Below are 72,089 nucleotides of genomic sequence, written 5' to 3'. Positions count from 1 at the left end.
CACCTGTTTTCCAGACCCCTCTGTATCTGAACGGGTTCAAAGTCGCTCTTTTAAATATTGCCCCTTCTCTCTTCTCATTTTACCGCGACGTTAATCGTCCACTCCTGCGCCAGCGGTTTGGATATTCACTAAAATATATCGGCTCTTTAAAAAATAAATACAGGTTAAATTACGTTTTTTTTTCTCTCTCTTAATATTATGATCTTTATGCATTCGGCATCTCCGAGGATGCCGGGGAGGAACATTCCGATTTCAGAGGATTGAAGTGTCTGGGCAATATTCGGTGCCCGTGAATAAATCCAGTGAAGGCACAAGGAACTACAGATGCTGGAATCTTGAGCATAACACAACGTGCTGGAGGAATTCAGCGGGTCAGGCAGCATCTGGGGAGGGGAATGGGCAGATTACATTTCAGGTTGGGGGGGGGGGGGGGGGGGGCTTCAGACTGACGGGTGGGGGAGAGGGGGGGGATGGAAGAGAAGAGGGGGGCAGGACAAAGCCTGGCAAATGATGGGTGGTTACAAGTGATGAGGGCAATGCGAGTGCTTGGAGATGGGTGAAGTCAAACGTAACGACGTCTAGAGGTGAAAAGGGGACAGAGGAGAGGAGGAGAGTGAAATGTAAAGCTGGGGGAAGAGATGTGGGTGGAAGTGAACAGGGGGGAGAGGAAACAAAGGGAAGAGAAATGTGGGAATCCGGGATTGGAGATGAGCAATGCAGAAGGGGAGAGAAGCAGGGTGACTGGAGGGGGTATTATGGGAGAAAATACCTACATTTAATCAAGAGGCATTTGGGAAAATGTAAGCGTAAATATATGACAAATCACTTTTTATCTCAGATTCTAAGTTTTATTTTGTATTGAGTGTCGCAGGAGGGTTGAACCCTAATAATTATAACGTGCTAATTTATCATCCGGAACAAGACTTTAGCTATATATTCACTGAAATATAATCTTATATATCATGTTTGACTTAAATATTAAAACATATTTCATTTATTATTTGATTCGCTTATGTTTTTGTTGTTTTTTTATGATCTTCTAGTTTAGTTAAGCGGAGGAAACAGGCCCTTCGGCCCTCCGAGTCCGCACCGACCAGCGATCCCCGCACATTAACACCTTCCTACAACACACTAGGGACAATTTTACATTTACACCAAGCCAATGTGGGAGGGAACCGAAGATCTCAGAGACAAGCACCCGTAGTGAGGATCGAACCCGGGTCTCTGGCGCTGTAAGGCAGGAGCTCTACCGCTACACCACCGTGCCGCTCCTAGTCATTATCGGAAATAGATAGATAGTCTTACATATGAAAATATTAATCTTCATCTGAATTAATTATACTCTTATTTATTATATGAAATGGAATTTACATACAGTGTTTTAATGAACATGTAGCGTTTTATCTTATTTCAGATAAGGAATAGAATGTAATATATCCCAATTGAACTCTATTTGTCTATTTATTTACTGAAATAAGGTCATCTTGTTTTCTAACTTAAATACGAACGTCGTATTCTTATTTTTTTAAATCGAGGAATAAGATATTTATACAGCAGTTTAGATATGGCGATCAAAATGGTCTCTGGTTATGAGTGTCAATAGACAATAGACAATAGTTGCAGGAGTAGGCCATTCGGCCCTTTGAGCCAGCACCGCCATTCAATGTGATCATGGCTGATCATCCTCAATCAGTACCCCAGGAGGCATGGAGCAGAACAGGAACAGGCCCTTCGGCCCACAACGTTTGTGCCATACATGGTGCTGTTAAACGGATCTCCTCGGCTGGCTGTGATCCACATCTCTTCATTCCCTTCATATCCTTGTGCCTATGATGGATGCCATGTGCCTTCAAACATCGCTATCCTATCAGCCTCCATCACCGTCCCTGGCAGTGCGTTCCTGGCACCCATCACTCTCTGCGTAAAAAAACTTGCCCTGCTCTTTTCCTTTAAATTTTGCCCCTCTCAGCTTATCACTATGCCCTCTAGTGTTTGACATTTCACCCTTAGAAAAAGGTTCTGATTGTCTACCCTGTATACGTTTGACATCTTCTATCTATATTACTAAAAGTCTGATCTTGACCGCTTTTGGCCCACTGTGCAGCGATTTCTGAGAGAACGCCACCACCTATGGCCGTCATTTTTGGCCACCTCGCTCAGAGTCCCCCTCCGCCTTCCGGGACCAGAGGATTTTCCCCATCGATGAAAAATCAGATAGATATTAATGTTTTTAAAAAATCCCCATTCTCTCTGCTGCCCCCTCTGGCGGCAGGGGGAGGGGGGGAGGGACTATAAAACCAGGAAGGGTCGTGCCTCACTCAGTCTCTGCCAGACCCAGGAAGCGAGAGGATCAAGGCTCTCTGAGCTACGAATAACACTGAACGCACGTCTACTCCACGGTGCGTCCCCTCAATGTGGCTGTAAAGTGGCTGCTGCCCAAAGTTCTGGGGGAGGTGGGACCAGTACAAACAGGACGGTCTGCACAAGGGCTGGAATGGAACCAATGTCCTTGGGGGAGTGTTTGCTAGTGCTGTCGGGGAGGATTTAAACTAATTTGGCGGGGGGATGGGTGCAAGAGCAGAGAGACAGAGGGGTGTAAAATGAGGGTAGAAGCAATAGGTAGCAAGGTGAAAAGTAAAAGTGGCAGGCAGACAAATCCAGGGCAAAAGGGCCACTTTTCAACATAATTGTATATGGGGTAAGAGTGTTGTGAAAACAAGCCTGAAGGCTTTGTATCTTAATGCAAGGAGCATTCATAATAAGGTGGATGAGTTGAATGTGCAGATAGTTATTAATGAATATGATATAGTTGGGATCACGGAGACATGGCTCCAGGGTGACCAAGGCTGGGAGCTGAACATCCAGGGATATTCAATATTCAGGAGGGATAGACAGAAAGGAAAATGAGGCATGGTAGCGTTGCTGGTTAGAGAGGAGATTAACACAATAGAAAGGAAGGACATTAGTTTGGAGGATGTGGAATCGATATGGGTAGAGCTGCCAAACACTAAGGGGCAGAAAACGCTAGTGGGAGTTGTGTACAGGCCACCTAACAGTAGTAGTGGAGTTGGGGATGGCATCAAACAGGAAATTAGAAATGCGTGCAACAAAGGTAAAACAGTTATAATGGGTGACTTCAATCTACATGTAGATTGGGTGAATCAAATTGGCAGGGGTGCTGAGGAAGAGGATTTCTTGGAATGTATGCGGGATAGTTTTCTAAACCAACACGTAGAGGAAGCAACGAGAGAGCAGGCTATTCTAGACTGGGTATTGAGTAATGAGGAAGGGTTAGTTAGCAGTCTTGTTGTGTGTGGCCCCTTGGGCAAGAGTGACCATAATATGGTTGAGTTCTTCATTAGGATGGAGAGTGACATTGTTAATTCAGAAACAAGGGTGAATTAAGTTCCTGAACTTAAAGAAAGGTGACTTTGAGGGTATGAGACGTGAATTGGCCAAGATAGACTGGCAATTGATTCTTAAAGGGTTGACGGTGGATATGCAATGGAAGGCATTTAAAAACTGCATGGATAAACTACAACAATTGTTCATCCCAGTTTGGCAAAAGAATAAATCAGGGAAGGTAGTGCATCCATGGATAACAAGGGAAATCAGGGATAGTATCAAAACAAAAGATGAAGCATACAAATTAGCCAAAACAAACAGCCTACCAGGGGACTGGGAGAAATTCAGAGTCCAGCAGAGGAGGACAAAGGGCTTAATTATGAAAGGGAAAATAGATTATGAAAGAAAACTGGCAGGGAACATAAAAACTGACTGCAAAAGTTTTTATAGATATGTGAAGAGGAAAAGATTAGTTAAAACAAATGTAGGTCCCTTACAGTCAGAAACAGGCGAATTGATCATGGGGAGCAAGGACATGGCAGACCAATTGAATAACTACTTTGGTTCTGTCTTCACTAAGGAAGACATAAAAAATCTGCAGGAAATAGCAAGGGACCGGGGGTTAAATGAGATGGAGGAACTGAGGAAATCCAGGTTAGCCGGGAAGTGGTGTTAGGTAAATTGAATGGATTAAAGGTCGATAAACCCCCAGGGCCAGATAGGCTGCATCCCAGAATACTTAAGGAAGTAGCGGCAGAAATAGTGGATGCATTAGTGATAATTTTTCAAAACTCTTTAGATTCTGGAGTAGTTCCTAAGGACTGGAGGGTAGCTAATGTAACCCCACTTTTTAAAAAGGGAGGGAGAGAGAAAACAGGGAATTACAGACCAGTTAGTCTAACATCGGTGGTGGGGAAAATTCTGGAGTCAGTTATTAAAGATGGGATAGCAGCACATTTGGAAAGTGGTGAATTCATTGGACAAAGTCAGCATGGATTTAGGAAAGGTAAATCATGTCTGATGAATCTTATAGAATTTTTCGAGGATGTAACTAGTAGAGTGGATAAGGGAGAACCAGTGGATGTGTTATATCTGGACTTTCAGAAGGCTTTTGACAAGGTCCCACATAAGAGATTAGTATACAAACTTAAAGCACACGGTATTGGGGGTTCAGTATTGATGTGGATAGAGAACAGGAGGCAAAGAGTAGGATCCTTTTCACAATGGCGGGCAGTGACTAGTGGGGTACAGTAAGGCTCGGTGCTGAGACCCCAGCTATTTACAATATATATTAATGAACTGGATGAGGGAATTGAATGCAACATCTCCAAGTTTGCGGATGACACAAAGCTGGGAGGGCAGTGTTAGCTGTGAGGGGGATGCTAGGAGGTTGCAAGGTGACTTGGATAGGTTGGGTGAGTGGGCAAATGGATGGCAGATGCAGTATAATGTGGATAAATGTGAGGTTATCCACTTTGGTGGCAAAAACAGGAAAGTAGACTATTATCTGAATGGTGGCCGATTAGGAAAAGGGGAGATGCAACGAGACCTGGGTGTCATGGTACACCAGTCATTAAAAGTAGGCATGCAGGTGCAGCAGGCAGTGAAGAAAGCAAATGGTATGTTAGCATTCATAGCAAAAGGATTTGAGTATAAGAGCAGGGAGGTTCTACTGCAGTTGTACAGGGACTTGGTGAGACCACACCTGGAGTATTGCGTACAGTTTTGGTCTCCTAATCTGAGGAAAGACATTCTTGCCATAGAGGGAGTACAGAGAAGGTTCACCAGATTGATTCCTGGGATGGCAGGACTTTCATATGAAGAAAGACATGATAGACTCGGCTTGTACTCGCTAGAATTTAGAAGATTGAGGGGGGATCTTATAGAAACTTACAACATTCTTAAGGGGTTGGACAGGCTAGATACAGGAAGATTATTCCCGATATTGGTGAAATCCAGAACTAGTGGTCACAGTTTAAGGATAAGAGGGAAGTCTTTTCGGACCGAGATGAGAAAATCATTTTTTACACAGAGAGTGGTGAATCTGTGGAATTCTCTGCCCAGAAGGTAGTTGAGGCCAGTTCATTGGCTATATTTAAGAGGAAGTTAGATGTGGCCCTTGTGGCTAAAGGGATCAGGGTGTATGGAGAGAAGGCAGGGATGGGATACCGAATTTGATGATCATATTGATCATATTGAATGGCGGTGCAGGCTCGAAGATCCGAATGGCCTACTCCTGCACCTATTTTCTATGTTTCTATGTTTCTATGTTTGCCTCGCCTTTTAAAAAAAGTTTGTGTTCACAAAATGAATTTTGGTTGTCAGGTGGCTGCTTGCCTTGGCTTGGCTTTTAAAATCGTTGCATCAGTTGGCTGCTAGCCCAAGAATCCATTCGGCCCACAATGTCTATACTTGCCCTCTAGAAACAAGTACCTTCGTCCCGCAACACCCATACTATCACAACAAAAAGCCCCCCCCCCCCACTGGCGAGGAATATTGGAATTGGTGGAGAGGTGGAATACTGCGTTGGTGACCAGCTCTCTCGTGTGATGCTGGGATCCAACGGGTCCTAATTAGTCTAGTAATTTTATAAACCTCTACCCTCAATCTCTGAAGCCCCAGACAAAACAATCCATATCCATACAACCTCTCCTTATAGCTACTACTTGCTAGCAACAGCGCTACCGGATGTCCAGGAGAACAGATCAAACTTCATCTGCCATTTCTCCCCCTTATCTGTATCTGAATTGAATCCTGCTATATTCGTTGACCACCATCTTCACTGTCCACAACTCCACCAACTCTGGTGTCTTCAGCAAACTTAGCCACCAACCCATCAACATTTGAGAGACACACACACACACACACACACACACACACACACACACACACACACACACACACACACACACACACACACACACACACACACACACACACACACACACACACACACACACACACACACACACACACACACACACACACACACACACACACACACACACACACACACACACACACACACACACACACACACACACACACACACACACACACACACACACACACACACACACACACACACACACACACACACACACACACACACACACACACACTAATGATAAACCCAACAAACACAGAGCCAAGTGCAAAACTACAGAACGGTATAGTGATGATTGCAAAATAATATTGTATTTATTATATACTAGACTAAGTGGGACCCGTTGGGTCCCATGTTCACACAGGAGGGCTGGTCCCCCGATGCAGTATGGGTACTGTGGGCTGAAGGGACTGGTTAGTATGGACATTGTGGGCCAAATGGATTCTTGAGGTGGCAGCTCAGTCACTCAAGCCTGATGCTCTGGCAGCTCACTCACGGCTGGTGGACTAACAGTTGACTCACGGCCATTCTTTGAAATTCCACTTCATGTAGGGTGTAAGGCAACCAAATTCAAATGCAGTCTCCTACCATTTCAAGCAGGGTGCCAAGCCACCAAATTCAAGTGCAGTTTCTTACCACTTCAAGCAGGGTGCAAGGCCACCAAATTCAGGTGCAGTTTCCGACCACTTGAATTGAATTGAATTGAATTGAATTGAATACCTTTATTGTCATTCAGACCTTACGGTCTGAACGAAATTTCGTGCCTGCAGTCATACATACAATCATACAATAATAAACAACACAAATTAATATCCACCACAGTGAGTCCTCCAAGCACCTCCTCACTGTGGTGGAGGCAAAAATCTTAGGGCTGCAGTCTCTTCCCTCCTCTTCTCCCTCTGCGCTGAGGCGATACCCCACCGGGCGATGGCACAAACAGTCCCGCGGCTCACCGAACCCCGCAAACGGGCCGGCTCAAACACCGCGGCCCGGGGTGGTCGAAGCTGCCGCCCTCCAGTCCAGCGTACGCAGCCGCTGGCCCGCGGCTGAACCCCGGACTCAGGTCACCGCCGCCAGAACGCCGTCCCAGCCACCGGAGCACCGTTCCAGCCCCGAGCCGGATCGCCCTCACGTGAGTGCCGTTCCTCCCTCGAGCTGGGCCGCTCCGACGGGAGCGCCATTCCACCTCGAGCTGGGCCGCCCCGATGGGAGCGCCGTTCCACCTCGAGCTGGGCCGCCCTCACGGGAGAGTCTCAGCCCCGCGCCAGGCCGTCCTCACGGGAGCATCACAGCCCCTCACGGGAGCACCATTCCACCTCGAGCTGGGCCGCTCCGACGGGAGCGCCATTCCACCTCGAGCTGGGCCGCCCTCACGGGAGCGAGCCCAATGCAAGTCCTGACTGGCTCTGCCTCCGGAGTCTCGAGGCCGCCAGCTCCGCCATTAGGCCTCAGCGCAGAGGGAGGCAGAGATGGGGGATAGGGCAAAAAGTCGTATTCCCCCGAAGGGAGAGACAGCAAGCCCCGTTTCAACCCCCCACCCCCCCCCCCCACATAAACACAACCTAAAAACAAAAACTTAACTAGACAAAAAAAAAAAAAACAACATAAAAAAGTAAAGACAAACGGACTGCAGGCGAGCCGCAGCCGTTTACCAGAGCCGCCACTTCCGGTTATTCAAGCAGGGTGCAAGGCCACCTAATGCAAGTGAACTTTCATGCCATTTCAAGCAGGGTGCAAGGCCACCAAATTCAAGTTCAGTTTCATGCCACTTCAAGCAGGGTGCAAGGGCACCAAATTCAAGTGCAGTTTCATGCCACTTCAAGCAGGGTGCAAGGCCATCAAATTCAAGTAGGGTGCAAGGCCACCAAATGCTAGTGCAGTTTCATGCCATTTCAAGCAGGGTGCAAGACAACCACAATCAAATGCAGTTTCATACCATTTCAATCAGGGTGAAACCACCATAAAACCACTATAAAACCACACAAAACACCACACTCACAGTTCAGTAGACATTCAGTGTGTTCAGTTTATTCACAGCTCAGACAGTCGTGACCTCTCTCCCCCCCATCTTGCAGAGACTGAGCCACACCCACACTTACGGGTTTTATAATCCCTCCCCCTCCAACTGGAAGGGGCGTGGCCTTCATGGTATGATTGACAGTAGAGAGAATCTCAAATTTTTTTTTTAACACTAACACCACTTTCATTTTTAATTGATGGGAAGAATCCTCTGCACCTGATGAGTGGCGAGGAACTGAGTAAGATGGTCACAAATCACAGCTGTAAGTGGTAGCGTTTTATCTAAAATCAATATTCATGCAAACAGGAAGTTGTCAAGTTTCCACCAACAACTGCCTTTTTTTTTCCATGCAGCCTTTCAAAGCAGTTACCACCACCAACTATAGCCTTTTTTTTGCAGTGCAGCAGCCTTTCAAAGCAGCTACCACCACCAACAACAGCCATTTTTTTGCAGTGCAGCCTTTCAAAGAAGTTACAACCACCAACAGCCATTTTTTTGCAGTGCAGCCTTTCAAAGCAGTTACCTCCACCAACAACAGCCATTTTTTTTCCAGTGCAGCCATTTAAAAGCAATTACCACCACCACCACAAGCCATATGTTTTTGCAGTGCAGCCTTTCAAAGCAGTTACCACCACAACAACAGTCAATAGACACCTTTTGCAAGTATTTTAGAACCAATAGACACTTTTTGCAAGTTTTAGAACCAATAGAGACACGTTCTGCAAGCATTTTAGAACCAATAGAGACACTTTATGGAACCATTTTAGAACCAATATAGAAACTTTTTGCAAGCTTTTTAGAACCAAAAGAGACACTTTTTGCAAGCATTTTAGAACCAATAGACATGTTTTGCAAGCATTTTAGAACCAATAGACACTTTTTGCAAGCACGTTAGAACCAATAGACACTTTTTGCAAGCATTTTAGAACCAATAGACACTTTTTGCAGGCATTTTAGAACCAATAGACACTTTTTGCAAGCGTGTTAGAACCAATAGACACTTTTAAAGTAGTTACCACCACCAACAACAGCCATTTTGTTTTACAGTGCAGCCTTTCAAAGCAGTTACCGCCACCAACAACAGCCAGTTTTTTTTGCAATACAACTTTTCAAAGCAGTTCTCACCACCAACAACTGCCATTTTTTTTCCATGCAGCCTTTCGAAGCAGTTACCACCACCAACTATAGCCATTTTTTTGCAGTGCAGCCTTTCAAAGCAGTTACCACCACCAACAACAGCCATTTTTTTGCAGTGCAGCCTTTCAAAGAAGTTACCACCACCAACAGCCATTTTTTTGCAGTGCAGCCTTTCAAAGCAGTTACCTCCACCAACAACAGCCATTTTTTTCCAGTGCAGCCATTTAAAAGCGGTTACCACCACCAACAACAGCCATTTCTTTCCCAGTGCAACCATTTAAAAGCAGTTAATACCACCAACAGCCATTTTCGTTGCAGTGCAGCCTTTCAAAGCAGTTACCACCACAATAACAGCCAATAGACACTTTTTGCAAGCTTTAGAACCAATAGAGACACTTTCTGCAAGAATTTTAGAACCAAAAGACAATTTTTGCAAGCATTTTAGAACCAATAGACACTTTTTGCAAGCATTTTAGAACCAATAGACACGCTTTTTGCAAGCATTTTAGAACCAATAGAGACACTTTTGCAAGCATGTTAGAACCAATAGACACTTTTAAAGCAGTCACCACCACCAACAACAGCCATTTTTTTGCAGTACAGCCTTTGAAAGCAGTTACCACCACCAACAACAGCCATTTTGTTTTGCAGTGCAGCCTTTCAAAGCAGTTACCACCATCAACAACAGCCAGTTTTTTTTTCAGTGCAGCCTTTCAAACTGTTACCACCACCAACTGCCGTTTTTTTTGCATGCAGCCTTTCAAAGCAGTTACCTCCACCAACAACAGCCATTTTTTGTTTTGCAATGCAGCCTTTAAAAGCAGATACCACCACAACCAACAGCCATTTTTTTCCAGTGCAGCCATTTAAAAGCAATTACCACCACCACCGCCAGCCATTTGTTTTTGCAATGCAGCCTTTCAAAGCAGTTACCACCACCAACAACAGCCATTTTTTTTGCAGTGCAGCCTTTCAAAGCAGTTACCACCACCAACTGCCATTTTATTTTGTAATGCAGCCTTTCAAAGCAGTTACCACCACCAACAACAGCCATTTTTTTTCCAGTGCAGCTATTTTAAAGCAGTTACCACCACCACCAACAGCCATTTTTTTTGCAATGCAGCCTTTTAAAGCAGATACCACCACCAACAGCCATTTTTTCCCCCAGTGCAGCCATTTAAAAGCAGTTACCGCCACAAACAACGGACATTTTTTTTGCAATGCAGCCTTTCAAAGCAGTCACCACCACAACAACAGCCAAAATACACTTTTTGCAAGCATTTTAGAACCAATAGACACTTTTTGCAAGCTTTAGAACCAATAGAGACACTTTCAAAGCAGTTACCACCACCAACAACAGCCATTTTTTTTCAGTGCAGCTATTTTAAAGCAGTTACCACCACCACCAACAGCCATTTTTTTTTGCAGTGTAGCCTTTGAAAAGCAGTTACCTCCACCAACAACAGCCATTTTTTCCCCAGTGCAGCCATTTAAAAGCAGTTACTACCACCAACAACAGCCTTTTTTTTTGCAGTGCAGCCTTTCAAAGCTGTTATCACCACAACAACAGCCAATAGACACTTTTTGCAAGCATTTTAGAACAAATAAACACTTTTTGCAAACATTTTAGAACCAATAGAGACACTTTATGGAACCATTTTAGAACCAATAGAGACTTTTTGCAAGCATTTTAGAACCAAAAGAGACACTTTTTGCAAGCATTTTAGAACCAAAAGAGACACTTTTTGCAAGCTCTTTAGAATCAATAGACACTTTTTGCAATCATTTTAGAACCAATAGACACTTTTTGCAAGCATGTTAGAACCAAAAGAGACACTTTTTGCAAGCATTTTAGAACCAGTAGACACTTTTTGCAACCATTTTAGAACCAACAGACACTTTTTGCAAGCATGTTAGAACCAATAGACACTTTTTGCAAGCATGTTAGAATCAATAGAGGCACTTTTTGCAAGCATTTTGGAACCAATAGACACACTTTTTGCAAGCATGTTAGAACCAATAGAGACACTTTTTGCAAGCGTGTTAGAACCAAAAAAGACACTTACAGTTGAGTAGACATGTGTTCAGTGTTATTCACAGCTCAGAGAGACATGATCCTCAGGCTTCCTCCATCTTGCCAAGACTGAGTGGGGCACACCACTTCTGGGTTTTATAGTCCCTTCCCCTCCCACCAGCAGGGGCAGCAGAGAGAATGGCAATTTAAAAAAAAACTTTAATATCTCTGATTTTTCATCAATGGGAAAAATCCTCCAGTCCCGAAAGGCAGAGGGGGGCTCTGAGCGAGGTGGCCAAATATGACAGCCGTAGGTGGCGGCGTTCTCTCGGATATCGCAGCACAGTGGGCCAGAAGCGGTCAAGATCAGACTTTTAGTAATATAGATTATCAATGCGCCTTGCGTTTACAGACCAATTAAGCTGCGTGAGAATTTCATTGCCACGTTGTTGGCACAATTAAACTCTCTCGATTCTTAATAATAATGTAGCGCGTGGATTTCACAAGGACAAATTGACCAACCTTGTTCTCAGGCTTCAGGACAAAGCAGAGAGTGGGAGAAAATGGTAGATATTTGTAGTGGAAGAAAGTAATTTTCTCAGGGTTCAGTGCTGCGACTTCTGCTGTTCACAACTTACCTTAACAATTTATCTCGACAATCAAAAACACACAATTTCTTCATATTGGTGCAGAAACTGGGTTACAGAAAGGATTGGTGGTGGAAGGAATAGTAACGAGCAAGCCTGCTGTGAATGCCTGGATGATATCAACAACAGGGCAGAATGGGCAAACAGTTGGCATATGAAGTTCAACAGAGTTTAATCGGAAGAAGCAAGAGGCCAATGGAAGATGTGAGTCCCCAGGGAGAGGTACGGGAGCAAAGACATTTTGAACTACACCAATCTCTAGTAATTTCTCTGCAAGTGAGCAAGGCCACAAAAAGGCAATTTGGGATAACTACAGGATACAAAATAGGAAAATAGTGACGTTATACTGAAATTTGGTGATTTCACACTTGAAAGGGGGAGGAGAGATGGGGGAGGGGGGGAGAGAGATGGGGGGAGAGGAGAGAAGGGGGGGAGAGGAGAGAGAGAAGGGGGGGGGGGAAGAGAGAGGGGGGAGACGGAGAAGCAACAGAGAGACAGAGACACTGGGGTGCCTCTCTGGTAGCTGTGTTCCCCTGTCGCAGATTCAGAGAAGATTGAGCCACTGACACCACTGTGGCTAAGACTGGGCTGTGGAGAAGAAGCCCCAGATACTTAGATAGGCGTGTTCCATACACCTACCATCCTTTCTGTAAAAATGTCAAATACAGATCAAAAAATACTAGCGAAAACACTAGCTAGAAGACTAAGTAAATACGTTAGTAAATTAATAAATGCGGATCAAACGGGGTTCATACCCAAGAGACAATCATCTAATAATCTGAGACGTCTGCTCAATATAATGCACTCACATAAAACTGAAGAACAGACATCAATTATTTCATTGGACGCAGAAAAAGCATTCGATCAAGTGGAATGGGACTACCTGGTTAAAGTATTGCAAAAATTTCAAATGGGAGAGAATTTCATCTTATGGATAAAATTATTATATAATAAGCCTACGGCTAGAATATTAACTAATAATATATTATCTACGAAATTTTAATTATCAAGGGGCAATAGACAAGGATGCTCACTTTGCTCTTGTAATTGAACCTTTAGCTGAAAGAATCAGAACACATCCGAACATCCATGGTTATAATACAAAATAGACGATGTACTATTGTACATCACAAAACCCCAAATTAGTATACCAAACATATTAAACCTAATTGAGGATTTTGGATCTATCTCAGGATACAGAATAAATTGGAATAAAAGTGAAATTATGTCGATAAAACCTAAAGACTCAACACACCTCTTAAAGTTCCCTTTTAAAATAGCTACAGAAAAATTTAAATATTTTGGAATTGAAATCACTAGAAAATATCAAGCTATTAATGCAAATTATAATCCCCTACTTAAGAAATTAAATGCTTTAATCAAATTCTGGAAAATGCTTCCGATGTCTTTAATAGGGCGAATAAATGCTATAAAAATGATTTTTCTACCACAAATTCTATACCTATTCCAGTCAATTCCAATATACCTACCAAAAAAGTTTTTTAAAAAACTGGACTCAGACATTACAAATTTTTATATGGGACTATAAATCCCACAGAATACAAAGAACACACTTGAGCAAACCTAAAGAATTGGGTGGTTTAGCACTTCCTAACTTTATGTACTATTATTCGGCAGTAAATATCAAAAACATGATTCACCTGCTGGACAATTCTGCCCAGCAGGTGGATTGGATTGTAATGGAGAGAGAGGACTGTTCCCCTTGCAATATTGGAGCGATCCTCCTCTCACCAATGAACCTGAATAACACAAAATACAATAAAAATCCAATTATACATAGTACAATTAGAACTTGGAAACAAATAAAACATACCCTAAAATTAAGAAATCAATTTATTTTATCTCCAATAGTTAATAACCCATCGTTTAAACCTTCTATTATAGATAAATCATTTACACAATGGGAAAGAATAGGAATTAAAACGCTCGGAGACATGTATGAAACTGGAAAATTATTATCATTCCAAGAATTACAATTAAAATACAATTTGAGAAATAATCATTATTTTAAATATTTTCAAATATGTGACTATCTGAAAATATATACACAATATTATTATAATATGCTACCAGATTTACTGGTCGAAGCAATGAAGACAAAGGCCGAATCAGCAAATTTAATATCATACTTGTATAATATCATTCTAAATATAGAAATACCATCAACCGACGGTATTAGAAGAGACTGGGAACAAGAACTAGCTATAAAAATTTCAAAAGAGAGGTGGCATAAACATTTACTATATGTGCATAAATGCTTGATTAACGTAAGACACACTCTAATTCAATTTAAGAACTTACATAGATTATACTATTCAAAAACCAAAATAAGTAAACTTTTTCCCAATGTCTCACCCATTTGTGATAAATGCCTATCTCAAGAAGCTACTATAGCGCACTCATTTGTTTTTTGTATAAAAAATTCTGGACTGAAATTTTTGAAATCTTCACAAAATTATTTAAAATAAAACTGATACCAAAAGCAGAATGGATTATCTTTGGAACAATGGAAGGTAGCCCTGAACTAAATGTGTTTCAAAAGAATCTATTTAATTACGGGTCAATAACGGGAAAAAAGCTTATACTTAAATTCTGGAAAAACGCTCCTATACCAACAATAAATATGTGGATTTCAAACATGTTTGAAACATTACACCTGGAAGATATGAGACTCCTCCTTGCAGGCAAATCAGACCACTTCCAAAAGACGTGGTCTGCATTTATCGACTACAGTACTTTAAAAAAGAAATGGTGTCAGGATCAGTTAGGGGGGATGAAAAATATGAAGTTGGTATATCCCTTTTGCGCGGTTTTCACAATAGAGCTTGTGTTTCTTTTTCTTTCTTTCTTTTCTATGGTCTATTTCTTAACTTTTTTCACTATCTCTTTGTCTAATGGGTCTTTCTTCTTGATCACTCTTTTACACTAACACGACTCTCTCTCACTTTCTTTACTTTCTTTATTTCTATCTTTCCTTAAAGCTTAAAAAATGAAGTGGTACAATAAATGTAATAAGATATATTTGGCTTGTACTATTGTAATGTACTGTACTTCTAATAAATTAAATTAAAAAAAAAACAATGTTACCCTCCAGGTTCCCATTAAATATTTCACCCCTCACCTTAAACCTATGTCGTCTGTTCTCGATTCCCCTGCTCTGAGCAAAAGTCTTTGTGCATTTACCTGATCTGTTCCTCTAATTTCTCTCATTTATCTTGCCACCATGTCATGGACATTGTGGGCTGAAGGGTAATTCCTGTTCTGTACTGTTCGATTTGTATGTTCTATATGTCTTATGCAAATCTGCCAAATTTTACAGTCTATTTCCTGATAATTTTGTTGTCATGTTAACACTGTCATCCTTAAACAATCCCTCTATTCCTTTACATTAAACAGATGGCAAAGTCCACCAGGTATTCAAGGCAGTGGCTCAGAATGACTGGAAAACCCTCCTTGCCCTTCTCAATGAAGAACACTTCAGTGAGGTGGACCGTGAATCAAGAGGTGGAGAGACCCATTTGGACACATTTGTGAGGAATGAGAATGGCTTCACCCTTCTGCACCAGGCAGCCTGCGGGAATCGGCCGGAGATGGTCGACTTTCTATGGCACCTCTCTGATTCCTGGGAAGGCCTGGTGGATCTCACCATTGATCCTCCCTGGAGCCCAAAATGGCCAGTCAAGACGCTGGGACAGAAGCCAATGGAGAATGGCTTGGTGGGAGATATTGTTGGGAAGAATGCCTTGCAATTGGCTGCGATACTAGGCCACCACAAAGTTGTGGCAGCTCTTCGAGCCAAAATGGAACTGCAGTCTTCCTTGTCGGACATTCACTGTGCTGTGAAGCTCAGAGACATTCAGTGGCTGAGCAATATCATCGGAGACACCAAATGTGTCAAGACCCTTGTCAATGACTGTGTCGAGAGCGTGGTCTCTCCTCTATGGTTGGCTTGCACCAAAGGAGATGTAGACATTGTCAAACGTCTAATTGATATGGGAGCAGATGTCAACTTAATCTCAAAGAATGATCAGGAACAAACTCTTTTGCACAGAGCAGTCTGCTTTGGTAACAAAGCAGTGGTTCGGTACCTCATCCAGGGAAATTATCTTGGGGTAGATGTCAAAGATAGGTACGGCTGCACACCGTTATACTACGCCCTGCAGCTCCACCTTCCGTGCATGTCCACGCTTCTCCTGAGCCACGGCGCTGATTTAGATTTGCAGTGTGTGAACCCGCGGAGTCTCGGGACGGACTCAGCAAGGCTGCTGCTAGAATGCCTGGAGCTTCAGCACCTCAGACAGCTCCTGCTTCAGTGCCCACAGCTGCAAGCCGAGGAGGACGATCTCCCAGCAGAAGTGGGAGAATGCGTCTCCTTCGTGAACGTGGCCCCCAGGGTCATGCCATGGCCCTTCAGTCCGACACCCTGTGCTTCCTGGATGCAGGGGCTCCCCAGGAGGTCTCAACCTGTATTCCATTACTACTTCAGTTTGCCATATTTATGATTATTACAAATTTAAAGACATTTGAACGGATATATATGAATAGGATAGGTTTAGTGGGCTGTGGGCAAAATGCAGGCATATAGGAGTAACCAATTATGCCAGCCTGGTTGGAATGGACAAGGGCCTGTTTCTGTGCTGTATCGTTCCATGACAACTGAATATTTGACAATAAGGAATACAGAAGATAGGAAATGGTCAGGGTCATAATAATAATAATAATAATAATAATAATAATAATAATATATCTTTTATTGTCATTGCACGTCAGTGCAACGAGATTTAGTGTGCAGCTCCACTGATGTACAAGAAAGGTAAATAAATACAATACATAAATAAACAAGCTGAATTGATTGACGTGACCATCTGAGGGAGACTGTCCAAAGGGGGTGGGTGGGGGGGCACTCATTAAGGCCGGTTCAGAGCCGCTATAGCTCTTGGGATAAAACTGTTCCTGAGTCTGGAGGTTCGGGCGTAGAAGGCCTTGTAACGTCTGCCGGAGGGAAGTAGTTGAAACAGACCGTGGCAGGGGTGTGATGAGTCCTTATGGATGCCGAGGGCCTTCCTGAGGCACCGCGTGTGGTAGATGCCCTCCAAGGCTGGTAGCTCTGTCCCGATGATCCGATGATCCCGATGATCATTGTTTCTCTTGAGGCATCTTCACCATTCGATTTTATATGTAACTCATTCTATGAACTCTCTAACCATTGTTATGGTTCAGTATTGTCATGTATCCAGTCAAATCATACTATGCAGGAGTACATGAGAAGCCAGAGACGATTATAACAGATAGTGTAAAGGTAAAACTACCAGAGTGCAGAATATAGTGTGTTACAGCAGCCCCCTCCCTCGGATGCCGCTCGGATCACAACCTCCCTCTCACCGGCAGACAGGCCAGGAGAGGCCCAAACCTCAGCATTGTTGGCTGCAGCCCAGTCCAAGTAGCTGACATTAGATTGGTCCACCTGATCCTTGTCAGTCTATGCCTTATAAAGCCCAGGCATTCCGGGAAGAGGGGGGGGGGGGGGAGAGAGAGAGTGTGAGAGGGGGGGAGAGAGTGAGAGAGAGAGTGAGAGAGGAGGGGGAGAGAGTGAGAGAGGGGGGGAGAGAGTGAGAGAGGGGGGGGAGAGAGTGAGAGAGAGAGTGAGAGAGGAGGGGGTAGAGGGGGGGGGAGGGGATGGGGAAGAGAGGGAAGGGGAAGAGAGAAGGTGGAGGGAGGGGGTGAGGGAAGAGAGAGGGGGGAAGAGAGGGGGGGAAGAGGGGGGGAAAAGGGGGGGGGGGGGTTGAGAGAGAGGGGGAGAGTGGGGGGGGGGGAGGAGAGATGAAGACTGAAGGATAGTGGTACATCTATCTCCCTGCTAGCTGTGTTCCCTTCACAGGTTCAAGGAAGAATGAGCCACTGGGACAAACCTGAGACCACCGTGTGGTCAAGACTGAGCTGCCAGGAAAAAGCCCTAGACAGCCAGTGCCTCATCAGAGGCTAAGACTGCGTAGTTGGTGCAAGCCAGAGACGACAGTGACTCTTCTTGCCCTTGGACATGCTCATGTGCCCATACACCCACACGCAGAGGCATGGACTGAGCCACCTGGATAAGCCAGAGATTGCCACTGCCACCTCATCAAGTCCAGAGCTGAGCTGCCAGGGTAAGCCTGAGACCACCAGCACCCCCTCTTGAAGCAAGGGTGAACTGCAGGAACAAGCCCCACATCACCAGCTCCACCGCACATGCGTCCCGTGCGTTCCTGGACTCTCTTGTCCCTGTAAATAAAACACCTTACGTCAGTTCACCCAACTGCGAGTGTCGGTGTGTCACTGTAGAGCCGGGCTTCATGGCCGACACCACAAGCGTGACTGCATTGTAATGTTATAGTGTTACAGTTACAAAGAAAGTGTAGATTTAAAAAAATGCAAGCTTTGCAATGGGGTTGGTTGGAAGATTGGGACTACACTCTTAGCTACAGTAGTATGCCAACTGTAGGGGTGAAACTTCCTGCATCTGATAGTTTGTGTAGCTGATTTAGGTTGGCTGTAAAGTCCTTAAACATTAGCTAGTCCACCAAGTTGAACCAGTCGTCAAGGCTATCATCTGTTTCCTTAGACCAGCACTGTACCACTTTCTGGGCCGCATCGTCCCACTTCAGTTTCTGTTAGTAAGGAGGGCGCAGAAACACAGCCAGGAGGTCATATTTGCCACAGAAACATTATCCCACCAGGTTCATGCTAAACATTTGTTGATGCTATACTATTCCCATATAATTCTATGCACATTCCCCAATCTGCCCCCACATACACCCACTCACTACACTCTATTTACAGTGACCAATTAACCTATTGATCTGACAAAAATGCTGGAGAAACTCAGCGGATGAGGCAGCATCTATGGAGCAAAGGAAATAGGCAACGTCTCGGGTCGAAACATTCCATAGATGCTGCCTCACCCGCTGAGTTTCTCCAGCATTTTTGACTACCTTCGATTTTCCAGCATCTGCAGTTCCTTCTTGAACATATTGATCTGTTTGTCTTTGGGATATTGGAGGGAGTCGGAGCACCCAGGGGGGGGACACCCACTCAGCCACAGGAAGAACATTCAAACTGCACACAGACAACTCCGGTGACCAAGTTTGAACTTGGGTTGCTGAAGTTAGCACAACCAACTATGTCATTGAATTGCCCCAGGATATACTTCCCTCAACTCCCTCCATGAAAGTGTTTGGTTTGGGAACAGCTCTGCCAAAGAGTGCAAGAAATTGCAAAGATTTTAGCCCTGTCCCTTACGCAGACCAGCCTCCCCACCGTTCACTCCATCTACACTTTGTGCTGCCTCAGAAAAACAGCCAACATATTCAAAGACTTGTCCCACCCTCGTCATTTCTTCTCCCTGCTCCCAGGGAGCAACAGGTACAAATGTTTAAAGTGCGCATCAGTAGATTTGGGAACAGCTTCTTCCCTTCTGTTGTCAGGCTTTTGAAAGGCCCTTCCATAAACTAGGGTACTGTCCAATTCATGGCGGTCGCGGTGGCGCAGCGGTAGATTTGCTGCCTTACATCAAAATGCAGCGCCAGAGACCCGGGTTCCATCCCGACAACGGGTTAAATTTTTTTAATTGTGTTAAATTTTTATTGTGTTTGTGTGTTCTTTATCATTGTACCGCTGCTGACAAATTCATTTCACTTGCACTTTATGTGCAATGTGACGAATAAAACTGATTGTATTGATTGTATTGTATTGATCGGGTGCTGTCTGTATGGAGTTTGCACGTTCTCCCCGTGACCTGAGTGGGTTTTCTCCGAGATCTTCGGTTTCCTCCCACAGTCCAAAGACGTACAGGTTTGTAGGACAATTGGCTTGATAAATGTAAAGCTTGTTCAACTTCCAGTATAGTCCCTGGTGGACTCTTCGGGAAGGTACAAGGTACAAGTTACCTCTACCCCATTGCGAAGACATTGGACTTTATCTCTGAAGCTGGTGCACTCCAATGTATGAACTATATTCTGCATTCTCCATTGCCCCCTTTGCCTTACCGGTTGTACATGAATTTGACTTCATAGTATTTACTTCTAATCTGACCTTACTGGATAGAATGCAAAACAAAGCTCTTCACGGTAGTTTGGTAAATGTGACAATAATAGGCCTAAAGCTGAAAAATTCCAACTCTGGAGAAATCCATCAATTGGTTTTGAAAATATCAATTAATCATGGCGGAAGCATGGAGATATTTGGGAGGGTGCTGCGGAGGAATAAAGGCTATCAGTTTTGGAATCTAAGAAGGTGGTGTGGCGGCACTGGGCTGTGGTCCATGTACTATACATAACCTTCAGATCTTGGGGGGGTGACGTGTCCCGGTGACGAGAGGTAGGGGTCAAGGTTTGGTCACGGGTGCCCCTGGGGTGTATTTAAGGTGTTAATCGCGGGGGCACGGGGTTGGTGAGTGAGGAGAATTAGCGTAGCAATTAGCGTAGCAATGAAGGACAGTATTGTCGGACAAACTTCGTGTCTGCCTCGTTCTTTAACGGACAACTCCGCATCCGCTACAGTGCTACCGTTAGAGGAGAGGTGAAGGGTTGAAAGAATCAAAAGCAGATGGAGGTTTGCTGATGCTGCAAGGGTGGGATCTCAGACAGGACAGAGACAGGTGAGAGGTTAGAAATTGGTATGGAGGGTGGTGAGAGAACGTTTAGTGGACAGAATAGGCAGGTGAAAGGCAGAGAGTGAGGAAGGAAGGTTGGTTTAAACACGTATTTTAATGCAAGGGGCCTGACGGGTAAGGCAGATGAACTTAGGGCGTGGATAGGTACGTGCGGCTGGGATGTTGCAGCCATGACTGACACCTGGTTAAGAGAGGGGCAGGACTGGCAGCTCAATATTACATTGAGATGCAGATGCTTCAATAGAGACAAGGGTGAGGGTAAAAGAGGAGGGGGTGTTGCATTGTTGGTTAAGGAGGATGTCAAGGCAATGGTCAGACGTAACATTATGGAAGGTTCGTCTAGTGAGGCTATATGGGTGGAGCTGAGGAACAAGAAAGGGATGTGATCACCTTGTTGGGGGTGTAATACAGACCCCCAAACATTCAGCGGGAATTAGAAGAACAAATATGCCAGGAGATTGCAGACAGCTACAGGTCAAATAAGGTTGTTGTAGTAGGGGATTTTAACTTTCCCAATATTGACTGGGCAAATCATAGTGTGAAGGATTTAGATGAGATGCAAAGTGTTCAGGAGTGTTGTCTCCAGCAGTAGGTAGAGGCCCCCACACATGCAACACGTGATCTGGTATTGGGAAGGGCCCTTTGGTACCAAGTGACCACTGTTCGATTAGGTTTAAGTTAGTTATGGATTGGGACAGAGAGCCCACTGGTTAAAATGCTCAACTGGGGTAAGACCAATTTTCACGGTATGAGAGAAGGTCTCGCTCAAGTTGACTGGAGCAGGTTATTTGAGGGGAAAGGATCATCAGCTAAGTGGGATGTTTTTAAAGGTATGCTGACAAGAGCTCAGGTTATGTTCGTCCCTGTTAGAGTGAAGGGCAAGGCAGGCAAACGTAAGGAAGCTTAGCTGATGAGGGAAGTGGAAGCATCGGTCAAGAATAAGAAGGATGCATGGGGTAGGTGTAGGCAGTGCCGGATTTAGTTGAAGAGAGGCCCAAGGCTATTCCACTAGTGAGGGCCCTCCCAATCCCCCACCCCCATGACGAGAGGAAGATGGAAGAGTCCACCAGATTGACACCGATGTGCATGGCCAATGAGATAAGGGCTGGAAAGCTGCGCTTTTTATTTATTTATTTATTGCCAGTCCTAGTGTCGAGTTATCGGCTTAAAACACTATTGTTCTGAAATGGAGGCCAAGGCAAATTACTGAAGTGTTGTTTAGAGACTACAGTGCGTTGTGACAGCATATGTAAGAAAGGCCTCTGACAGTGTCAAAAATGTTATACACCAGGCCCGTACGAAGCTTTTCAATAAGGGGGGTGGCATGGCAGGATTACAAAAAATGTATGTGAAATAAGTGCACGCAGCACATATTACAAGTGCGAAGTTCAAAGTCCCTTGCGGCTTGGTCCAGGGCTTGCTTAAGGGCCCTGGAAACTCTGGGGTTTTAGATGCTCTCTGGTGCATTCTGGGCCTCATTTTGGAGCATTTTTGCACCAAATATATGACCAATATTTCAGAGATAATTTTGGTTGATTCAAGAGTAATGAGTGGTTGGAATGGGATGATTGGGGTCATTGTTGTATACATTTTTTAAAATCAAGAATTGAAGTTGCCCTTGTTTTAATAATCAAGTTGTACTGTAAAATGTTATGTAAAATGTTATAAAGGAGCATGCAAACTGCAAATAAAATACTGTAAGTTTTTGCAGTAAATAAAACCTTTTTTTAGAAAATGTTTTGTGTTTTGATTTTATTTCTTGTTACTGTTCGACTGTGTTAGTGTGTGCACATTAAAAATGATGCAAAATGAATGTCGCAAACTATGGAATTCATATTTTTCAGGATTGTTATCAAGGAAAAGAAAGCAGTTCCAATTGTTTGATATTATTCATATGGAGGAGAAAATATAATTGCTCTAAAACCTACCTTAAATTTGCAATCTCACTAAAGATAATCCCCCTTTCCCTCTCCCCTCCTCCTTCCCCCTCCCTCTCCCTCCACCTCTCTCTCCCTCCCCATCTCTCTCTCTCCCCTCTCCACCCTTCCCCCTCCCCCTCCCACACCTCCCCCCCTTCCCTTCTCTCTCTCCCCCTCCCCTCCCTCTCTCTCCCCCTCTGTCTCCCCCCCCCCCCTCTTCTCCTCTCACATCTCTCCCCCTCTCTCTTCCTCCCTCCCCCTCTCTCCCTCCCACGCAGTGAAGCTCCGATTCCGCGCCGCAGATACCGCAGCCCCCCCGGCCCAGAGAAACGGGCACTCCTGCAACGCAATATTCCACTACTTACCTGGACACCTAGGATCTTTGGTAGACACGAGGCATCGAGGTGATTGTGTGGAGTGCAAATGGAGACCTGAACCCGCCCGGGCCCACTGCGCGGAGAGACAGCGTTATTTTGCGTCGCTACTGCGTCACCGGTTTCCCCCAACTGGCATTTTTAAAGCTTTAATCGTGAATAAAGTGTCAAATATAGGATGAAATCTTCAGTGACGTCATCCGTTGAAGCTGGTGGTTTTAATTTCAAAGTCTTTTGACTTTTTAAGACTTTTAATCAGTAATGAGTCAAGAATGTCGAGAAATAAAGCATAAAATGTTCAGTTATGGTGATCCCAGCCTCAAGGGGAAATATGTCAATAGGAATATGTTAAAATTTTATCGTTACCACGTAGTGTTTTTGTGAAGATGTAATGACAACCACATATACACACACACATATTCACATATACACATGTACAAGATCAGACTTTTAATAAGTACATGATAAGGGGGAAAGGATAACTAGAGAGAGAGTGGGACCCCTCAGGAATCAAAATGGTCACCTCTATGTGGAGCCACAGGAGATGGGCAAGGCCCTCAATGAGTATTTATCCTCTGTATTTACCAAGGAGAAAGATAGTCGGACTGAACAACTTGGGCAGTCAATGGAAGTGTCTTGAGAGCAGTCAGTGTTACGGTCGAAGAGGTACTGAAGGTACTGTTATGTATGAAGGTAGACAAATCTCCAGGGCCTGATCCGATATATCTGAGGACATTGTGGGAAACTAGAGAGGAAATTGCGGGAGCCTTGGTTGAAATTTACGAGTCTTCTTTGAATACAGGAGAGATGCCGGAAGACAGGAGGGTGGCAAATGTTGTGCCTCTATTCAAGAAGGGCTGCAGGGAAAATGCTGGGAACTATAGGCCAGTGAGCTTAACATCTGTAGTATGAAAGTTACTAGAGAGTAGTCTGAAGGATAGGATATACAAGCATTTGGATGGGCAAGGGCTGATTAGGGGTGGTCAGCATGGTTTTGTACGTGGGAGGTCGTGTCTCACAAATCTGATTATGTTTTTTGAAGTCGTGACCAAAAAGGTCGACGAGGGCAGAGCTGTATATGTTGTATACATAGATTTCAGTAAGGCATTCGTCAAAGTTCCACATGGTAGGCTGCTCTGGAAGGTGAGACCGCACAGGATCCAAGGAGAGATAGCTGAATGGATAGAAAATTGAAGGAAGCAGAGGGTGATGGTGGAAGGTTGCTTCTCGGTCTTGGAAGCCTGTGACTAGTGGTGTGCCTCAGGGTTCAGTGCTGGGCCCGTTACTGTTTGACATCTACATCAATGATTTGGACGACAGATGGCACAATGGGCTAAGTGTTCAGCTGGCAACCGGAAGGTAGCCGGTTCGAATCCCGCTTGGAGTGCATACTGTCGTTGTGTCCTTGGGCAAGACACTTCACCCACCTTTGCCTGTGTGTGAATGTGTGTGAATGTGTGTGAGTGCTGGTGGTGGTTGGAGGGGCCGTAGGCGCAGATTGGCAGCCATGCTTCCGTTAGTCTGCCCCAGGGCAGCTGTGGCTACAGAAGTAGCTTACCACCACCGAGTGTGACTGAGGAGTGAATTAATAATGCGATGTAAAGCGCCTTGAGTATTAGAAAGGCGCTATATAAATCCCATCCATTATTATTATTATTATACATGACAAGATTAGCAAGTTTGCTGATGATACAAAAGTGGGTGGTTTTGCAGATAGTGAAGATGGTTGTGAAAAATTGCAGCAGGGTCTTGATCGATTGGCCAGGTGGGCTGAGAAATGGTTGATGGAATTTTGGAAAGTCTAATATGGGCAAGACCTACACAGTGAATGGTAGGGCTCTGGGGAGTGTTGTAGAGCAGAGGGATCTAGGAGTGCAGATGCAAGGTTCCTTGAAGGTTGAGTCACAGGTAGATAGAGTGGTCAAAAAAGCTTTTGGCACATTGGCCATCAGTCAGAGTATAGTGTAGCGAAGTTAGGAGATCATGTTGCAGTTGCATAAGACAATGGGGAGGCCACATTTACAGTATTGTGTTCAGTTCTGGGCGCCATGTTATAGGAAAGATGTCGAGCTGGAAAGGGTACAGAGTTCATTTTCAAGGATGTTGCCAGGACTAGAGGGTCTGAGCTATAGGGAGTGTTGAGTAGAATAGAATGCCTTTTATTGTCATTCAAACAGCTTGGTTTGAACAAAATTGCTTTTTCTACAGTCTTAACATTACAAAAAACCCAAGACCCACACTTAACACAAATTACACAAACATCCATCACAGTGAACCTCCAACACCTCCTCCCTTTGTTCTTCTCCCGCGGTCCAGCAGTCCAACTGCAGCATCGAGGCGACTGGGGCTCCCGATGTTAAAGCCCCCGGCGGGCGATGGTAAGTCCCGCGGCCGTTTAAGCCGTGCGGGGCGATGTTAGGCCCCGCTCCGAGTCATTTAAACCCCGAGATTCCTGCGGGAGAAGTTGCCGTTGCGGGAGCTCCGAAAAGCGGTCTCCCACCAGGGACCTGCGAGCTCCCGATGTTCCTGTCCACCGGGCCTGCGACCGGAGCCTCCGAAGCTCCAAAGTCGGGTCGCAGCCGCGCGCCATCAGAGCTCCTTCCGCTCCGGACGGCCAGCTCGGCGATGTCAGGTCCGCAGGCTCCGCGACTGGAGCCCTCAGGTTAGTTCCGGTTGGAGGCCGCCGCCGGCTCCACGATGTTAGGCCCAACGACACCGGAGACCTGACAGGAAAAAAGACGGGTCCCCGAACGGGGGAAGAGATTAATGGTTTCCCCCACCCACCCCCCCACCCCAAACATATACACAGCTAAAAAATAATAAAAACTAGAATCAAAACATACATTTAACGAGACAAAAATTAAAAAAAGACAGATGGACTGGAGTCGAGCTGCTGCCGTTAGGCGCCACCACAGCAGGCTGGGACTATTCCCTGGAGTGAAGGAGGACGAGGGTTGATCTTATAGAGGAGTATAAAATCATATGTGGATTTGGTCGGGTAGATGCACAGATTCTTATGCCCAAAGTAGGTGAATTAAGGACCAGACGACCTGGGTTTAGGATGAAGGGAAAAATAATTAATTGTAATCTGAGGGGTAACTCAGATGTATGGGTGTATGGAACAAGCTGCCAGAGGAGATAGTTGAGGCAGGGACTATCCCAACGTTTAAGAAACTGACAGGTACATGGATAGGACAGGTTTGGAGGGATATGGACCAAGCGCAGGCTGGTGGGACATTGTTGCTGGGACATGTTGGCCGGTGTGGGCAAGTTGGGCCGAATGGCCTGTTTCCACACTGTATCACTCTATGACCGAGGTATGGGGAGGGGAGGAGCAAATGGGTTAGATGAGTGAGTGTATGAAACTGGGAGGGAGTGGGGGGGGGGTCACACCAGAGGTGAGGGTTACTTCCATTGTTCTTACCATTGAGTTGTAGACTATCTAGGCAGAAGATGGAGTGATATTTCTCTAGTTTTGTGTTGGGCTTCACCCTGACAGCGGACAAGGCCAAGGATAGACAGGTCGGTGTGGGAACAAGAAGGGGAACTGAAATGGAGCTTGGGCATTACAGGCGGAGTGCAAGTGCTGTGCAAATTAGTTACTTTGTCTGCATTTGGTCTCACCGATGCAGAGACCACATCAAGAGCCCTGCATAATGCAGTACAAGTGGTTGGAGGAGGTGTAGGTGAAACTTTGTGCCAGTGGGGAGGGCTGTTAGCGTCTCTGAGGAAGGAGGTGTATGGACACGTGTTGCATCTCCTGAGGTTGCAGGGGAGCGTGGGGTGGGTGTGTGTGGATGGTGAGTCACAGAGTGAGTGGTCCCTGTGGAAGGTGGACAGATGGGGGCAGATGTAGCTGGTGATGAGTTCTCATTGCAGATATGCTCGATGCAGAGACTGGTGGGGGTGAGAGGTGGGAACCAGGGTTCTGTTTGTGGGAGGACGGGTGAGAGCAGAAGACCCAAGCAACAGCAGAAATGGCTCTATTACCCACAGCTACCATCGTGCAGGAGATACAGAAGCCTGAAGTCCCACACCACCAGGTTCAGGAACAGCTATTTTCCTGCATCCATCAGCTTCTTGGACCAAACTGCACAACCCTAATCCTACCTTGACAATGGAACACTAAGCAATGGACCTCTTGCATTTCCATGGACTTATTTTCTAATTGTGGTTTGCACTAATGTCTTAGTTTTGTTTGCACTTTTTTTTTCTTTTCACTGTCTTGTATAATTGATGTATAATTTGTGTGTTGCCTGAGTCTATGCACCTGTGATGCTGCTGCCAGCAAGATTTTTGTTGTATTTGTATTTGTTCCGCACCGCGACTGTACATGCGACATGTTCCATTCTGTTTGTAGTTTGTTTGGTTGTTTGTTTGTTTGTCTTTTTGCACAAAGTCCGCGAGCATTGCCACTTTCCATTTCACTGCACATCTCGTATGTGTATGTGACGAATAAACTTGACTTGACTTGACAACAAACTCATCTAGAGGTGAAGCTGCGTTTCCTGAACAAGGGGGAGATTACAGATACTAATCTGATGGTAAAACACAAGCGCTGGAGTAACCCTCTGGGTTCGGCAGCATCTGTGGAGGGAATGGACAAGTGAAGTTCCAGGTCGAGTCCCTTCTTCAGACTCCCATAAGAAGGTACAATGTAAAACTCTAGCGTAAAATGTAAGGTTCTAGATCCAAGGAACTGAACTTTTGTGCCGGGACTTTTTTCCATTGGCTCCAGCACTGTGTGTTCTTCTCAGGACACCAGCATCTCAGTCTGAAGAAGCGTTTCAGCCCGAATCGGTACCTACCTCCTTCGCTCCATAGATGCTGCTGCACCCGCTGAGTTTCTCCAGCATTTTTGTGTACCTTCTGCAGTTCCTTGTACCACAGTAATCTGATGGTCAAAATGGACTGAATGTAGAGCAGCAGCGCCATCTCCTTGTCCAGAAACATATGACATAGTGCTCAAGATTCCAGCATTCCTTGTTGAGTTTTAGTTTAGTTTGGAGCAGGGGTGGGGAACCTTTTCATGTTGGAATCCTGCATTAAGTTAGCTGTAATCTAACAAGGCCGCATCCTAGAAACTTCAATTAGATATACTTCAAAATGTACATTATTTTGTAAAAATCTAACTACTGTGTATTAACTTCAAGAAAATGAAAGGAAATTGTTAATTCTAAAGTTAATTAAACTTTCAATGACTTTGTTGTGACTGCTTTTTGTGGGAAAGCATTTGAATATTTGGTTGCAACATGGAGGTACGCAGTTTCAGTTGATCTTCTAGATGGGTATCCGCAGGGCTGCCAACTCTCACGCTTTGAGCGTGAGAATCACGCCCTCAAGCAAACTCTCACGCCCTCACGCTGATCAGACATTTCTCACGCTCAATGGTGAGAAATTTTGTGATCAACGAAATTTTCAAAACTCGGATAAACTGCATGGTCCGCGGGTGTTGGAGAGCAGGGGCTGCGGGAGGGATGGGAGCAGAACCAGCGGCGGGAACAGATGCGGGGAGCGGGGACTTGCGAGTGTTTGTGGCGCTGTCGAGTGTTTACGGGACTGACGCTGCAGCTCCGGCCATGGAGCGCTCCGGACAGTGCAAGTGTCCCGGGCCGTGGAGCCGTCGGAAGCGTTGTGCCGCTGCCGCGGGAGTCTCTGTGCTGAAGGGACAGACTCTCAAAGGGAGGTGAAGAGAGAGAGCGGGGCAGGAGACAGGGAGACAGTGGGGGGAGAGAGAGGGGGGTGAGAGGAGAGAGAGGGGAGAGACAGAGGGGGCGTGAATGGAGAGAGAGAAGGGAGAGAGAGGGAGAGAGAGGTAGGGGAGAGAGAAGGGGGAGAGTGAGGTGGGAGAGGGGGGAAGAGAGAGAGGGAAGAGAGAGAGGTGCGAGAGAAGAATGAGGGAAGAGAGAGGGGGTGGAGAGGGAGGAGAGGGTAGGAGAGAATGGGAGAGAGAGGGGGAAGAGAGAGGGGTGGTAAAAGAGAGAGGGAGAGAGGGGGGAAGAGAGAGAGATGGGGGGAGCAAAGAGAAAGAGATAGAGACAGAGGAGAAAGAGAGAGGGGAGAGAGAGCCAGGGAGAGAGTGAGGTGGGAGGGAGAAATGGGGGAGAGAGGGAGAGAGAGATGAGAGAGAGAGAGAGAGGGGGGGAGGAGAGAGAGATGAGAGGAGAGACAGAGAGAGAGGGGAGAGTGTGGAGAGAGGGAGAGAGAGATAGAGAGGGAGGGAGAAACAGAGAGAGAGGGGGGAGAGAGGGGGAAGAGAGGGAGAGAGAAGAGAGGGAGAGAGAGAAGAAAGAGAGGGAGAGAGAGAGAGAGGGGGGGAGAGAGTTAGGGGAAAGAGGGGAGAGAGAGTGAGAGAGGGGACGAGAGAGAGGGGGAGAGAGAGGAGAGAGGGGATGAGAGAGAGGGGGAGTGAGGTGGTAGGGAGAGAGGGGGGGAGAGAGTTAGGGGAAAGAGAGGGGAGAGAGTTAGGGGAAAGAGAAGGGAGAGAGAGTGAGAGAGCGGAGAGGGGGGGAGAGAGAGGAGAGAGGGGACGAGAGAGAGGGGGAGTGAGGTGGGAGGGAGAGAGGGGGAAGAGAGAGAGAGGGAGAGACAGAGGGGGAGAGAGAGGGAAGAGGGAGGGGAGGGGGTAGAGAGAGAGGGGGGGAGAGAGAGTTATGGGAAAGAGAGGGAGAGGGGGGGATAGAGAGGAGAGAGGGGATGAGAGAGGGGGAGAGAGAGGGGGGAGAGAGAGGGGGGAGAGAGAGGGAGAGGAGAGAGAGGGGAGGGAGGGAGAGAGAGAGAGAGAGGAGAGAGACAGGGGGAGAGAGAGGGGGAGAGAGAGGGGGAGAGAGAGGGGGAGAGAGAGGGGGAGAGAGAGAGAGGGGGAGAGAGTGAGAGGGGGGAGAGAGGGGAGAAAGGAGAGAGAGGGGGGGGAGGGGAGAGAGAGGGGGAGAGAGAGGGGGGTTGAGAGGAGAGAGAGTGGAAGAGAAGGGGAGAGAGAGAGGGGAGAGAGAGGGATGAGAGTGAGGTGGGAGGGAGAGAGAGAGGGGAGAGAAAGAGAGGTGGAGAGGGGGCGAGAGAGAGGGGGGGAGAGGGAGAGGGGGATAGAGAGGCAGGGCTGCCAACTATGCATTGAGTGTGAGAATCACGCATTTCACCAAATTCTCACGCTGATCACAAATTTCTCTCGCTCTTGTGAGAAATTCTGTGATCAACGAAAATTTCGAAACTCATATCAACTGCATGGGCTGCGGGTGTTGGAAGCAGAAGCAGCGGCGGGGACAGATGCGGACGGGGAGCGGGGCTGGCGAGTGTTTGCCGGGCTGGCGAGTCGCTCACTGCAGCTCCGGCCATGGAGCAGCCTCAGTGCAAGAGTCCCGGGCTGTCGGAGGCGTCGAAGCATTGCGCTGCTGCCGTGAGAGTCTCTGTGCCGAATTCGCCCAGGTGGCCAGCATGGATCAGGCTGCGGCTCGGTGCATCCTGGAGGACAACCAGTGGCTGCTGGAAGTAAGCACCAAGCACTGGGTAGATACGGTGGAAGATAGTGGACTTCAAATGGGGGTGGTTGGTGAAAGCATCCTGCTTGCCTGCTAGATTTTCATTTACTGTAACTGCAGGAAAAATGTTCCCGATGTTGGGGGCGTTCAGAACCATGGGTCACAGTTTAAGAATAAAGGGGGGGCCAGTTAGGACTGAGATGAGAACAAACTTTCTTCACGCAGAGAGTTGTGAATCTGTTGAATTCTCTGCCACAGAAGGCAGTGCAGGCCAATTCACTGGATGTTTTCAAGAGAGAGTTACATTTAGTTCTTGGGGCTAACGACATCAAGGGATATGGGGGGAAACCAGGAAAGAGGTACTGATTTTAGATGAATAGCCATGATCATATTGAATGGCAGTGCTGGCTCGAAGGGCCGATGGCCTATTCCTGCACCTATTTTCTATGTTTCTATGCTTGAGTATATGGCAATAAAACTCGATCACTTGATTTTGAAGCATTCATGCATGGTGGAGGTATAATGTAGTCATAGAGTGATACAGTGTGAAAACAGGCCCTTCGGAGCAACTTGCCCACACCCGCCAACATGTCCCAGCTACGCCACCTGCTTTTGGTCCATACCTCCAAACCTGTCCTATCCATGTATCAGTCTAACTTTTTCTTAAATGTTGGGATGGTCCCTGCCTCAACTACCTCCTCTGGCAGCTTGTTCCATACACCCATCACCCTTTGTGTGGATAAAGTTACCCCTTAAAAAGTTACCTCTTAAAAATACTTCATACAAAAAACATTGAAATCATACTTCTACAGTGCACTAAAACATGATTTTAATACATCAAATTTCAAAAAGTTCCTACCCTGGGAGGGGGGACACCCTTCTTCCACACCCTCTCCCCACTCTGTTACTCCACTCCCTCACCGGGTACCCCCAAGGCCAGTGATTAGTGATCGCACAGCCTCCCCCCTTTCAAAAACGCTCCAATCCAATTTAAAGCATATATATTGCATTCAAGTGTAAGTTAAAAGACTCGCTACAGAATGCACCATATTGCACAATTTCAAGCTGTACTCCCTCGGGCTTGGTCTATCGCAATTTCTCACTCCCAACTCTCACTCAATGTTGGCAGCCCTGGTATCCGTCATTTGTGACCTTCAGGGTGTCGTGATTTGGGTTAGGTAGGAGAATGTAGATTCACAGCAATAAGTGGTTGAAAAGCAAGAAAGCATTTTTCGTGCATGTTGCCGAAGACGTGGGTATTCTATTGCATTTTTCCATATTTCAATCGGATCTTTCTTAGCGTCAAATAAGGACTTTAAATCATGAGCATAACAGGTGTTAAAATAGCCCTCATGACTTACTAATGTTTTAATTGTGGCCGTCAGTCGGGGAGGATTATTTCGTTGAATCTTCTTTTACTCTTTGGTATTTTAAATACGTTCATTTTAAGATTAAAATAAAATGAATAAAAGACGAACAAAAACATATTAATAAAAATGAAAGGAATTGGTCCACAAAATTTGGATTCATTCAAAAGGTCGCACATAATGGCCTTGAAGGCCGCAGGTTTCCCACCCCTGGTTTAGAGATACAGCGCGGAAACAGACCCTTCAGCCCACCGACCAGCGATTTCCGCCCACTAACGTTAACCTACACACACTAGGGATAATTTACAATTATACCAAACCAATTAACCTACAAACCTGTACGTCTTTGGAGTTTGAGAGGAAAGCAGAACACCCGGAGAAAACCCACGCAAGTCACAGGGAGAACGTCCAGACAGCACCCTCTGTTCAGACAGCACCCATAATCAGGATCGAACCTGGGTCTCTGGCGCTGTAAGGCAGCAACTCTACCTCTGTGTTACCGTGCTGCCTCTGACTATAATACTGTTCTCTGTTCAATGTAGTTCATCTTTCCCATCTCACCTTAAACCTATGCTCTGTCGTTCTTGATTCCCCTAGCCTGGGAACAAGACTGCATGCAATAACACAAACCCATGTGTCTCATGGTTTTATACACCTCTACAAGATTCTATACACCTCTCAGTCTACTGCACTCCAAGTAACAAAGTCCTAGTCTGACCAAGAAATAAAGTGCTGGCCTCGATGTGTGAGGAATAGTGTTTGAAGATCAAAACATCAAACTCAGCACAAAATCCACACAATACCAGACGGAGATGATCCCTGCCTTCTGATACGCTGTGGGTGGAAGACATTTCTGACCACACACCTATAAGAAGGATGAAATTGGCACTGGTAACGGTGCAGAAGATGAAGAATTTATCGCACAGTTCATTGGTGAGGGAGCAGCTGGAGAATTGACGCATTTCTGGTCAACACACCACAGGAGGAAGTGATTGAGCTGAAGAAAAGATTCACAGGAATGTTGCCAAGACTAGAGGGCTTGAGTTATAAGAAGAGGCTGGATAGGCTGGGGCTTTTATCTCTAGTGTGTAGGAGACTGAGAGGAAACCTTACAGAGGCATACAAAATCATGAATGGCATAGATAAAGCAAACAGCCACAGACTTTTCCGCAGGGGGGGGGGGAGTCTAAACTAAAGAGCACAAGTTTAAGGTGAGAGGGGAAAAAAATTTGAAGGATAACATTTTCACACAGTGGGTGGAGTGGTTATGTAATGAGCTGCCAGAGGAGGCAGGTACAATAACAACATTAACATTGGAAGACCCAGTGTGGGGGAACTGCTGAGAACTAAGGGGGACCACCAATGGAACGGGTTAAAAATGGCTTGTGTAAAGTGGAATAGTTTGTAACTGTGTCGTTGCCCTTTACGTGGTGACTCTTTACATACCTTGGGCACGCAACACAAAGAATATCACTGTGACTTGTCACATGTGACAAGAAAGTATAAAGTATTCAGGCAGGCAGGTTCAGGCATTCAGGCATTCATTCATCAGGCAGGCAGGGAGGCAGGCAGGCATTCAGGCAGGCAGGAGGCAGTCATTCAGCAGGCATTCAGGCAGGCATTCATTCAGGCATTCAGGCATTCAGCAGGCAGGCATTCAGGCAGGCAGGCATGCAGGCAGGCAGGCATCATTTATTTATTCATTCATTCATTCATTCATTCATTCATTCATTCATTCATTCATTTATTCATTTATTCATTCATTCATTCATTCATTCATTCATTCAAGACATTTGACTAGTTATATGGATAGGGGAAGTTTCAAAGGATATGGGCTAAAGGCAGTCAAATGGAACTTGGATGGAGGAACTTGGTCATCATGAATGAATTGGGCCGAAGGGCCTGTATCTGTGCTATTTGACTATAACTACTGAAGGTAACTCAAAGCCCTGGAGGGGAACCAACATCGCTGTAGTATGAAATCTCCAAGTCCACTGGCAGGATAAATTAGAGATTCCTTCCCCAGAGTAACACTGTCAGCCCTGTTTACTCCGATGGACCAGACATGCCTGACACTGCTCGGAACTGCAACATAGCAAAAAAAAATCACCAGGATCGAGAAGAACCCTTTGAGGATGTTCTCCGATTCTCCTCAAAAAGTGACAACACCCTTGCCAGTTCGATGGGATCCCTGGAGTGTGACTGGTGAAAGTGGAGATGGAGCAATCGGGAAAGCGTTGTGCATAGGATCCTTTCACTTGAAGCATAGGGTGGACTGTGTGAAAGAAGGCCCCACCTCCGGGCTGAACACCCCACTGTCCCACAAGTGGTAGAATCTGTAGATCCCAAATTGGCCTCATTCAACCCCTTGAGAAACCAAGGAGCTGAAGTTGAAGCAAGTATCGATATTGGTTTATTGTTGTCACGTGCTCCGAGATGCAGTGAAAAGCTTTGTTTATGTGCTAACCAGTCAAATCACACTACACAGGAGTGAAATCATGCCACACACAAGTACAATAGAAACATAGAAACATAGAAAATGTAGGTGCAGGAGGAGGCCATTCGGCCCTTCGAGCCGGCACTGCCATTCATTGTGATCATGGCTGATCATCCCCTATCAATAACCCGTGCCTGCCTTCTCCCCATATCCCATATCCCTTGACTCCACTAGCCCCTAGAGCTCTATCTAACTCTCCCTTAAATCCATCCAGTGAGTTGGCCTCCACTGCCCTCTGTGACAGGGAATTCCATAAATTCACAACTCTCTGGGTGAAAAGGTTTTTTTCTCACCTCAGTGTTAAATGGCCTCCCCTTTATTCTAAGACTGTGGCCCCTGGTTCTGGACTCGCCCAACATTGGGAACATTTTTCCTGCATCTAGCTTGTCCAGTCCTTTTATAATTTTATATGTTTCTATAAGATCCCCCCTCATTCTTCTAAATAGGTAGTGCAAAGAGAAAAACACCAGAGTACAGAATATTGTGTTACAGAAAATGCAGGTAAATGTGCAAGGTATGCAATGTGGTAGGTTGGAAGATTGGGACTATACCCTAGCTTATGGGAAGACCGTTCAGTAGTGTGGGGAAGCAGCTGTTACTAATCCTGGTGGCACGGGTTTCCAAGCTTTTGGATCTTCTGCCGGACGGGAGGAGAACGGAGAAGAGGGAATGACTGGGGTGAACAACGTCGTTGATTATGGGCTACATGCACAATTTTCTACAATTTCAGGCAGACCAGTTGCGATTTTGGGCAGAGCTGCTGCCAAACCAAGGTGTGATGCTCAATTTCGCGGGGGAGCCCTAAAAAGACTTCATCATCTAGTAGACATAACCAGGAGTTGGTGGAATAGAAGAAAGGCCACCATGCAGAGATTACTGAACCACATTAGGATACTGAGCATTTCCTTAGCACTAAATCTGAGCAAGATATTTCTTGAACTGACATAAACCACACAATACAATTCCATTCAATAATGATATTTTATTTGAATATAACTAACAGATTCATTCATTCCTAATCAGAGAAACACACCTGCATTAACTATGGCCCATTACAGCTCCGCAGTCTGATGCACAGCTCAAGGTATTTTGTAGTACAGCAAAAAAAATCCCCATTTATCTACAGAAGTGATGAATACAATGGCAGCCTCAAATGGTTAGATAAATCAATATCAATCAATATCAATCAATATCATATCAATATCATAAAGTGCAAGTGAAATGAATTTGCCAGAAATATCTTTGAAATTGAAATTGAAATATCTTTCCCGTTGCCAACTCTCTAAGGATTTGTTGAGATTTAGATCCACCTTCCAGACCTAAAACATCAAGATACCCGAAGTTGGAATGAACTGCACAATTTTGTGGAGTTCCAGAAAATCTGTTGCCGAAGGCGTCTAGGAGCGTTTCCAGAGAATCCCTTCACCGCTGAAGAAACATGCACAAGGCGGAATAGTCTGTGAATGCAGTAACGTCCCTAACAAGCTGCAGAATAAGATGGAGTTTGGGTGTTGCAAACATATCTCTAGTTGCAGAAGATTGGTCATGGTGCAGGAGTCTGTAGGAGAAACACAACATCAGCAACCTGGCAGCAGACACCTCGCAGAGCCATCCGAATCCAACACTAGACTCACAAATCGCCGAAGCTGATGTCCAATTACTTAAGGTAATACTTGAGGTCCAGTTTTATTCTCTCTGCTGCTATATACAGTACTACTTGAGTAAGTATTCAATACACTTTTACTCATAGCAAAATTCAGGAAGAACTCAGTGGGTCAGGCAGCATCTGTGGAGAACATGGATAGGTGCTGTTTGGGGTTGGGGCTCTTCTTTCGACTGGTTGTAGGGGGAAGTGGGAGATGAAAGCCAGATGAGTGAAGGGGCAGGTAATAGGTGGATACAGATGAGGGGAGCCTCTGATGGACACTCGGTAGGGCTAAGACCAGAGATGAAAAGGCAGAAGGTGTGAGACAAAAGGATTGAAGAGCAGTGAATTGTGAAGGTGGAGGAAGGAATGGAGGTGGAAGAGGGGAAGAATGGGTACGAGTCCAGGTGGGGCACAGGGGAGGGGGAGGAAGAACAAGGAGGGGAAACCTCCTACCAACAGAGGCTCCCCTCACCTGTATCCTGTGAAGGAAGGAACTGCAGATGCTGGTTTAAACCGAAGATAGACACAAAATGCTGGAGTAACTCAGTAGGACAGGCTGCATCTCGGGAGAGAAGGAATGGGTGACGTTTCTGTTTGAGAGGGTCTCGAGCCGAAATGTTACCCGTTCCTTCTCTCCAGCGATGCTGCCCGTCCCGCTGAGTAACTCCAGTATTTTGTGTCCATCTATTACATGCCAGGTTTTGTCCTGCCCCTCGCCTCTTCCAGCTTTCTTTCCCTCCTACAATCAGTCTGAAGAAGGGTCCCGACCCAAATAGTCCATATTCTCCAGGGATGCTGCCTGACCCGCCGAGTTACTCCAGCACTTTGCGCTCTTTCGTGACACCTCCAACAGTTCCGTAACGCTCTCGGTGGCACTGCGAATGTTGGCCGCACTTGTCACCTCAAGCCTCTGAGGTATCGCTTGACCCGCTGGCTCAGAGACACGAGTGAAACCCCTCTCCCACGGTACGAGTTCATTCCAAGAGTTCTCCCGAGTTTGCCCTGATTCGAACTCGGAGATTTACGGTAATGGCCACTCGTCGGTACTGGGGGCTCTCGTGGACATTTTTCATTATGTTGAAAAATCTTCACGAGTCTTCCCGTGCCTACCAGCCATTAGCGTGTCTGCCCGAGCACCTGCCGTTAGCGTTATGAGACGTCCCCGAGCTCCGACGTACCAGCTATGTTCATTCTCCGTGCTTACCACGAGTTTGATTTTTTTTAAACGCGGGAGAGCTCTTGGAATGAACTCGTACCGTGGGACAGGGCTTTGACACGGCTGGACTCAAAGATGCTTCTCCTGATTAAATGATCTGGTTTACAATTTTGGATCCTACTCATTTTCCACCAGCTAAACAATGTCCGAGTAACAGTTTAATTATGGCAGACATTTGGCACTGACCTGTCCTGGGCGACTGATATGTTCTCCTTGGAACCGCTTCATGGATAGTCGCACACATTGAGGTATGGATTGAAAACCATTTTCGGATGGCATGACATGTAGAAGGTCACTTCCTCCACACACTGGTAGAAGGCGCTCGTGTCCTTTGAGTCGGCGTAGATTCCATCGTCTATGCCGCAGCAAATGTTGGGTTTTCTGATGGTGGTGGTCACCCCTATATGAGAGTCACAAGGACACAGAAGATTCATGGAAGTCCACCAGGAATGAGACCCTCTATGATCTACAGTCCCAGAGGAAATCAAAGAAGTCCCCTGAGGAGTATAAGGGATCCAAGAACACATTAAAGAAGAAATTTAGATGGGCATAAAGGGTCAATGAGGTATAAATGTGTGTATATATTTATATTGTGGTATATGGACACACTGATCTGTTTTGTAGTAAATGCCTACTATGTTCTGTGTGCTAAGCAAAGCAAGAATTTCATTGTCCTATCAGGGACACATGACAATAAACTCACTTGAACTTGAACTTGAATAACTGGGCGATAAGGTAAAGGAGAATCCTAAAACAACCTGTAAGTATATTAAAAGCATATAGATAACTAGCTTTCTTCCCCTACGACAGTTAGCCTGAAGAAGGGTCCCAACCTGAAACATTGTCTATCAGTGTTCTCCAGAAAATAAATCATTCTTGTCTGTGTTTACTGTGGAGAAGGTCATGGAAGCTAGCGTGTTCAATCAACATTATGAAGGAGGCGGTGGCCTTGAACTCATAAAGTTTGGTTTAGCTTTGAGATACAGCGCGGAAACAGGCCCTTCGGCCCACCGAGTCCGCGCAGACCAGCGATCCCCGCACACTAACACTGTCCTACACCCACTAGGGACAATTGACAATTTTTACATTTACCAAGCCAATTCACCTACAAACCTGTGCGTCTTTGGAGTGTGGGAGGAAACCGAAGATCTCGGAGACAAACCCACGCGGGTCACGGGGAGAACGTACAAACTCCGTACAGACAGCTCCCGTAGTCGGGGTGGAACCCGGGTCTCCGGCGCTGCATTCGCTGTAAGGCAGCAACTCTATCGCTGCGCCACCGTAACCACCCAAGGTAGATAAATCACCAGAGTGTGAGCTGTATCCGAGGACACTGCGAGTAGCTGGAGACGTTTGCTGGGGACCTGCAAAGATGTTTGAATCTTCGACCGCCACAGGTGAGGTATGAAGACTGGAGGGGGGGTAACGTTGCGGCTTCATTTAAGTAACGGCTGCAAGGACTGAGTGTGCATGGAGTGGATGTGAAAATGGGATAACATAGAACTGGTATGAACAGATGATCAAATGTTGGCATGGACTCGGTCAAAGGGCCAAAGGGTCTATTTTCATGCTGTATCTTTCAATGATGCAATCAGTATTGATAAGTGCAGGGTGGCAGAAGTTGCCTTTGTAGACTTTAGCAAGGCATTTGACAAGGTCCCACAGGGCGTGCTGATCTGGAAGGTGGGATCCAGGGTGAGATACCAAATTGGATATAGAATTGGCTTGGTGGTAGGAGTCAGATGATAGTACTGGGTAGCTTTTTCATATTGGAGGTCTGTGACTAGTCGTGTGCCTCAGGAATTGTGTTGGGTTATTTGTAGTTTATTGTCTATATTAATGATTTGGAAGAGAATTTAGGTGGCTTGATTAGTAAGTTTGCAGATTAAATCAACATTTGTTGGAGCGTGGATAGTGAAGGGAGTTGTCCAAGGTTGCAACAGGTGTGAAGAAGGGTCTCGACCCGAAACGTCATCCATTCCGTCTCTCCAGAGATTATGTCTGTCCCGCTGAGTTACTCCAGCATTTTGTGTCTCTCGAAGGATACAACAGGATCTATACCAACTAGAGAAGTGACCAAGGTCTTGGCAGATGGAGACTAACTCGGACAAGTGAGAAATGATGCATTTTGAGGTTAAACTAGGTCAAGACATACACAATGGAGACCTGGGTAGTGTTACTGAACAGAGAGACTGAGGGGAACTGGCAGATAGTTTCTTGAAAGTGCAGTGTAGGCTTGGCAGCTGTGATGCTTCCAGATGGAGATGGAAGATTCCTTGCAAAGTGAAAACTGATGAAAGGGGTAAAATAGAGAGGACCCAAGATGAGATTGAATTGTTTAATGATGGCAGAGATTTGCACAACTTTGGAGATGGTAGGCAGTGAATGGAATATATCCAGCTTTTAACATTGCCATCAGATATCTGACTGAGTGAGATTAAACAGGTGACTTAAGTCATAGAAAGAGCTAGGTTCTCCTTGGCACAATATGTCCAGTTTGGTCACCCAGCTACTGCATAGGAAGGATGTCGTTACATTGGAAAGGGTGCAGGGAGACTCACCAGGGTGTTGCCTGGAATTGTGGGCTTGAGCTATTGGGAGAGGTTGGATAGGTTGAGATTGTTTTTATTATATAGGAGGCTAAGTGGTGACCTAATTGAGGTGTGCAAGATCATGGCAAGCATGGGTAAAGTAATCACTCGCAGCCCTTTTCCCAGGATAGAGGATTCTAAAACTAGAGAGCATAGGTTTAAGGTGAAGATTTTAGAGGGAGCTCAGAGCCAAGTTTTTACACTCTGAGGGTAGTCCATATATAGAATGAGCTGCCAGAGGAAGCTATGGAAGCGGGCACAATTGTAACTATTACAAGCCATTTGGACAGATATATAGATAGGAAGGGTTTAATGGGATGTGGGCTAAATGCAGGCAAATGCGATTAGCCCAATATGCCAATTCAGTGGACATGGACAAGGTGAGCCGAAGGGCTTCTTTCCATGGTAAACACCTCCGTGACTATAATTTTCCAAAATGCAGCACTTTGAACTTGTCTGAGTTAAATTCCATCTGCCATTCACTTCCCCTCTTCCTCAATTAATCTAGATTATGTTGTAACTTGAGACGATCCTCTTCACTGTCCACCACATCACCAATTCTGGAGTCATCTGGAAGCTTACTAATCCAACCACTTGCATTTTCTTTATTTTCAGAATCCGCCACCCCAGAGACTGAATCAGTGGGTGTGTTCAGAGCAAGATGGGCGTGGGAGCCTGGGAGATAAGCATGAAGATGGGACTGAGATCCTATTGCATGGCAGAAAAGCTAGAGGGATCAAAAGGCCTGCTCCTGCTCCCACACTGTGTGTTTTACGTGTGGAAGGGCAAGGAGGAGGAGATCTCAGTAGTTTACTGAAAGGGCTGTCCCACTTGGGCGACCTAATTGGCAAGTTTAGGAGAGTTTGAAAAAATGACATGTTGAAGACCTCCTTCGACTATGTAGAAGACCTCCGAAGACCTCCTTTGACTATGTTGAAGACCAGCTTAGGGGAAATTGGAAAATAGTGGAGAGTGAAGACGACCTCCTTCGATCTCCTTCGACCTCCCTTTGACTATGATGAAGACTATCTTTGACTACCTTCGACTACCCTCGATTACCCACGGCTAACATGCCGACCTACTACGACCTACTCCGACTAAACCTACGAGTAAAAAAAGTATCGATTTTTTCCATGGCGACCTTTTTTTACTCGCGGGCATTTTTTAACATATTGAAAAAAAACTCCGCGACCAAGCTGAGGCCTCGAGTACGCGGGGATCACTCTCGAGCATGAAGGAGAGTTACGAGGACCTCCTACGACCTCGTGTCGACCATGCTGCGAGTATGAGTCGAGGGCAAACTCACCAGAACTCGCGGATTAGTTCGCTCAAGTGGGACAGGCCCTTGAGGTGAGAGTGAGGAGTGCCAAAAAATAAAAATCATCTCCTACCTTATATAATAAGTCAAAATGGATTTGTTGTTTTGTGCTTGCTGCTGGTAGGGAATCCCTTGTTAAAGGGATTCCTGACGAGATGTTGATCGGGCATTGAATAACTTGCGTGTTTCCAACCCTGTGGCCCATTTTGCTATTGGTATTGGTTTTGTTATTATTAGGCGTACCGACATACAATGAAAAACCTTGAATCATACTGCACATGAGTACAATCAAGCATACACAGAGAGAAGAATTTCCCAAAGGCAGAATATAGTGTTACACTTAAACAGAGAAAAAGCGCAAGATCTGCAATAAGGTAGGTCGGAAGATCGAGACTGCACCCTGGCTTGTGGGAATAATCTGATAAGAGCAGGGAAGAAGCTGTTCCTGAATCTGGTGGGACCTGCTTTCAAGTTGTTGTGCCTTCTGCCCAATGGGAGAGGGGAGATGAGGGAACGACGGAGGGTGTGAGTGGTCCTTGAATGCGTGGGCTGCTTTGCTTCCCCGAGGCAGCTCTCCCACTCACCTTGTGTACTTGTCGGTATCCATGGCACGGCTGGGGTTGGGGTGCTGTAGGCAAAGAGGCAAGCGTTGACCAACGGATCGAAGACCAGATTGCCCTGACATGCCATATGAAAGGCTGTCCCTGTCACACACTGGTAGAACATGTTGGGGTTCAACGGGTCGGCATAGTTACCATCCACCCTATCCCTGCAGAATGTTGCATTGAATATATCCGTATCTGCAAAGAAATCACAGTGTCAGCAAGGAGCTGTGAATGGATCAAGTCACGGAAAGATACATTTTCTAACTACGAGTCAGAACATTTGTTTCTTTTCCCAGTCAGATCGACCCTAGACACCTTCCAGCCACATCTTAGTCACATCTTGACATCTTAGTCAGGTCTATCCCCCGAGGTTCACATGCACCTCAGAGACAATCCATTGATTCGGTTCGTCCTGCTGGAGGTTGTCACACTGGCCGCTGAGAAACTAATCCAATGAGAGAGAAGATGATTTGCTTTCCCTCTGGTTTGGTGGGTTCTGAGGCCATTGGGGACTCTTCCACAATGGTGGACAACGTTGGTGATGGCCAATGGAGTGGGTAGCTTGAGAGCCTGCGCATTCACCTTGCCTCTTGAGCCGAGACTCCTGTATCCTAGTTGATAGATTCAAGCGTTCAGATACCATCCCGAATGCTGCTCCGTCTTGAATGTTCCGGGAAAACAGAGATTCCCAGAAATCGGTGAAGATGTCGCACTACTTCAAGGAGGCATATCTCTGAATCTTTTTTCCTTTTTTCCCTTCTGCTAACACCTCCCCAAGACAGAGCCAGGAATAGTGAGTCAGTTCGGAGAGCTTGATGTTGGACATGGCCATTGACTCAGCCTGCTAACCAGACTAAGCGGAACAAGAGCCTTAATTATAGGAGACATTGGCCTGCCAGAGAAGAAAGGTCCCTGGAAGGACCCGAAACGTCACTTGTCCATTTCTCTCCGCAGATGCTTCCTCGACCGCTGAGTTTCCTCCAGCACTTGGTGTTTTGCTCAGGATTTCAGCATCTGCAGTTCTTTGTGTCTCTATGGAAAACTGATGTTGGCTTGTTTGTACTTCGGGAGAATTTTGCCAATTTTGCAGAGATGATGTTGATATGTTTGTCAATGCTGCGAGACGTCTGTTGTAGGTAGACAAGGTTTCAGAGACATACAGGAGGAGCAGCAATCACTGTTGTCCAGTAGACCATGGAACTTTTTTTCCTAGGTCAGAGGTCTTGATCTTCAAATATATTTTTTTCCACAATCGCGCTCCACTGCGGAAACTCCTTGTGCTTCCTATTTAACTTATCAACCACCCCCTCACCAGAACTTACCCCACCCTCCACCCCTGTGTGGCCAGATCTCGTATCTGCAGCTCAAGCTATTCAATTAACTCAGATACTACTCCTGGTATTGTTCTAAGTTCGATGCTCTATGTTCTAACACTGGAGCAACTCCTGGTCTCAGGAGGAAAATCACAATTGGAGACCCACTCCTTCACTGATCCAACAAACCAACTAAACAAATGGTGGGGAGAATAAAATGGGGGAGGGTAGGATTGATGTTAAAAAGAATGAGTGCTTATTGGCCTGTTTCCGTGCTGTGATTCTACAGTCAGGATAATCAGAGGCAGTGAGCATGGCTTGGTCCACAGCAGGGCATATCTTATGAACGTTTGAGGATTTTGAGAAGGTGATGACGGTGATCGAGGAGGGTCGGGCAATGGATGTTGTCCACATGGATTTTAGTAAGGCATTTTTATCAAGTCCGCCAGGGTAGGCTGCAAGATGAAGATGCATGGGATACAAGATGAGTTGGTTGTCTGGATTCAGAACTGGCTTATGCATAGAAGACAGAGGGTTGTGGTGGGAACGTGTAGTTCTGGCTGGAGGTCTGTGACCAGTGAAGTTCCACAGAGATCTATGCTGGGACATCTGCTGTTTGTGAGAGATATATATATATGTATATATATAAATGAATTGGACATAAATGCAGATGGGTTGGTTAGTACGTTTGTTGACAACACCAAAATTGGTAGAGCTACAGACAGTGGGGGAAGCCATCCAAGTATTAATTGGGATATAAATCAGCTGTATAAATGGGAAGAGAAATGGCAGATGGAGTTTAAGTATGAGGTGTTGCACTTTGGGAGGTTAAATGTTAAGGGGATGTAGACAGTTAAAGGCGAGACCCCTAGTAGCACTGATGTATAGAGGGATCTTAAGGTCCAAGTTCATAGCTCCCTGAATGTGGCAACGCAGCAGATGGATTGATGAGTATTGAAGGCATTGAGTATAAAAGCCATGAAATCACCTTGCGCTTTACAAAACTTTGGTTGGTCACACTTGGATTATTGCATTCAGTTCTAGTAACTCCGTTACAGGAGGATTTGGAGGCTTTGGAGAGGGTGCAGTAGAGGTTTACAAGAAAGCTGCCTGGATTAGAGGATATTAGCTATAAGAGAGGTTGGGCAAACTTGAATTGTCCACTGTGAAGCATTGAAGGCAGAGAGAAGACTTGGGAGACGTATCTTAAATCAGATAAGATGGAAGCAGATAAGATAGTGGTGTTTAAGAGGCTTTTAGAAAAGCATATGGATATTAAGGGAGTGGAGGGATATGGATCACGAACAGGCATTGGAGATTAATTTAGCCTAGCATCACATTCAGCACAGATACAATGGACAAAGGGGCTGTTCCTGCTTTGCACTGTTCTATTTTGCACTGTCTTGCACTGTCCTGTTTTGCACTGCACTCCGGATTGTCAAAGCTGCCACACACAGACGTAAAAACAGTTTTTATCCACGAGTAGTTGCTCTACTCAACAGCCAAAAATCTGTAGCCTCCATTTGATCTGGTATTTTGTTGGTTCACGTGCTTGATCAATGGTGTTTTATCATTAATGTCTTATTATTATTAGTGTCCAGTGTTTTCTGAGTCATTCGTAACTGTCACTGTATGTCATGTTGTTACTTGTGGGCGGAGCACCAAGGCAAATTCCTTGTATGTGAATACTTGGATAATAAACTTACTTACTTACTTACTTACTTACTTACTTACTTACTTACTTACTTACTTACTTACTTACTTACTTACTTACTTACTTACTTACTTACTTACTTCTATGTTCTGCGTTAAGCAGTTAAGCGTTAAGGGCAACATACTTAATTTGTTTTCAAGGTTCTGCTTTTCACACATGTTATTTGTGAAAAGATATAACAAATATAAAATACTAAAAAAAGGCCATTTGGGCCTTCATTTCTGTGCTATTCAATTGAACCCACTTGTTTTAGATTGTAATTGTATCCAGTATTAGTACAAGAATCTCATCTCTTTATCAGTTTGGTATAACTTCATTTGAATAGGTAACTTTATTTACCTTCTACTGCATCCTCTGGCCAGTCACATGTTCCTGTTTTCGGATTGAAAACCAATATCACAGGACACAGCAAATGGAATGTTTGCCCCAAAAAGCACTGGAAAAAGCTAGACCTGTCCAGTGGATCGGGATAAAGGCCAGACTCTTTGTCACTGCAGAAGTTGGGATCCCAATCGATGGGCCCTACAAGAAAATCACAGCATCAGCCCAACAGACTCGGAAACATCGTAAAGAAAGGCTGCCAGCATTGCGTCAAACTGGGTTCATGTTTATTGAAGAAGAAACTGGGAACTGCAGATGCCGATTTATTTTTAAAAGAAGACACAAACTGCTGGAGTAACTCAGCGGATCAGGCAGCGGATCAGGATCTCTGGACATGGATAGGTGATGCTTCGGGACGGGGCCCTTCTTCAGACTCACATTCAAATTTGTGTTTTCGTCTGAAGAATGGTCCCAACCTGAAACGTGACCTATCCATGTCCTCCAGAGATGCTGCCAAACCCGCTGAGTTACTCCAGCACATTGTGTCTTCTTTTAGGGTTTATTGAATAGAGGCAGAGCCATACAGCACGGAAACTGGCCCTTCGTCCCAACTTGACCATGTTGACCAAGATGCCACATTCAAGCTAGCCCATATCCCTCTGAACCTGTCCTGTCCATATATCTGTCCAAGTGTCTTTTAGTTGCTGTTATGGTACCTGTCTCAACTACTTCCTCTGGCAGTTCATTCCATACACCCACCTAGGTTTCCCTCACTGTGTGAAAAAAGTTGCACCTCAGGTTCCTATTAAATCTTTCGCCTTAACCTTCAACCCAAGTCCTCTAATTCTTGATTCCCCAACCCTGGGAAAAATACTGTATGCATTGAACCTATCTGATTCCCTCATGATTTTGTACACCTCTATAAGATCACCCCATCAGCCATCTGTGCTCCAAAGTCTTAATTCCCCAACCTCTCCCTTGCATCGGGCCCTCATGTTCTGGTGCAATGACACTATGAAGGAGCTGGAATAATTGTACCACTCTACCTAAGAGCTGAGAATCCAGCAACTAGGAGAATTACCTCTTTTTGTGCTCTTCCATTCTATGAAGGTTGGGGTGAAGGGGGGGGGGGGGGGGGGGGGGGGGGGGGTTGGTCTATGTCCCATATCCAAAAGTGCCTTTGAAGGTCACTTGTGTGATAAATGGCACCTTTCTCCAGAAACCTATAACTGGGGGAATGCTTTGCTTGGAATCAATTTACTAATATCCATTTTTTCCTCCTTTTACCTGCAGTTGTTGAGACCTGTACAGTCTTCGGTAAATCCGCTTTTGTTGACTTTGCCGCAGGGATTTCCTGCGTGGTTGTAGGCCTCCCTAGTATTGTTGTGGTGGCTTTCTTCATTGTGGGTATCTCCCGTGTGGTTCCAGGTGTTTGCTTTGGTGTGGGTAGCTCTGGTGTGGTAGCTTTCCTTATAGTCACCATCTCATGTGTCATTGCAGGAGTTTCCTTTGCCGTCACCATCCCTTGTGTTGTTGTGGTTTCCCTAGGTGTAGGCTTATCTTGTGTTGTAGATTGCCTTGTGGTGGCTAGTTCCTGCGTTGTTTCCCTTGTGGTGGGTATCGCCTGCACTGTTGTAGTTTCCCTCTCTGTGGGTATCTCTGGTACTGCTGTAGTTTTCCTTGTTGTCACCCTCTCCTGTGTTGTCATTTCCATTGTTGTGGGTATCTCTGTTACTGTTGTAGTTTCCCTTGTTGTGGCTATCTCTTGTACTGTTGTTGCTCCTCTTATTGTGGGTATCTCTGGTATTGTAGTTTCCCTCACTGTGGGTATCTCTGGCACTGCTGTTGTTTCCATTGTTGTGGGTATCTCTGGTACTGCTGTAGTTTTCCTTGTTGTCACCCTCTCCTGTGTTGTAGTCTCCCTTACTGTGTGTATCTCTGGTACTGTTGTAATTTCCATTGTTGTGGGTATCTCTGGTACTGCTGTCATTTGCATTGTTGTGGGGACCTCCGGTACTGCTGTAGTTTCTCTTGCTGTGGGTATCTCTGGCACTGCTGTTGTTTTCATTGTTGTGGGTATCGCCTGTGCTGTAGTTTCCCTCTCTGTGGGTATCGCTTGTACTGGTGTAGTTTTCCTTGTTGTCACCCTCTCCTGTGTTGTAGTTTCCATTGTTGTGGGTATCTCTGGTACTGCTGTAGTTTCCCTCACTGTGGGTATCTCTGGCACTGCTGTAGTTTCCATTGTTGTGGGTATCTCTGGCACTGCTGTTGTTTCCATTGTTGTGGCTATCTCTTGTACTGTTGTTGCTCCTCTTATTGTGGGTATCTCTGGTATTGTAGTTTCCCTCACTGTGGGTATCTCTGGTACTGCTGTAGTTTTCTTTGTTGTCACCCTCTCCTGTGTTGTAGTTTCCCTTGCTGTGGCTATCTCTGGTACTGCTGTAGTTTCCATTGTTGTGGGTATCTCTGGTACTGCTGTAGTTTCCCTCACTGTGGGTATTGCCTGTGTTGTAGTTTCCCTCACTGTGGGTATTGCTTGTACTGTTGTAGTTTTCCTTGTTGTCACTATCTCCTGTGTTGTTGCTTCCCTTGTCGTGGGTATCTCTGGTAATATTGTAGTTTCCCTTGTCGTGGGTATTGCTTGTACTGGTGTAGTTTTCCTTGTCGTGGGTATCTCTCGTGTTGCAATTTTTGTTGTGAGCATTTCTTGTGTCGTTGCAAGACCTTCCCTTGTTGTTGGTATCTCCTGTGTTGTTACAGGTATCCCCCTTGTTGTGGGTATCTCCTGTGTTGTTGTCGTTGTCTTTATTGTTTTGAACGTTTCTTGTTCTGTGGTCATGGTCTTCCCTGTTGTTGTAGGAATTTTTACTGCCGTTGTTACCTCCTGTGATGTTGCAGTAGTCTTTGCTGTTGTGGGCATTTCCAGTCTTGTTGCAGTAGTTTTTGGTGCCGTTGTCATTGCCATCTCCTCTGTTGTCAGGAGGACCTGTGTTGTAGGAATAGCCGTTGGTGGCAACCTTGTTGGTGTTGGAGTTCTCCTAGGGGTTGTGCTTGTGGGCTGGGTGACGGGCATCAGATGGATACATGCCGTAACCTGGATGCTGAAGACCAAGCCAGGTGCACAGGCAATATGGTTTGTTTCACCCTGCCAGCAAAAATAGTAGAAGGTGACGTCTTCCAGGTCTTCATAGAATCCATCGGTTTTCCCTCTGCAAAAGAGTAGACTCTCTACAAGAGAATCAAATAGTGTCAGTAATGAGCAGAGCAAATGTCCAAAACAAACAGTATCTGGTTCATCTGAAGCAGCAGCTCAAGATGAAGTTATACCAGCGGGTGGCGCTTCGATGGCAGCCTCGCCTAGTCTGTCTGTCCTTTTAGTCTTTTTTTATTTATTTTTAGTGTGTTTTAAAAGTTTGTGTTAATGTTCTCTGGTTTGTTTTATGTGGGCGGAGGGTGGGGATCGGTGGAAACTTTTTTTCAATCTCTTACCTTGCCGGAGATGCGATTGTTTTCCGGATCGTATCTCCGGTCACTCTGCGGCCTAACATCATGGAGCTGGGACCTTGTTTGAGTTTGAGTTTGAGTTTGAGCCCCACCGCGGGGCAGTGGACTTGCCATCGGAGCCGATCTCTTGCCTGGGATCGGCACTCCATCGAGGAGCTTGCAGTCTCGGGAAGAGACTGATGTCGGGAAGCTCCAAACGACGAAAAGGGTTTCGACCTGTCCCGACCCGGCGTAGATCGCATGGCGCGGGGGAGCTGAGATTCCCCCCCACCCCCCCCGATGCAGGAGCTTGATCGCCCCGACGAGGAGGCCCACTGCCGACTACGGGAGTAAGATCGTCCCATCAACGGACCTGACCGCTGGAGGGCAAAGAAGGGAGAGATTGAACTTTTTTTCGCCTTCCATCACAGTGAGGAATGCGGAGGAGTCACTGAGGTGGATGTTCGTGTTAAAATGTATTTGGTGTGTTCTGTTGCTTTTTATTGGTATAACTGTATAGCAAATGAAATTCCTCGTACATTGCAAAACATACTTGGCTAATAAAGTATGATTATGATGATGATTATGATTAGATTAAGGAGGGTGAGGTCACATACATGGCTATTTTCATTCCTGGGTAGAGATAAAGAGCAGGAATAACCATGCTGATATCTGTGGGCAACAGGATGAGCGGGAAGCCAGAGAATTGGGTAATGTTTAAAGAGCAACAGAAGATAACTAACAAGGCAATACGGGGAGAAAAGATGAGGTACGAAGGTAAGCTAGCCATGAATATAAAGGAGGATAGTAAAAGCTTCTTTAGGTATGCGAAGATGAAAAAAATAGTTAAGACCAAAGTTGGACCCTTGAAGACTGAAACAGGTGAATTCATTATGAGGATCAAGGGAATGACAGATGAGTTGAACAGGTACTTTGGATCCGTCTTCACTAAGGATGACACAAACAATCTTCCTGATGTACTAGTGGCCAGAGGATCTGGGGTGACTGAAGGTAAACCACATTAGGCAGGAAATGGTGTTGGATAGACTGATGGGACTGAATGCTGATAAATCCCCAGGGCCTGATGGTCTGCATCCCAGGGTACTTAAGGAAGTGGCTCTAGAAATCGTGGACGCATTGGTGATCATTTCCTAATGTTCTATAGATTCAGGATCAGTTCCTGTGGATTGGAGGGTATCTAATGTTATCCCACTTTTTAAGAAAGGCGGGAGAGAGAAAACAGGGAATTATAGACCAGTTAGCCTGACATTGGTGGTGGGGAAGATGCTGGAGTCAATTATAAAAGATGAAATAGCAGCACATTTGGATAGCAGTAACAGGATCGTTCCGAATCAGCATGGATTTACGAAGGGAAAATCATGCTTGACTAATCTTTGGAATTTTTTGAGGATGCAGCTAGGAAAATGGACAAGGGAGAGCCAGTGGATGTAGTGTACCTGGACTTTCAGAAAGCATTTGATAAGGTCCCACATAGGAGATTAGTGGGCAAAATTAGGGCACATGGTATTGGGGATAGTGTGCTGACATGGATAGAAAATTGGTTGGCAGACAGGAAACAAAGAGTAGGGATTAACGGGTCCCTTTCAGAATGGCAGGCAGTGACTAGTGGGTACCGCAAGGCTCGGTGCTGGGACCGCAGCTATTTACAATATATATTAATGATTTAGATGATGGGATTACAAGCAACATTAGCAAATTTGGAGATGACACGAAGCTGGGTGGCAGTGTGAACTGTGAGGAGGATGCTATGAGAATGCAGGGTGACTTGGACAGGTTGGGTGAGTGGGCAGATGCATGGCAGATGCAGTTTAATGTGGATAAATGTGAGGTTATCCACTTTGGTAGCAAAAACAGGAAGGAAGATTATTATCTAAATGGTGTCAAGTTGGGAAAAGGGGAAGTACAACGGGATCGGGGGGTCCTTGTTCATCAGTCAATGAAAGTAAGCATGCAAGTACAGCAGGCAGTGAAGAAAGCGAATGGCATGTTGGCCTTCATAACAAGAGGAGTTGAGTATAGGAGCAGAGGTCCTTCGGCAGTAGTACAGGGCCCTAGTGAGACCACACCTGGAGTATTTTGTGCAGTTTTGGTCTCCAAATTTGAGGAACGACATTCTTGCGATTGAGGGAGTGCAGCGTAGGTTCACAAGGTTAATTCCTGGGCTGGCGGGACTGTCATATGCTGAGAGAATGCAGCAGCTGGGCTTGTACACTCTGGAATTTAGAAGGATGAGAGGGATCTTATTGAAACACATAAGATTATTAAGGGTTTGGACACGCTAGAGGCAGGAAACATGTTCCCGATGTTGGGGAGTCCAGAACCAGGGACCACAGTTTAAGAATAAGGGGTAAGCCATTTAGAACGGAGATGAGGAAACACTTTTTCACACAGAGAGTGGTGAGTCTGTGGAATTCTCTGCCTCATAGGGCGGTGGAGGCCGGTTCTCTGGACACGTTCAAGTGAGAGCTAGATAGGGATCTTGATGATAGCAGAGTCAGGGGATATGGGGAGAAGGCAGGAACGGGGTACTGATTGTGGATGATCAGCCATGATCACATTGAATGGCTATTGTCTATTGGTATCAGAGCGGACATGAGCCCAGCTACAGGAAGAATGTCATTAAGTTGGAAAGGGTGCAGAAGAGATTCACGAGGATGTTACCAGGGCTTGGGAAGAGATTGGACAGGCTAGCACATTTTTCTTTGGGGACGTAGGAAAATGAGGGGTGACCTTATTAAGGCGTACAAGATCATGAAGGGTGTGGATAAAGTGAACGCTCACATTCCCTTTCCCAGGGTTTATAATTCTAAAACTAAAGGGTACAGGTTTGAGGTGAGATGGGAGAGATTTAAGAGGGACCTCAGGAGCAATTCTTTCGCTCAGAGGGTGGTCCGTATCTGAAATGAGCTGATAGAGGAAGCTATAGAAGCGGATACTATTACGACTTTTAAAAGACAATTGGATAGATATATGCATAGGAAGGGTTTTACGGTATGGACCAAATACAGGCAAATGAGGCAACCCCAGTATGGTTTGTTCGGGATCGGCACGTACAAGGACTATGACGCCACCATTTTCAGGAGGTGTTGAATAAAGGGCCTTCATTTAAAATCTCATGCAGAAGGTGGAGTTGCAGAAGGGTCTCCACCTGGTGGTCACAACTTCAACTGCACAACGGTCAGGACTTTGAAGGAGCATTTTTGCTAGTTTCTAAAACGGGGTTGAGTTAGTAGAATGTGCGTATGATGCAGAATTTGATCTGCAGACAGATTTGAACAGTTCTTAACTGGCATATTTGATCAGAGTGGGAAGGAGGTGAAAAAAACAAAGTGCTGGAGGAACTCAGCGGGTCAGGCAACATCTGTGGAAGGGGAATGGAAAGGCGATGATGTTTTGAGTCGAGACCCTTTTTCAGACTCCGGTAAGGAGATACAACCCTCGAACATAATACTCTCGTTCAAACAGTAAAGTCTGGCTCTCCCTCACCAATCTAGCCCTCGTCTTTACATCCGTAGAACTGGACTTGGAGATGAGTCCTGCATGTATTGGATCAATAGAACATAACACACAGAGCAGTACGTGAACAGGGCCTTCAGCCCACAATGAACACGATGCCAAGTTAAAATAATCTCCTCGCCTTCCAATGATGCATATCCTTCCATTCCCATAGACACAGAATGCTGGAATAACTCAGCGGGACAGGCAGCATCTCTGGAGAGAAGGGATGGGCGACGTTTCGGGTCGTGAGTCCCAGCCCGAAGAAGGGTCTTGACCCACAACGTCACCTATTCCTTCTCTCCAGAGGCGCTGCCTGTCCCGCTGAGCTACTCCAGCATTTTCTGTCTACCTTCAGTGTAAACTAACATCTACAGTCACATCCTACACATTTCCTGCATATCACATGTGCGTATTTAAAAGCCTCTTAAAATTCCCATCCTATCTGTTTACACCACCATCCCTAGCAGCGCATTCCAGGGATTTACCACTCTGTGTAAAACAAATTGTCCTGCACATTTCCTTTAAAGATTCCTCTCCGACCTTAATGCTGTGTCCTCCAGTGTTTAACGTTTCCACAAGAGGGAAAAGGTTCTGACTGTCCACCCTATCTATATCTCATTTTGTTTTGTGCTTCTATCAGGTCTCCCCACTACCTCCGACGTTTAAACGTTGAAGGTGGTTTTCCCAACTAAGTACCAAGGAGAACTAAACAATGAGGTTAGCTCCTCCATTGCACACTCCACTCCCTCCAATCTGTTCTCTGCTGACCAGGAATGGAATATTTAAATCATCAGACCAATAATCTCAGTCCTGGACTGATAATCCAGAAATCTGAGTTCAACTCCCACCAGAGCAGCCTTGGAATTTAAATTCAGGTCTTGGATTTGCATTTAGCCTTAAGGGCCTGTCTCACTTTCACGACCTAATTCACGACCTTTTTTACTCGTGGACATTTTTCATCAGGCTAGAAAAAACGCCCCGACCTACTTGATGCCACGAGTACCTACGACTAGCATCACGACCTGCTACGACCTACCCACGACCTCCTATGACCTCGTAAGACCTCCTACGACCTAGTGACGACCATGCTGCGAGTATGAGTCAAGGGCAAACTCGGCAGAGGTCGTGAATTAGGTCGTGAAAATGGAACAGGCCCTTGAGTCGTTCAACATGGAAACAGGACCATCAGTCCAACTCAACCATGCTGACCAAGGTTGCTCATCTCAGCCACCTCACAGATTCCTATTAAATCTATCTCCTCTTATCTTCAATTTTTATTGTCATTATCAACTCCTGTGATATTGTAGTAATCTTTCCTGTCAAGAACTAGATGACATAGGTCTTCCAGATCTTGATTCCCATACCTTGACTGTGTGCGTACATCCGATGCAATCCCCTCGTGATTTTACACAGCTCGATAAAATCACCGCTCAGTCTCCTGTGCTTTGAGGAACTAAGTCACCTAGCATGCCCCGACCCCTCCCCGCAGCTTAGACCCTCGAATCCTGACAACCTCCTCGTAATTCTTCTCTGCACTCTTTCCAGTTTAATTAGAAATGTTGCTCAGAAAGTTGGATGCACTTGGTTTACTAATATCTTTCAGGAATGGAAACCTTCAATCCCCATCGACGCTGTTAAATGTCTCGTCATTAACTGCACACCTTTGCCTTACATTCGACCTCACAAAGTGCAACACCTTGCACCTGTTCAGTTTAAACCTCATCTTCCATTTCTCTGCCCATTTCTGTAGCTTAGTTTAGTTTTGAGATACAGCGCGGAAACAGGCCCTTCGGCCCACCGAGTCCACACCGACCAGCGATCCCCGCACATTGACACTACCTGACACGCACTGGGTACAATTTTACATTTTACACCAAGCCAATTAACCTACAAACCTGCATGTCTTTGGAGGAAACCAAAGGTCTCGGAGAAAACCCACGCAGGTCCCGGGGAGAAAGTACAAACTCCGTACAGACAGCACCCGCAGTCAGGATCGAACCTGGGTCTCTGGTGCTGTAAGGCAGCAGCTCTACTGCTGCATATATGCTCCCAAAGCCTTCTTCAATGTCCGCAGCTCCACCAATTTTGATGATGTGCGCCATTTTAGTAACCAAATGTTATTTATGTGTAGATCACCCACACCTGAGGTCCTTTCATAGATCCCCTGCTGAACACCATTGAGATGGTGGTGGAAGCAGATACAACAGTGTTGTTTAAGAGGCTTTTCGGCAGCACGTGGATACGTAGGGAATGGAGGGGTATGGTTCTTGTGCAGTCAGAGGAGGTTAATTTAAGGGCATCATGTTTGGCGTGGCCATTGGTGTCTGAAGAGCCTGTTCCTGTGTTGTAATAATCTGTGTGTTTGGTACTCGGTTAGGCCTATATGTGACTGAAATCCAACCCATCTGATTGTCACCCTGGAAACCGTTTAGTTGCTACTACCATATTGTTAATGTTAACACACTCAGAAAATTAAAAAAAAAACTCTGACATTTAGACGCCTGGTCAACATAGAACCTTTTAAGTCAGGGTTTGATGTGATGCTAAACACAATATTGTTAGTTTAGTTTAGTTTAGTTTAATTTAGAGATACAGCGCGGAAACAGGCCTGGGTCCACGCCGGCCAGCGATCCCCGCACATTAACACTATCCTACACCCACTGGGACAATGTTTTACATTTACCAAGCCAATTAACCTACAAACTTGTACGTCTTTGGAGTGTGGGATGAAACCGAAGAACTCGGAGAAAAACCACGCAGATCACGGGGAGAACGTGCAAACTCCATACAGACAGCGCCCGTAGTCAGGATGGAACCCGGGTCTCTGGCGCTGCATTCGCTGTAATGCAACAACTCTACCGCTGCGCCACCGTGTCCGCCCTGCCACGTTCTGCATTTCTCACCTGTCAGGTTTGCTGGAGTGGCCACTGGGGCTTGGGAGGTGGCTCCTGGAGTCTTTGTGCTGGCTACTGGGAGTTGCGAGATGTCTATTAGAGGCTTTGAAGTGGCCATTGGAGCTCTTGCGGTGGTGACTGGAGCAGCCTGGGTTTCTGCAGTGGTCTGAGGCGGGGCGGCAGTGGGTGGCTTGACACACCACATGCTCACTATGTCGAAGATGAGGTTCCTCTGGCAGGTGCTATAGATGGTGGCGTTCCCCAGGCACTGGTAGAAGCTTGAAGCATCCTCAGGGTCTGCGTGGATTCCGACCTCGTTCTCCAGGCAAAATGTGTCTGACGGCTCGCATGACACTGCAGGGGACATTGAACAGGACAGAAGGCATTAATGAACCCGAACACATCTCTCCCGCTCACCAGAGTGGGACAACGATCACTTTGAACTTGACATCATGTTCGGCACGGACATTGCGGGCTGAAGGGCCTGTGATGTGCCGTTCTATGTTCTGTGTTCACTCCCCATTATTCATAAATCACCCATAATTTAGTTTCAGTTAGAGTGATACAGTGTGGAAACAGGCCCTTCGGCCCAACTTGCCCACACCGGCTAACATGTCCCAGCTACACTAGTCCCACCTGCCTGCGCTTGATCCATATCGCTCCAAACCTGGTCCTATCCATGTACCTGTCTAACTGTTTCTTAAACGTTGGGATAGTCCCAGCCTCAACCACCTCCTCTGGCAGCTTGTATGATACACCCACCACCCTTTGTGTGGAAAAGTTACCCCTCAGATTCCTATTAAATCTTTTCCCCTTCATCTTGAACTTATGTCCTCTGGTCCTCGATTCCCCTACTCTGGGCAAGAAACTCGGTGGGCCTACCCAATCTATCCCTCTCATAAATTTATACACCTCTACAAGATCACCCCTCATCCTTCTGCGCTCCAAAGTTTTTAGAGATACAGTGTGGAAACAGGCCCTTCGGACCAGGAGTCCGCGCCGACCAGCGATCCCCGCACACTAACACTACCTTACACACACTAGGGACAATTTGCACTTATACCAAGCCAATTAACCTACAAACCTGTACGCCTTTGGAGTGTGGGAGGAAGCCGAAGATCCCGGAGAAAAGCTAGGCAGGTCACGGGGAGAAGGTACAAACTCTGTGGAGACAGAGTCCGTAGACAGGATCGAACCGGGGTCTCTGGCTCTGTAAGGCAACAACTCCACTACCATGCCAACATGCCAGGACTCGAGGGCCTGAGCTACAGGGAGAGGGGGTTGGTCAGTTAGGAGCGCAGGAGGCTGAGGGGTGATTTTATAGAGGGGTATGAAATCATCAGGAACATAGATAGTGTGAATGAATAATCTATTACCAGCATAAGGGAATCAAGAACTAGAGGTCGGAGGTTTAAGGAGAAAGATTGAATAGAAATCTGAGCAGTAAATTTGTAACAGGCGCATACAATACAATACAATGCAATTTTATTTGTCATTTGAACCTCATTGAGGTTCAAATGAAATGTTGTTTCTGCAGTCATACACACAAGAAAAAGACCCAAGACACAACACAATTTACACAGACATCCATCACAGCATAAATAACAACGGTTTAATAGGAATCTGAGGGGTAACCTTTTCACACAATATGTGGATGTGTCGAACAAGCTGCCAGAGGAGGTAGTTGAGGCTGGGACTATCCCAACATTTAAGAAACAGTTAGACAGGTATATGGATAGGGTCTGAAGAAGGGTTCGGAGGAATGATGGGAATGTGGGGGGAGAGAGAGAGATGGCTTTGGGAGACAGTGACTGGGGGGTGAAAGATAGAGCTAATAAGGCAAGGAGAAATGGGTTAGATGGAGGTAGACACAGAGGTTGGATAGTGGAGACACAAGAGGCTGTAGATGCCGGAATCTGATCGGCAAGGTAGGAATCCAGATAAGGGAATGATGATGGGAAGATGGAGCATTGAGAGAAATAGAAGGGAGTGCCTGTTGTCTAACGTGTTGTCAGACGGATCAGGAGGGAGAGAGGATTGAAACAGGGTAACAAAGAAACATAGAAACATAGAAATTAGGTGCAGGAGTAGGCCATTCGGCCCTTCGAGCCTGCACCGCCATTCAATATGATCATGGCTGATCATCCAACTCAGTATCCTGTACCTGCCTTCTCTCCATACCCCCTGATCCCTTTAGCCACAAGGGTCACATCTAACTCCCTCTTAAATATAGCCAATGAACTGGCCTCAACTACCTTCTGTGGCAGAGAATTCCAGAGATTCACCACTCGCTGTGTGAAAAATGTTTTCCTCATCTCGGTCCTAAAAGATTTCCCCCTTATCCTTAAACTGTGACCCCTTGTTCTGGACTCCCCCAACATCGGGAACAATCTTCCTGCATCTAGCCTGTCCAACCCCTTAAGAATTTTGTAAGTTTCTATAAGATTCCCCCTCAATCTTCTAAATTCTAGCGCGTACAAGCCGAGTCTATCCAGTCTTTCTTCATATGAAAGTCCTGACATCCCAGGAATCAATCTGGTGAACCTTCTCTGTACTCCCTCTATGGCAAGAATGTCTTTCCTCAGATTAGGAGACCAAAACTGTACGCAATACTCCAGGTGTGGTCTCACCAAGACCCTGTACAACTGCAGTAGAACCTCCCTGCTCCTATACTCAAATCCTTTTGCTATGAATGCTAACATACCATTCGCTTTCTTCACTGCCTGCTGCACCTGCATGCCTACTTTTAATGACTGGTGTACCATGACACCCAGGTCTCGTTACATCTCCCCTTTTCCTAATCGGCCACCATTCAGATAAATAGTTTTGTTTTTTTTTTTTTTATATTTTATTTTATTAGAAGTAAGTACAGTCATATGGCACCAAAGTGCCTAATATATATTTTCATAATACATTTTATGTACAACTTCTTTTTTTTTTTTTTTTGTTACACTGAAAAAAGATTAGAATAAGAAAAGAAGTTAGATAGTAAAGGATAGAAAGATGTGAAATATATAGTGTGTGAAAAAAGAAAACGAGTAAATGAAGAAAGTTGAGAGAGAGAATAGAGAGAAGAAAGAAAAAAAGAGGAGATCATTATTTATAGTCTTGACCAACCCTCGTCCAGTCCTGAAACAGTTATTTTTTACAATTGTGTTGCACCATATGATTCCAAAAAAACGACGAATGGAGACCAACTCGTTATGAATTGGTCTGATTTATCCATTAGGAGGAATCGCATTTCCTCAAGATGAGCGGTGTCCAACATACTTGCAATCCACATTTTAAGCGTTGGTATTGATGTACCCTTCCAAAATTTAAGAATTAATTTTTTTGCTATTATTAAACCATAGTTAAGGAATAGATTTTGAGATGTGTTCAATTTATTCCCATCTTCCATTACGCCAAATATAATCATTTCAGTATTAGGTTCCATTCTTGTCTTGAATAATTTTGTAAATATTTCAAAAATATCATTCCAAAATCTATAAAGTTTTATGCAGGAGACTAAGGAGTGTGTTATAGTTGCCTTTTGGGCTAGACATTTATCACAAGTGGCGGATATATTTGGATAAAATTTGTTCAGATAAATAGTTAACAGTTGCTGCTTGGATCGCAGGAAAGGAGAACCAAGCTTGAGGGAGTGTGTAGGAAGGAACTGCAGAGGCTGGTTTAAACTGAAGATAGACACAAAAAGCTAGAGTAACTCAGCGGGTCAGGCAGCATCTCTGGGGAGAAGGAATAGGTGGCGTTTCGGGTTGAGTCCCTTCTTCAGACCAAAAGAAGGGTCTCGACCTGAAACGTCGCCAATTCCTTTTCTCCATGGATAAGGTCTGATCCACGGAGTTACTCCAGCGTTTTGTGTCTATCAAGTTTGAGGGAGTATAGGTTACCTGAGTTGGGAAATCCAATGTTCATGGCCCAATGTGCAGGCTACCCAGGTGGAAGATGTACTTCCTCTAGATTGTGTTTGGCTTCAACCCGGCAGTGGAGGAGACTGACGGGCCGGTTTGGGAATGGGAAGGGGAAATGAAATGGCTGTCAACCGGACATTTAAGAGGCAACCTTTCTTTTGTTGAAAGAGGTTTAGAGTCATAGAGTCACACAGCATGGAAACAGGCCCTTCGGCCCAACTTGCCCATACCGGCCAATATGTCCCATCTACGCTAGTCCCACCTGCCTGTGTTTGGCCCATATCCCTCTAAACCTGTCATATCCATGTACCTGTCTAAATGTTTGTTTAATGTTCTAATAGTCTCAGCCTCAACGACCTCCCCCGGCAGCTCGTTCCATACACCCACCACCCTTTGTGTGAAAGATCCTTTGTGGATCATCTTGGATCATCACCAGGATGGTGGTCTCTTTTGTTGAAAGTAGTCATGACCTGGTACTCCCATTGTGTGGACGTTGTCTACAATGGTTGAGAGGTCATGTTACCACTGGACAAGACATTGGTGGGGCCGCGTTTAGTGTATGGTGTTCAGTTTTGTTCTCCAGGTTATAAGAAAGATATTGGTAAGCTGGGTAAGGTGCGGAAATGATTTACAAGGATGTTGCCTGGACTGCGAGGGCCGGAGCTATAGGGAGGGATGGGAGATTGCAACCTTCACGTGGTCCACCCTGTTTCGACTAATGCAATCAACCTGACGTGCACAAACAAATAGATCAAATAGAACAAAGGTAGACAAAAATGCTGGAGAAACTCAGCGGGTGCGGCAGCATCTATGGAGCAAAGGAAATAGGCAACGTTTCGGGTTGAAACCCTTCTTCAGACTGATGTGAGGGCGGGGGGGGGGGCGGGAAGAAGAAAGGAAGAGGTGGAGACAGTGTGATGAGGGAGAGCTGAGAAGGGGAGGAGAAAATGGGGACTACCTGAAATTAGACAAGTCAATGTTCATGCCGCTGGGGTGCCGACTGCCCAAGCGAAATATGAGGTGTTGCTCCTCCAATTTACGGTGGTCCTCACTCTGGCCATGGAGGAGGCCCAGGACAGAAAGGTCGGATTCATAATGGGAGGGGGGTGAAGTGCTGAGCCACCGGTAGATCAGGTTGGTTATTGCGAACCGAGTGGAGGCGTTGGGCGAAGCGATCGCCAAGCCTACGCTTGGTCTCACCGATGTAGAGCAGCTGACACCTAGATCAGCGGATGCAATAGATGAGGTTGGAGGAGGTGCAGGTGAACCTCTGCCTCACCTGGAAAGACTGCTTGGGTCCTTGGATGGAGTCAAGGGGGGGAGGTAAAGCAACAAGTGTAGCATAATAGAACAAATAGAACAAGTTGGCCTACAACTTTAGGCTGTGCACGCCATACCCAAGAAGAAGAAGAAGCTATAGGGAGAGGTTGAGCAAGCTGCAACTTTATTCCTTGGAGTGCAGGAGGGTGGGGTGATCTTAAAGAGATGTATACAATCATGAGAGCAATAGATAGAGTGAATGCACAGACTCCTTCATCCGGAGAAGGGGAATCAGTAACTAGAGGAAATAGGTTTAAGCTGAGGGGGGGGAAGGATTTAATAGGAACCTGAGGGGCAACTATTTACAGAGGGTGGTACCCGGAGGAGGTGGTTGAGAAATGTACTATGACAGTGTTTAAAAAACATTTGGACAGGTACATGGATAGAACAGGTTTAGAGGGTTATGGGCCAAACACAGGCAGGTGGGGGTAGCATAGATGGGACATGTTGGTTGGTGCAGGCAAGTTGGTCCAAAGGGCCTGTATCCGGGTTGTATCACATTATGACCCTATGACAATTTGCTAAACACAAAGAAATGCAGACGCTGATTTACAAAAAAACAATAAAGTGCTGGAGAAACTCAGTGGGTCAGGTAGCATCTCCGAAAGTCATGGATGAGCGATATTTGGGTCAGGGCCCCTTCTTCAGTTAGTCCGAAGAAGGGTATATCGACCCAGAATATCACCTATCTATTTCCCTCACAGATGCTGCTTGACCCACTGAGGTATTGAACTTTCCCACTATCTGTGCGTCCATCTGGAGTAAACACAGTGAAGAAATGCTGTTCTGTTTCTCTGCAAATTCTTTTATCAATAAGGCACATTGGTAGGTCAATTTACTGGCTATCCTCCAGCACCTTAAAGAGGAATGAATAAAAGGGCTCAAAAATGGGGTCAGGCACATTGTTTGATGAAACAATTGATCAGGTCTCCCTTCAGCCTCCAGAGAAAGCAATTCAAAGGTACACAAAAATGCTGGAGAAACTCAACGGATGCAGCAGCATCTATGGAGCGAAGGAGTCCCTCTGGAGTAAACACAGTGAAGAAATGTTGTCCTGTTTGTCTGGAACCGCTGAGTTTCTCAAGCATTTTTGTGTGCCTATCTCCTTTGCTCCATAGATGCTGCTGCACCCGCTGAGTTTCTCCAGCATTTTTGTGTACCTTCGATTTTCCAGCATCTGCAGTTCCTTCTTTAAAACAATTCAAATTTGATTCAGTAACTAAACTCCCAAACAACACATTATTGACAGTGATCCTGCTGGAATCTACTCAGAATGTGAAAGGATCAGTAAAAAATAACCCTTGTCTCTTCCTCCAAGACCCTCAATTCTTGACTGGACTTTGACGTATCAAGTGGTGTTCAGAATTGGTTCACTCCACGCTGTGAAGTCAACAGATACACAGAAGATTATATCAACTCACCCATTCGCCCCAGGACCAACAGGAACAGAGACACTGCAAGAAAGAGGAAAGAATTCGCATCAACATTCAATTCGGCGATTCTTTTTAAGATTTTTAAGTTCTCAATTCTGCCCAATTTTCACATATGTTGCCATTTCCTGCACCACTCCATACTGCACACCTGTGGTCAAACTACAGAAAAAGCAATCTTACAGAGACTTAAAGTAGCTCATAATGATGCCATGGGAATATTACTTAAGAGATCTAGATGGTGTAGTGCAAGTGAAATGTTTGTGGCTGCAGGAGTCAATACTTTACAAAATGTCTTAAGAAATCTTACGTATAAATTTATCTGCCGGATTAATGACTTTGAAAATGAAATCATCTTGGCCTTATCAAACATAAGGTTTAGCATTACACGCTACCAATCCCAGGTGTGGAGACATTGATATAGTTGTCCCGTTGTAGGACACTGATTTTTTTAATTCTTGATCGTAAACCATGTATTGTGCTTTTGTATGTAATTTATTGTGTCTTTGTATGCAACTTATTCTATGTAATGGCTTGTCTTTTATCTGGACCTAGAGTCTGTAATAAAAAGTAAGAAGGTAAATTCAGATGCCGGGTCACCACCCTGTAAGAAATTGCAGAACATTGTGGATGTGGCCCAGTCGATCACACAGACCAGGATCCCCACCTTCAACTCTATCTGTACCCTCACGCTGTCTCGGGAAAGCAGCCAACATAATCAAAGACCATTCACACCCCAGCCATTCCCTCTTCTCCCCTCTCCTGTCAGGCAGAAGATGAAAATGTTCGAAAGCAGACGACTGTGGAGGACAAAACGTTGGGTATTTTTAAAGTGGAGGTTGATAGGTTCATCACTAGGAAGGGTGTCAAAGGTTACGCGGAGAGGATAGGAGAATATGGTTGAGAGGGGAAAAATGACTGGATAGCACGCAATAAAAGCTTTTCACTGTACCTCGGTATACATGACAATAAACTAAAACTGAAACTAAATATATCCATTGACTTGGCCTCCACTGCCTTCTGTGGCCTTTAGTCAGGGCTCCAGGCACTGGGTGTAATTAGATAAGATACAGGAGCAACATCTAATATAGTCTATCAGAGTGGAATATCCAGCTCGTTAGTGCCTGCTGATACCTGGATTTAAGTTTCACCTGTACAACGGCAGGTATACCAAGTCACAAGAGAATGCATGTGCTGGAATCTAGAGCCAAACACAAAATGCTGGAGGAACTCAGCGACTCAGGCAGCATCTGTGGAGGGAATGGGCGGGTGACCTTTTGGGTCGGGACCCTTCTTCAGACCGATCAGGCGGCAATCGGAGATAGAAAAGGTCACAAGAGGAGAGAAGGCTGGTGGAGGAAGTCCAGTGGGAGGAGGAAAGCTGGGGATGAGAGGAGTCGTTCCTGGGGGGGTTGAAGACACCTTGCCTGAGAAATAGACCTCATTTCTCTATTGAGGTCATGGAGAAAATCAATATCTTCTCTATTGAGAGAATATCAATATTGATATATTGGAAACGGAGGCGACGGAAGAGAGTTCAACACCATGACGGGCTCCGAACTTGTTGAGGTGTGGACGCAGGGATACAAAGGTAAGGCTCTGCTGAGGACAGACACGGTCAACATTGGACAGGAGGGTGGGCAGAGGGGATGGTGAAAATATGAGATGGGTCAAATTCAGGCTGTGAGGAGAGCAGAGGTGGGGGGTGGAGGGGGGGGGGGGGGGGGGGGTGAGGCATCATGCTGAAGAAGGGTCCCCACCTGAAATGCCGTCTGCCTGTTCCCTCCACAGATACTGCCTGACCCTCTGAGTTCCTCTAGCACATTCTGTTATTTCTGTAACAGTAGCATTTCCACTTGATGTTGTATCTTTTATCCTTATCTATATCATTGTGCATTGTGGTAACTTGATAGAATTCATGTCTGGTTTAGTTTAGTTTAGTTTAATTTAGTTTGGAGATACAGCGTGGAAACAGGAACTTTGGCCCACCGAATCCGCACCGACCAGCGATCCCCGCACATTAGCACTATCCTACACACACTAGGGACAATTCACATTTACAACAAGCCAATTAACTTACAAACATGTACGTCTTTAGAGTGTGGGAAGAAAGCGAAGATCTCGGAGAAAACCCACTCAGGTCACGGGGAGAAAGTACAAACTCCGTACAGACAGTATCCGTAGACGGGATCGAACCCGGGTCTCCGGCGCTGCATTCGCTGTAAGGCAGTAGCTCTACCGCTGGTTTCTCCGACTGGATAGCACGCAAACAAAAGCTTTTCACTGCAACTTGCTACATGCAACAATTATAAACGGAACTATTACCCTGATTCTCCATTCCTGCACGTCTCTGCTTTTGGTAGCTAGCTCCTTATTCTGAGCATAGAACGTGGAACAGTACAGCATAGGAACGAGCTCTTCACCACACAATGTCCTTGCCCAACCTGATGCCAAGTTAAATTAACCTCCTCTGCTTACACTTGCTCCATGTCCATCTGTTCTCTCTATATCCATGTACCTATCTAAAAGCCACTTAAAACCATTGTATCTATTGTACAAATTGTGTTCTGTAGTCATGCCTACTATGTTCTGTTGTGCTGAAGCAAAGCAAGAATTGCATTGTCCTATCAGGGACACATGACAAAAAACTCCCTTGAATCTTGAATTGCCAAACTATTATACCTGCCTCCACCAGCAACCTCTGCAGCGTGCACCAGGCACCCACCACTCTGTGTAAAACATTTCCCCGTACATTGCCTTCACCCCTCTCACCGTAAAGTTATGCTCTCTGGTGTTTGTCACTTTCATCCTGGGAAAAAATCTTCTGACTGTCCACCCTATCTATTCCTCACATGAATCTGTATACTTTTATCAGCCTCTGATGCTCCAGAGAAAACAAACCAAGTTTGTCCAACTTCTCCCTTCTGGTGACACCCACTCATCCAGGCAGCGTCCTGGTAAACCTCATCTGCACCCTCTCCAGAGCCTGCGCGTCCTTCCTGTAATGGGGCAAACTGAACTGCGTGCAATATTCCAAGCGTGGGCTGACTAGAATTCTTTCTGCACAAAGAGAAGAATTTGCTGAATAAACTTTCATCGGAGGCAGAGAGATTGAGAGCACCTCACCTGTGCAGATGCCTGGAGCTCCCATGCTCAGAGTAGCTTTCGAGTTGTTCACCGCAGAACTCTCTCCGCCTCTTGGGTATTTATTGGGGGAAGGTCGACTTGTTGGCAAGGGTTATTAATATGCAGAGAAGGTGCCGGCTTACCAGGAGCCAAGTAGCAATGTACAAAGTCACTCGAATTACCTGCTCGGATTTCTACTCTTGCACCTCCGCCCTGGTGCAGAGAGAAGACTTGGGAGTGGTAAAATTAGTTGTGAGCAATTAAGTGGTCTGTTGGAATAGGTGCCCATTCATGGAATCTGTCCATGGTCACAGAGTCATACAGGACGGAATCAGGCCCACCAGCCCAGCTCCAACATGCCCCACCTGAGCTGCTGCTATTTGCCTGTGTTTAATGCCCCTGTCCCACTTAGGAAACCTGAACGGAAACCTCTGGAGACTTTGTGCCCCATCCAAGGTTTCCGTGCGGAGGTTTTTGTCAGTCTCCCTACCTGCTTCCACTACCTGCAACCTCCGGCAACCACCTGCAACCTCCGGGAACCGCACGGAAACCTTGGGTGGGGCGTAATGCCTCCAGAGGCTTCCGTTCAGGTTTCCTAAGTGGGACAGGGGCATAACCCATATCCCCCGAATCTTTCCTGTTCAAATGTCAATTCAATGTTTTTATTGTGACTGCCTCAACCACCCTCTGGCAACTCGTTCTGTATACCCACCATCCTCTGTGTGAAAAAAAGTTGCTCCTCAGCATACTATTAATTATTACCCCTCTCACCAGTTTCAACCTAAATCTTCTCGTTCGTGATTCACCTACTCTGGGGAAGAATAGACTGTGCATTCACTCTATCTGTTCATCTCATGGTTTTGGACACCTCTGTAAGGTCACCTCAGAGGGCGGTGGAGGCCGGTTCTCTGGATGCTTTCAAGAGAGAGCTAGATAGGGCTCTTAAAGTCAGGGGATATGGGGAGAAGACAGGAACGGGGTACTGATTGGAGATGATCACCCATGATCATATTGAATGGCGGTGCTGGCTCGAAGGGCCAAATGGCCTACTCCTGCACCTATTGTCTATTGTCTATTGTCACCCCTCAGTCTCCTGTGCTCCAAAGAATTAAGTGCTACCCTACACAACTTGTCCCCGTAGCTCAGGCCGTTGAAACCTTTCCTATCCACGAACCTAGATGGTTATCTCCCGGTGGCTCAGCACTTCGACTCCCCCTCCCATTCCCATTCTGACCTTTCTGTCCTGAGCCTCCTCCATTGTCAGAGTGAGGCCCAGCGCAAATTGGAGGAACAGCACCTCATATTTCGCTTGGGTAGTTTACACCCCAGCGGTATGAACATTGACTTCTCTGACTTCAGATGGCCCCACTTTCCTTTCCCAGTTCTCCCACTAGTCTAAAAGCTCTGTCCCACTGTACGAGTTCATTCAAGAGCTCCCGAGTTTAAAAAAAATCAAACTCGTGGTAAGCACGTAGAATGAACAGAGCGGGTACGTCGGAGCTCAGGGTCATCTCTTAGCGGCTCGTAACGCTAACTGCAGGTACTCGGGAAGTGCGGTAAGCTCGGGAAGACTCATGAAGATTTTTCAACGTTGAAAAATGTCCACGAGAGCCCCGAGTACTTACGAGCGGCTATTGCAGTAAATCTCCGAGTTCGAATCAGGGCAAACTTGGGAGAACTTTTGAATGAACTCGTACAGTGGGACAGGGATTTTACTGTCTCTGCCTACATTCTATCCTTGTCCCGACCCCCCGACATCAGTCTGAAGACGGGTCTCGACCCGAAACATCACCTCATTCCTATTGGGACAGAGTTAACTGAAAATGCTGACGCAGGTTGACAAGATGGTGAAGAAGGCCTTTGGCCTGGCCAGATACGTCTTTTTTTTAATTTAATTTTTTTTAAATTTTATTTTTGTTAGAAGCAATTGTACAAAAAGAAAATGATCGACATAACAGTTATACAATTTTTGTACTGCTTCAGTTTTAACATTTTATGAACTAATAATTAGATCGGAAAAAAGAAAAAGGAAAAAAGGGAAAGAGAGAAGAAAAGAAAAAGAAAAGAATAAATTTCAAGAAAAACAAAAAAAAGAAAAAAGAAAAACCCCAGAACTAACAAAGGTGTACAAGAAGCGGAGATTTATCCCATACGCCCGCTCACCCGCTCACCCGATCCTAGCGTCAGTTTTGAGTTTGTGTTCAACCATTATGTTGTTGAAGAAATTCAATAAAAGGAGACCATATTTTTGAAAAATGATCTGGTTTGTCAGTCAAGACAAGCCTTATTTTTTCTAGATGTAGTGTCTCGGTCATTTCTGTGATCCACATCTTCACTGTCAGGCCAGATATGTCTACCAGATCTCCCCTCAACTTTCTTTGTCCCGCCCCCCCGACATCAGTCTGAAGACGGGTCTCGACCTGAAACATCGCCCATTCCTTCTCTCCAGAGATGCTGCCTGACCCGCTGAGTTACTCCAGTATTTTGTGTCTACCACACTATAAGATGGGAAGAATTGCACTGGAGAGGGTGCAGGAGAAGGTTCTTCAGGTTGCTGGCTCGGATGGAATATATCATTTCACAATACGTTGGCATGGTTAGTAAATTTGCAGATGATACCTAAGTTCCTGGTGCAATGGATGGTAAAGAAAGTTGTCTACAGTAACACGAGGATAGTGTCCTCCCACACCTCAAAGACATGCAGGTCTGTAGTTTAATTAGCCTCTGTAAATCGCCTCTGGTGTGCAGAGAATTGAAACAAAGGTGGCCTAACATATAACTAGTGCGAACGGGTGATTGATGGTCAGTGTAGACTCGGTGGGCCAAAGATTCAGTGGTTCATTGGTATATTATTGTCGCATCTACCTAGGCACAGCAAAATTACATTTTGCATGCTGTTCAGTAAAAAATCTTACTGGCCTGTTTCCATGCTATATCTTTCAATCAATCTAGATCAACTGGGAAGGCGTAGGAAGGAACTGCAGATGCTGGTTTAAACCGGATAGTCACAAAAAGCTGGAGTAACCCAGCGGGCCAGGCAACATCTCTGGAGAGAAGGAATGAGTGACGTTTTGGGTCGAGACTCAGTCTGAAGAAGTGTCTCGATCCGAAACGTCACCCGTTCCTTCTCTCCAGAGCTGCTGCCTGTCCCGCTGAGTTTCTCCAGCTTTTTCTGTCTACCTTAGATCAACTGGGAAAGTGGACCTAGGAATGGCAGATGGAATGTAACAAAGCCAAGTGCAAAGTGTTGCATTTTTGAAGGATAAAGCAGGGCTATTCTCGCACAGTAAATAGAAGGGTCCCAGAGAGTATATAGAACAGAGAGATCTAGCGCTATTGGGACAGAGTTAACTGAAAATGCTAACGCAGGTTGACAAGATGGTGATGAAGGCCTTTGGCCTGGCCAGATACGTCTTTTAAAAAAAAAAAAATTTAATTTTATTTTTGTTAGAAGCAATTGCACAAAAAGAAAATGATCGACATAACAGTTATACAATTTTCGTACTGGTTCAGTTTTAACATTTTATGAACTAGATCGGAAAAAAAGAAAAGGAAAAAAGGGAAAGAAAGAAGAAAAGAAAAAGAAAAGAAAGAATTTCAAGAAAAAGAAAAAAAAGAAAAAAGAAAACCCCCAGAACTAACGAAGGTGTACAAGAGGCTGAGATATATCCCACTACCCTTCCGTACGCCCGCTCACCTGACCCTAGCGTCGGTTTTGAGTTTGTGTTCAACCATTATGTTGTTGAAGAAATTCAATAAAAGGAGACCATATTTTTGAAAATTGATCTGGTTTGTCAGTCAAGACAAGCCTTATTTTTTCCAGATGTAGTGTCTCGGTCATTTCTGTGATCCACATCTTCACTGTCAGGCCAGATACGTCTACCAGATCTCCCCTAAACTTCCAGCACTCCATAAAAGAACAGTCTTCCAGTGTGCTGGATCCAGTGTTCGCAATGCATCTCTCCTGCCTTGGAGAAATTAAACGCAGACTAGGTGACCACATTGATAAAACACCTGTGTTCAGTCCGCACTTTTCTCCACTCGCCTTAAAGTTACGCCTAAAAGGGCCTGTCCCACTTACGCAATTTTTTCGGCAACTTGCCGGCACCCGTCAGAGTCGCAGCAGGTCGCCGTAAATTTTCAACATGTTGAAAATCCAGCGACGACCAGAAAAAGGTACGACTCTTTGGGCGACTGCTCATGACCATACAGGCGACATGTTGCGGGGTGAAGCCTGTATGGTCGTGAGTAGTCGCCCAAAGAGTCGTACCTTTTTCTGGTCGCCGCTGGATTTTCAATGGGTGCCGGCAAGTCGCCGAAAAAAATCGCGTAAGTGGGACAGACCCTGTAGTATTTGATATTTCCATCCTTGGGAAAAGGTTCTGACTGCCTCCTTTCTTGAAGCTTCTCATAATTTTATATGCCTCTATCAGGTTTCCCCTTAACCTCCAGCATTCCAGAGAAAACAATCCAAGTCTGTCCAACCTCTCCTTGTAGCTCATACACCCTAATCCAGGCATCGTTCCAGTAAACCTCTTCTGTACCCTTTCCAGAGCCTTCCTGTAATGGGGTGACCAGAATTGCACACAATTCTCCAAATGCAATCTAACCAAACTCCTCTAAAACTGCATCATGACTTCCTGACTCATACTCAATGCCCCGACTAATGAAGGCAAGGCAAGCATAACCTATGCCTTCTTTAAGGGCCTGTCCCATTATACGAGTTTACTCAAGAACTCTCCTGAGTTTAAATAAAAAATCAAACTTGCGGTAAGTACGTAGAATGTATGTAGCGGGTACGTCGGAGCTCGGGACGTCTCTTAGTGGCTCGTAACGCTAACAGCAGGTACTTGGGAAATGCGGTAAGCACGGCATTTGGTTGAAAAATGTCCACAAGAGTCCCGAGTACCTACGAGCGGCTATTTCCGTAATTCTCCGAGTTTGAATCAGGGGAAACTCGGGAGAAACTCTTGAATTAGCTCGTACAGTGGGACAGGCCCTTTACCTAATGTTTGCCTTCTCTCTATTACCCTGGCATGTCCTACCAGCCTGCTTTGTGCAACACATTGCTCTTCTTTGTCTTCATTATCACTAATTAAATGACCAAAGGGCCCGTACAACTTATCTACACCGCATCCCGGGACTCATCCTCCAATGGATATTCACGGTAGCGCAGCTGGTAGAGAACCGGGATCCAACCTCGGATGCTGTCTGTGTGGAGTTTGCACGCTCTCCCAATGATCACTTTGGTTTCCCCCTGCTCTCTGGTTTCCTCCCACATCCCAAAGACATATGAGTGGGTAGGTTAGCTGGCCATGATGTGTTGTGCCTCATGTGTAGGTGAGTGATAGAATCTAAAGGGCCTGTCCCACTTTCACCACCTGATTCACGACCTTTTTTACTTGTGGACATTTTCCATCATGCTAGAAAAACGCCCCAACCTACTTGATACCACGAGTACCTACGACTAGCATCATGGCCTGCTACGACCTACCTACGACCTCCTACGACCTCCTACGACCTCGTGACGACCATGCTGCGAGTATGAGTCAAGGGCAAACTCGGCAGAGGTCATGAATTAGGTCGTGAAAGTGGGGCGGGCCCTTAAGGGTGGAAACCTGGCAGATATAAAATGGGATGAATGGTGAACGATGGCCAATATTTGGCATTGACTCAATGGGCTGAAGGGCCTATTTCATGCTATATCTTTCCCTCACTTTCTCTGCAACTTAAAACTAACTCGTTTCTCATTTTATCCATTTCGACCAGCAGCAGCTTTATACACTTTGGTTTGGCAGCTTTTGGGGAATTGTGTGCAGTTCTGGTCGATCTGTTATCGGAAAGATGTGGAGGCTGTGGAGATGGTGCCAAGATTAGTGGATATTAGCTATAGGAAGAGGTTGGACAAACTTGGATTTTTTTTCTCTGGAACATTTGGAAGTTGAGAGACTTGATGAAAGTGTATGGAATTATGAGAGGCATAAATATGTTAGGCAGTCTCAACCTCAACTCTGTCTTTGGCCTATTCAACAGTTGTCTCAGAACCAACAAGCCACCAAAGATGTGGAGACGAGCGAAGATAGTGGCTATACTGAAGCCTGGAAAAGATCCCAAGAACTTCCGACCCATCTCCCTGCTCTGTCACACATACAAATTATTTGAGAGGCTAATCTTGAATGGCCTGGGCCTCATCACAGACCAGCAGCTTATTCCTGAGCAAGCAGGTTTCAGATCTGGAAAATCCTGCACAAGCCAGCTCCTGAATCTGACCCAATTCATTGAGGATGGATATTACTGGTGCCGCTTTTGTAGAGCTGTCAGCGGCTTATGACACAGTCAACCATCGACTACTTGTGCAAAAGCTATCCAAGATCACAACGGATGCAAATCTGACAGCTCTGATCCAATGCATGCTGGAGAATAGGCGCTTCTTTGTAGACCTCCGGGGTGATCGTAGCAGATGCCGCAGACAAAAGAATGGGCTTCCTCAATGCAGTATTCTTGCCCCTCTGCTTTTCAACATTTACACCGACGACCAAAAGCACCAGGAGCTTCCTGTATGCTAATGACCTCTGCATCGCATCTCAGTGTCAGTTCTTCGCAGAAATTGACAAGTCCCACACTGAAGTGTTAGACGGCCTAACCAAATACTACGCCCTAAATCATTTACGGGCAAACCCAGACAAAACACAAATTAGCGCCTTCCACATCAAGAACCGTGATGCGAACCACAAATTAACTGGTATGGGAAGAGTCTAGCCTACTCAGCCAAACCCATATACCTAGGAGTAAAGGGCCTGTCCCACTTGGCCTGTCCCACTTCTGGGCTGTGTCGATGACTCTCTGCTGAGCCTTCTTGTCAGCCGCACAACTGTTGCAGTACCACACCAGGATACTAAGTAACCTTAATAGTTCACAGTGAAAGGCCATAGTGCAGCCAAAGAGACAATCTATAAAAATCATCATTGCTGAGACTAAAGGGCCTGTCCCATTTGGCCATCATTTACACGACAGGCCAGTAGTGACTGACGCACGACGGTCGAACGCGTCATCATGCGCCCGCACAGCCGTCTGGAGCGCGTGACGTCATTTGAAGATAGACACAAAATGCAGGAGTAACTCAGCGGGACCGGCAGTATCTCTGGAGAGAAGGAATGGATGATGTTTCGTGTCGAGACTCTTCTTCAGTCCGAAAGAAGGGTCTCGACCCGAAACGTCGCCCATTGCTTCTCTCCAGAGACGCTGCCGGTCCCGCTGAGTTACTCCAGCATTTTGTGTCTATCTGCAATCGTCTTGGCCCCGCTCTGGGAGTAGGAGTGGGGGCGGA

At 45.7% G+C, this 72,089-nt stretch overlaps 1 protein-coding gene and 1 long non-coding RNA gene across 51 annotated transcripts in view; one reads left to right on the top strand and one right to left on the bottom strand.

The window, feature by feature from the left end:
- The window catches only part of LOC116984008, a 23,823-nt gene extending 10,249 nt beyond the window's left edge, over positions 1-13,574 (top strand). Inside the window, exons 2-3 of the long non-coding RNA XR_004414859.1 lie at positions 4,601-4,605; positions 13,466-13,574. This is a non-coding gene — a long non-coding RNA (uncharacterized LOC116984008). The remainder of the gene's footprint in view (positions 1-4,600; positions 4,606-13,465) is intronic.
- A 21,742-nt stretch (positions 13,575-35,316) lies between these two features.
- On the bottom strand, positions 35,317-64,882 carry LOC116986063 (mucin-5AC-like). 50 transcript variants are annotated; one of them, XM_033041268.1, is made up of 13 exons: positions 64,763-64,882; positions 61,628-61,660; positions 54,982-55,326; positions 47,613-48,304; positions 47,499-47,579; positions 47,426-47,450; positions 47,169-47,377; positions 46,944-47,135; positions 46,364-46,907; positions 45,095-45,277; positions 41,708-41,923; positions 37,401-37,614; positions 35,317-35,908 (listed from the first exon to the last, which is right to left on the bottom strand). In XM_033041268.1, the coding sequence occupies exons 1-12, from the start codon at positions 64,785-64,787 to the stop codon at positions 37,439-37,441; spliced, it is 2,721 nt and encodes a 906-aa protein (XP_032897159.1). In that variant the 5' UTR covers positions 64,788-64,882; the 3' UTR covers positions 35,317-35,908; positions 37,401-37,438. The 50 variants fall into 50 exon arrangements, with proteins under 50 accessions (XP_032897159.1, XP_032897285.1, XP_032897137.1 ...); XM_033041394.1 differs by having other exon boundaries at positions 47,718-48,304; XM_033041246.1 differs by having other exon boundaries at positions 47,426-47,579.
- Between the last annotated feature and the right edge of the window lie 7,207 nt (positions 64,883-72,089).

The sequence above is a fragment of the Amblyraja radiata genome, chromosome 2 (assembly GCF_010909765.2).
Source record: "Amblyraja radiata isolate CabotCenter1 chromosome 2, sAmbRad1.1.pri, whole genome shotgun sequence".
Taxonomy (NCBI): domain Eukaryota; kingdom Metazoa; phylum Chordata; class Chondrichthyes; order Rajiformes; family Rajidae; genus Amblyraja; species Amblyraja radiata.
Note: the sequence above shows the minus strand (reverse complement) of the source record. Positions and strands in the feature narration are given on the sequence as shown.

What these genes read in the sequence shown, in the direction of transcription:
- LOC116986063 (XM_033041246.1), bottom strand. Translation starts at nt 64,787, where the DNA reads ATGGGAGCTCCAGGCATCTGCACAG. An exon ending in TACCCACAGAGAGGGAAACT is followed by an intron (nt 47,136 to 47,168) that starts ACAGCACAGGCG and finishes ACAATGAAAACA; the next exon opens with ACAGCAGTGCCAGAGATACC. An exon ending in ACAGGTCTCAACAACTGCAG is followed by an intron (nt 45,278 to 46,363) that starts GTAAAAGGAGGA and finishes ATTTTCTTGTAG; the next exon opens with GGCCCATCGATTGGGATCCC.